The sequence below is a fragment of the Manis javanica genome, chromosome 6 (assembly GCF_040802235.1).
Source record: "Manis javanica isolate MJ-LG chromosome 6, MJ_LKY, whole genome shotgun sequence".
NCBI lineage: Eukaryota > Metazoa > Chordata > Mammalia > Pholidota > Manidae > Manis > Manis javanica.
This window is the reverse complement of record NC_133161.1, coordinates 25,119,539-25,191,627: the sequence shown is the minus strand read 5'-3', so window position 1 is coordinate 25,191,627 and position 72,089 is coordinate 25,119,539.

Below are 72,089 nucleotides of genomic sequence, written 5' to 3'. Positions count from 1 at the left end.
TCCATATGCTGTGTTTTGTTATATTCACAAGTTTTCATTAATATCCCTCTAACAGTAGAATCATAACCCATTGCTTTTAAGGCTGGTGAATTCTACAAAGAAAATAAAATTAATTGTTCCTCTTTTTTATCATGCAGACTCTTTTCAACTTGATTTTATGGATTAAAATTACAGTGAAAAAATATATTAATCCCTTAGTAAATTAGTTATTGTTTTATACAGTAAGTATTCATATACATTTACCATAATATTCACCTTTTCAGATACTTTATTCTTTTCTGAATGTCTATGTTCTTTTTTTCCCTAGGATCATTTCCCTTTTGCCTGAGGAATTCATTTTAGTATTTTGTTTTTTATATTTTGTGGTTGCTAGGGACTGGGGGAATAGGGAAATGGGGAGCTGATTATAAATGGGCATAAAGTTTCATTTAAGCAATATAAATAGGTTTTAGAGACATGATGTCTATAGGAAATTATACCGTACACTTAAAATGTGTTAATATTGATCTATTGGTAACAGATTATTTACTTATTTCTTATTTGGAAAAGGGGTTAATTTTTTTCCTTCACATTTGAAGGAAATTTTTACTAGTTCTAGAACTCTAGGTTTTCAATAGTTTACTTTCAGCATTTTAAAGATGTTATTTTATCAGCTGCTAGTTTAATTGCATTCCTTTGAAGAAACCATATTATTCTCCTGCCTATAACTGTTTTCAAGATGTTTTTCCCTTTATCTTTGACTTTCAGCAATTTTACTAAATGTGTCATGTGTAGTTTTCTTACTTATTGCTTGACACCTTTTATTAGCTTGGGAAAGTTCTTGACCATCAATTCTTTAAATATTTCTTCTTCTTTCTCTTCTCCGGCATGGGACTCTAGTTACACTACGTTAGACATTTCAATCTCTCTTATGTTTCTCTCCAAAGATAATTTACACCATCATTCCATCATTTGCCAGGCTCGGAGGAGCAGATCCAATTAGATGGAGCTGGTTGACTGCTGGGTCTTTCCTTTCTTCATTCCTACCTCCACTCCTTCTCCTCCTTTCTCTCTCCCAGACCCTCAATTCTTATTTTTCATTTTATGTTTCTCCCTGGATTTCCCCTCACTCCTGTCTTCTATCTCTCCATTGGCTGCAAATGTGCATTTGGGAATTTAGTGATTTCTGGATCTCAGTTTTTGTGTTTGCAATACAGTGAGCTATCCAAAAGCTTTTGTTGGCATTTCAGATATTTCTGCTTGGCTTCTTAGTCCCTTCCTTTTGGCAAATGTGTTAAGGGAAGTCCTGGCAGGAGATGTCTGCTTCACTTCGCTGTTACTCTTTCTTGGGGATCTAGTTCATCCATTTCTGGATAATTTGGCAATCCCAAACTCAGTATTTTTCTTTGAGTTTCTCAGTGATTGTTTTGAGCATGTTGGATTTTCCACTGGCAGCAGAGGTCCTTAGCAACCTTTCTCATCATTTTGCCTCTTCCAAGACTTGGTAGAGATCTGGAGGGCAAAGAAGCATGCAGAAAGTTGGAGCTACCTCCGTGTGCTTCCCTAGTTTCTGAGATCTGATGCCTTAATTACTGGCTTGCAGTCGTAGCAACACAATGCCTTCCAACAAGGGCTGGGCTGTTTTTAATGGGTATGCAACCCTGGATCTTGAGCAAAGGAAGGAACCGCAGAAGCAGAGCAGCATTCTGTGCAGAGTCAAAACAAAATGTAAGGGTGAAATATGTGGAGCATGTCTGCAGAAAAAGAACTGTTTTTCTTCAACTGGAGTATAATATGAAAAGGATGTGGTGTTATGGACACTAGAGAGAGGGGAAGCAGAACATGTAAATAGTTTTCCTTTTTATTTGCCATTTTAAAGTGCTAACATTCTTTCCTTAGTCTCCTCCAGTGGACTGGGTAGAAGTGTTAGAAACGAACATCTCCTGTATCTGCCCCATATTGAGTCCGTAATAGGCTCCACCTTTTTTCCCCCCATTACAGTCTGTACGTTACTCTTCCATCTCTGTACTTCAGGTATCTGAATCAAGTGCATTGAATTAGTGCAAAGAAATCAAGAAGTAAAAAATGAAAAAAGAAAATGAAAATAACATTACAGAAGGGTAGTTTATGATTTTTTCCCAATTCATTTTCACCGTAGTCATTACATTTCAAAATTTTGGGTCATATTTTATACTTTACTATTCATTTCAACTTGAAAATCTCCTGACAGTAGGCTATTTGTAAAAGTATAAATTGGCAATTTATGTATGCAAGTAAGGCATACAGGCAGTAGATATGTGGCCTTATCATTAAATAATATTATCCTGGAGACAGAACTCTAAGTGCTTTTGCTTCAGCAAACAAACCAGATGTGTTTTTCCCTGGCAAGAATTTTTTACTTTTCTCAGTTTAGTTGTAAATTTTTAGCTAGTCTATATTGTAACTTTCTAAACTTGATAGTACTGGTTTCCATATGAACAATTACATATAAACTATATGAACAATGTCTGGCATTCACAAAATTAGCAATGGAGAAATAATATTATATTGTTTAGTTTATAGACCCATTAATCCTTCAGAAACTATCACAAATCTAAATAATGTTTCTCAGTGTTAAGTTTTGTGCTGGGATCTCATCTGTAGCAGGTGAAAGAGCTATAAGATTACATGTTGTAAGATGCCCTCCCAGGGGACAGGAAACAGCAGGTACTAGAGAGCAGAGCATAAGATGACCAGGTTCTGCATTGCATTAAAGGAAGGTGGTCCCTGCAGATATCTCCCCCTGATATCAGGGTATTGTCACATTACTTGGTTTCTATCTGTTGTTCAAATTGCATAATTTCAGGCATTTGTTATTTTCAGAAGATATTTTTCAAAAATTATACTTTTTAAAAATGGCTGATGGCAGCATTATCAAGGTGCTGATCTTCTATAAAATGTATACCTACATTTGATTTCATGGGGATTCTCTCTCATGTTCTGTGGCCTTTAAGAGATAGTAGCAAAGGAATACCTCTGAAAAATGGGAGCCATATTAAACCATGGTAAGTTATACTTTAAAATATTTCTTGAAAATAGTAAATAACTATCTGTATGTGGTTTGAAACTTAAAAGTAATTACCTTGATTTTAAAAAGAAGAAGTTCTAATACTTAGTGAAAAAATTTTAATATAAATAATAAACATATTTTTTTATAAAACTAATACCCAAAGAAATCTCAAGTTTATATTTGAGTGTCTTTATTTTGGTTTGTCTTAATTCATTGAATACAATGATTTTTCTTCTGCATATACACAATACACATCTATTTTAATATAACTATCATACTGTAACTCACATTTTTATTATGTGGTTTTAATATCATAGTATTTGTTCTCCATACCATTAAAGCTGTGTTTGTTAATGTCATCTTAGCAATGATATACTTTCCATCATAGCTATTTGCTATAAATCATTTAATAATTTTTCTGTTATTAGATGTTTAATTTTTATATTTGTTTTATTATGCATCTATATTATGGGCATTTTTGTGCATTTAGCTTTTTATATATATCTCTTGCTGTCTATTATAACCTCTAGATGTGAAATTGGTTTTAAAAATGATATAGATATTTTTAAAACTTGATATATGTGGCTAACCTAAAGTTAGTGCCAATTTAATCAACTGCAAGTGGCATATGAAAGGACACAACCCTTGCTATCCTTGATTTAGTAGCTTTCAATCCTACTATTTAGAAATTACATCATTCAGTAAATACAGAAATTCTTATGTGGCATATTTCAATGTCATTTAGAAGAGGCACCTTTTATTGACTTCATTTAAAAAAGGGTGTGTCCAAAATCTTATGCTATTAAGTTATTTCTTCCTTAACGGTAGACAAGGCTTTGGGAGTATTTGTTGCTTTACATCTTGAGTTTCAGAGTGTCCGCAGAAGATATAGAATAATCCAAACTTCAGGACAGAATGGACCTTCTTTATTCAATATCTAATAGGGTATGATCTCATTAGTAAGACTATCTTCAAGGCATTTAGCACTTCTCGGTGGCCTTCTGGGGACTCCTCTGAATGGGCATGCTCTTCTGTGCAGTAACCTGGAGAGAAAGTGCTCTCCCCATGTGATAGTCTGCATAATATCAGAGCTGGATTCAGGCTACAAAAGACCCTGGTGCCTGCTATAAACTGTGATGCATCCACTGGCTAGTCTGTGCATTTCTTTCCCATTCAGAGGTGCTATGACCTATGCAAGATTATTACCACCATTAAGGTGGATGAAAGACTGAGAAAACAGTAAAAGGGGGATGTGGGAGTCCATCCAGTGAAATACCTTAAGAGTTTCAAGAATCCTGATTTATTCAACATTCATTCTGAATATATTCTTACCTCCCCAACCATTCCAGTCGTTCTTACTTCCCAATCCTCCTTTAGCCTCCAAAACTAAATGTGGGATGTGTTAAGTCAACTTTTTTTTCCCTACACATTCACTGTTGAGAACAGGATTGTGGCAAATTATACCATAGATTTTCTATTCACACAAGTGTACTCCATCCAAGTAAGATGAATTCTCCGCATATCCATTAAATCATTTTACTTACTAGTCAGACGTTAATACTGCTTCAAATAATGGTTACTGACAAGTACTTTAACTCTTTGTAAATCAACGGTAATGTTTTGCACAGAACTCCTAAAGACTGCTTTCTTAAGTATGGATTTAAAAGGTGCAGTATTTTCAGTTCTTTAAGAATGAAGATTTTCTTTGGCAGGACGTATCATTCTCTTAACCTAATATAGGCTGTGTCTTAATAATTTCCTTTTGAGGACAAGCAATAGACATGGCATTATTTTTCTACTCAGGTGTAGCTTGTTTCCCCTCTCTGGTTAAAACTATATACTTTTATATTAACAAGGTCAAACTGGAAATTTAAAAATTTTGAACATAAAATGATCATTGCAGAGAACACCACCACTGTCATTTCATATTCTTCTGTCCATCTCCTTATCATCACATAAGCAATACTCCACTGTAAATTGCTTTAACTCTTGCCTCCCCTTTAGTCTATGGCTCCCTTGACAACAGGAATTAGCCTTTGTCTGTATTCACATTGCCTGAAACAATACCCAGTAGATGTGAGTCGAACAAAAGGAAGGGAAAGTGAAAGAAAGGAAACTTTTATGATTGAAAGAAAATCAGTTACATTAGACTCCCAAGAGAAGCTTCTTATTGTTTGGGGCATAGGCTTTATGTCAAAAAACCCCCAATTTGCTCATTAAATTTAGAAAGTGGATATGTGTGGTGGAAAGAACAATTATCTGTGAGTTGGGAGGCTGTTTTGGGAGTCATTTAAATCTTTGAGTATGTTTCCAGTTCTAAAAAGACTTTTGTATAATTTCATATTTTGGTCATGAGAATACAAGTATTGGATGCTCTTTTTAAAGTCACAAAGATAATAATGTTTAAATTGACTCACCAAAATTTCACTTGTGCCTGGCCATAGTGTCAATACTTTAAATGCAGATTTCCCCCCTTTCTTACACTCTGCTGTTTTTGTTTTATCACATACATGTATTAACCTTTAAATATATTGGAATTCTCTAATTTTCAAGTTTATATTTTTCTTTGTCATAAAACAAGATACTTACAACTCTATTAACTGTCCTTAAATAATTTGAATAGTTATATGTAATTTTTTCATTATTCAAAAATGTAAGTAGCACCTATTTTCATGAGATCATAAAGAAATATTTCCTTTTAAATATGACATTTATTTTCATTTTGCCAGTTGTATACCTTTCTGGACTTTTGAACATTTTCCTTTCTATTATATACTGAATCATGGGATTTTGTGCATAGTGCAGAAGGTGACATATTTCAAAAGTAAAAATGCTGACAACAGTTCCGAAAAGAGGCAAACGAGAATTCCACCCTGACAGGTCACTAGGAACAGCAAACAAGACTGCACTGTATTTTACAGTTTAGGAACATGTAAGACATCACTTGCTGTCTTCAGGGCATTTCCATTGGGATTCAGCAGCAATGACTCGTTGACAACTCCTTTTTGTTAGATCATGGAAATATCCTTGGTTCTTTCCAATTGTTTATAGGCATCATGTAAGGAATTACAGCTGTTTTTTTCAATTGCACTTCCCACATGTCATGCAGTCTTTACCTCAGAATTAACACACTCTAAAAAGGAAGCAAAGGTTCTTAGGAGATGTATTGGGCCCCAGATTAGCCAGATTTACATAAACATGATCATTTTTCCATTAAGAAGAGAGCCATAGAGAAATGATCCTCTGCTCTTGGCAGATGTTGATAGAAACACATCAGTTACTCCTCAAGATGCTTTGACATAATCCTAGGGGGAAAAAGTTACCATTTGCTGGTTAGATTTATACCAGTTAAATTATGATACATTTTAAGTAAAGACCAGAATTTCATTAGGAGAAGATGGATTAACTGTGTTATCCATTGTATAACCACATACCAAAGGTGAAACATTGCATTTAGACATCTGAATGAAATAAAGAAGCTGTAAGATGTAAGCTTTATCTCCCAAAATTATCCAATAAACTCAGTAAGCCTTTTGAAGAAGGGTTAAAGTATAAATAGAAAGGCAGTCTGGCAATAATTATAGCTTTATACACATACTTAATTGGATGAAACTCTTAAATCACGCATGGTAAAGTAGTATGATTTCAGAATTTCATTCCCACTAAATGTGCATTTTAGGTTTTCCTTTTAAGTGTGAACATTAAAGCTCAGCTAAATGTTATGATTTAACATGGCAACTGAAATAGATAAAATGAAAAAATATGCTAAGATTGTGAAGAGAACGCTCTCCTTGTTGCTACTTCAATTTCTGAGGCAGACAGTTGGAAAAACAACTTACCTTAGTTAAAAAAGTAAAAAACCTGTACTAGTATTTTTACTGAAACCTGTCAGAACATTTCCTATGCAAACAACTTTTTTCTAGCTATCTGTGTGTGTGTGTGTGTGTGTGTGTGTGTGTGTGTGTGTGTGTATGTGTGTATAGGCTGTATTTCCAATTTTGTGGTATCTATATTCTACAATGTAGAACTAAAATGTGAATCAGTTATCAAATTTATATTCTGTACTAGATACATTCCCTCTTTCTCTTGACCTTTCGTTTCTTCATTTTATCTAGTTCCAGCAATTATTTCTCCTTCCACCATATAAATACAGTTTCCCACAGCTGAGAAGTCTCTGATAACTCTCTTTATATTCTCCCCTTGGAGATGTTGTATGGTAAATTTAACTTTCACATATAGAGGGGTGATGTGAATTTCCATGACATATTCAATAGGGATCCAACATCAATCAAACTCATGGTTTTGACGAAGAGGTTGTTCTATCTAGCTTTCCTATTTTTATCAATGGTACTTCAATTCTATCAGGTTTGAAAATTTGAGGAGACCCAGATTTATCTACTTTTAAATGCAGATCAATTAAACAAATGAAATATTCTTGAACATCTACTATTCATATACCATTTGGGTCTGTTAAAAATAATAGAATCCAAGAATGAGATAAAAGACTCAGAAGAGGACTCAGAGTCATAGTAAATCTTACATTTCAAGAGGTTTAAATAAATGCTATGGAAAATGGGACAGCAGATAACTGGGACTCAGAATCAGGTAAGGCTCTTTAGAGAATACATCTTTGAGTTTCTGCTGTGAAAATTTAGTATAATTTCAATAGGCAGGGGAGAAAATATTTCACCTGAAGTGTATGACTTCAGCAAAGCCCAGAAAGAGTCAAAGCATCAGGCATATACTGACTAGAGCAAGGGGTCATTGAGAGCCATTAACAGAAATAAGCTTGAGAGTAGAACAGAAACAGCCTTATTTCTATTCTAAGAAGGTGGACTTTATTAAATAGTCAGGAGGAGCTAAGAAAAGTATGGGTGTGCTGTGACTAATAATATCTTTTGGCACCTGTTACAGAATTAATTTTGTTCTCCCAAAAAACACGAAAGTCCTGATCCCCAGCATCTTTAATGTGACCTTATTTGGAAATAGGGTCTTTGCAAGTGATCAAGTTAAGAACAACTCATTAGGGTAGACTCTAATCCAGTATGACTACTGTCCTTATAAAAAGGAGAAATTTAGACAGAAACACATGCAACAGGGAACATAGTGGGAAGATATAGAGAGAACACTATTTGCAAGCCAAGAAATGCCTGAGGCTATCAGAAACTAGGAGAGAGGAGTGGAAGAGATTCACCCTTGCAGCCCTCAGATGGAACCAACCTGCCGATACCTTAGTTTTGTACTGCAACCTTCAGAACCATAAGCCATATAAATTTCTGTTGTTTAAGCCATCTAATATGTGGTACTTTGTTTTGCATCTCCAGGAAATTTCTGTGGATTATGAATGTAAGGCTCTGAAACTAGAGTCAGAAAATTAGGCCATTACAATAGTTTGGGAATAAGTGATACTGTCACAAGATGTAGGAATGGAAAAGTTGGCCCATATTTGAGAAACATTTTAATAAAAAAGAGTAAGATTTCCAATAAATTAATTGTACAAGAGGCACAGTAAAGAAAAAATAAATATGACTTACAGGTTTCTAGTTTGATCCATTTAGTTTGGTGTTAAAAAGATGAGATATTCAGAAGAAATCACTTTGAGATGGAAGAATGAATGTTGTTTTAGATGTTTGGCATTCAAAAAGAAAACAGCTTTTTGAAGTTACTCTGAAATATTCAGTTTGTTGTTTTAAAAGAAAACTTGAAAAAAGGTCTTGGCTGGGCACAGAGATTTTGATTCCATTAACATTTGAAGTAATGAACTCACATAATGTGGAGAGGAAGTGTGGATGGTTGAGGCCAGAACTCTGAGGAACAACAGTAGTTAAAAGACCAGCTGATAGAGAAGAGCTTTGTTACACTCAGGAGTAATCTAGCAAATAGAGAACATCCAGAAAAGAGGAATGTTAGCAAAGCCAAAGAGGAAAATGAGTTTCAAGACAGATGGAATGAAAAACGTTTAAAATGTTACGTGGAGATGAAGACAGAGAAGTTGCCATTAAATGAGTCAAATGGATAATAATCACTGTCTGAAAAGAATACACACACACTTCTGATATATTAGCAGATCAGTCTAAGAAATAAGTAAGGCAGCTCTCTCAGAAGAGCAAATAATGTGATGTAACAGATACATCAGATTTCATAATTCTGACATGTAATTTTTTTAAACATTTTAACATGTCTGCCATTGCCTTTTATAATCCAAAGAATTTTATAAACATTACTGATCTGGATTGAATTTGTATTCTTCCAGAGACCATCTGAGTTCATTTATGCCAGTCGTAAGAGGTCCTACCAATCTGAGACCATTCTAGATTAAATTTTCTCCCTCAAGATATTTTGTACCACACTGGCAGTTTGAGTTAATTGTTTGAGTACTGGCTTGTGATTCATTTTCTCAAGATAAATTTCCTCTGTTGTCTTAGACTTAGTTTCAGACTTGCAAATACCCTTACACTTTGTGGTTGGTGTATTTATGGCTCACTAAGCTTTTTCTCTAGGTGTAACCTTTGGTGACACAGTTTTCCAACTGTGTGCCAGAATCTTCAATTATGCAGTGATTCTCTTCCTGGATCTTGCCCTCCCCCTTTTTAAAGACTGTATTTTGCTTATACCAGTTTTATAGTCACAGTAAAATTAACAAGAAGATACAGAGACTTCCCATATACTCCATCCCCACACATGCATAGCCTCTCCTGTTAACAACATCCCTCACCAGGGTGGTACATTTGTTACAATTGATGAACTTACATTGACACATCATAATCACCCAGACTTCATAGTTCACATTATAGTGCACTCTTGATGAGGTAATTTATGGGTTTTGACAAATTTCTTATGACATATATCCATCATTATAGTATCATACAGAATATTTTGGCTGCCCTAAAAACCCTTGGCATTCTGCCTAGTCATCTTTCCCCCTCCCCCAACACCTAGCAACCACAGAAATTTTTACTATCTCAAATGTCATAAGTTATAATCATACATCATGTAGTCTTTTAAGAGTGGCTTACCTTACTGAGTAATATGCATTTAGGGTTCCTCTGTGCCTAGTCATGGCTTGAGAGCCCATTCCCTTTTAATGATGAATAGATTCCACTGTCTGGATGTACTTCAGTTTACTGATCCATTTACCTGTAGAAGGTCATCTCAGTTGCTTCCAGGTTTTGGCTATTATGAGTAAAGTGGCTATAAACATCTGTATGCAGGTTTTTGTGTGGACTAAGTTTTCAACTCATTTGGGTAAATACCAAGGAGCCCAACTGCTGGATCACATGGTAAGAGTGCATTTGGTTTTTTTGTGAGAAATCACCAAACCATTTTTCAAAGTGGCTATGCCATTTTGCATCCCCACTAGCAACAGATGAGAGATCCTGTTCCATATTCCTGGCTAACATTTGGTATTGACAGTGTTTTGGCATTTAGCCATTCTAATAGCTGTGTGCTGGTGTCACTTAATTTTATTTGCAATTTGCTGATAACAAATGAGGTGCAGCATCTTTCCATACCCTTATTTGCTCTCTTTATGTCTACTTTGGTAAAAAGTCTGTTTAGATAACTGCACACAAATGTTTATAGCAGCTTTTTTTCATGATTGCCAAAAATTAAAAGCAAAAAATACATCCCTTAGTGGGTAAATAGCTAAACAATCTATGGTATATCTCATGTAATATTTTTTCAGCAATAAAAATAAATGAGCTCTTGAGCCATGAAAAGACATGGAAGGATCTGAAGTACCTATTGATAGGTGACAGCAGCTGATCTGAATAAAGCTACATAGTGTATGATTTCAACTATATGACATTCTGGAAAAGACCAAACCTTCTGAAAAGATCAGTGGTTGGAGGAAAGACTATGAATAGGCAATGTGCAGCAGATTTTTATTTCAATGAAATTTACCTATATAAAAGTGTAATGTAAATACATATCATTATACATTTGTCAAAACTCATACAATTGTACAACACAAAAAATGAACCCTAATGCAAAATGGATTTTGGCAAATCATAATGTAACTAAATCAGTGCTAGTTGTAACCAATGTATCACACTAATGCAATGTATTCATAATTGCTTTGGGAGGTTGAGGTCTATCAGAACTCTGTACTTTCTGTTCCATATTCGGTAAACCTGAAACTCTTCTAAAAATAAAGTCTACTAATTAAGAACAAAACAAGAGAAAATACCAAATGTGCTGCTCTAAAGCTACACATATGCATGAGGTCTTTTTTCTGAGGTTGCCTGGGGTGGGAACTAAAATAGGGCATGTGCACAGCAGATCCAGGAGGTATTCTGTATGTGTGTGTGAATGTTTCTTTTTGAAAGTCAGCACTTCCTAAGTTAATTTAGCCATTCATCCATTAATATATCTATTCACTTCTATGAGTGTGAGATAATGGCAATCATTGTAGATACAGCAGGGTGTGTGTGTGTGTGTGTGTGTGTGTGTGTGTGCGCGCTGATTTGTGTGGTATATTTACTGCTATCTGTATGCTCATGCGATAAATATAGATAGATGTGCACATTTTATATACATATATATAGAGAGATATATGTGCCTATGGACCTACATATATACCTACAGACAACTCAAAAGTGATAGGAAGAGAACACTTAATCATTAATATTAATATTTGCAAGTTGTTATTTAGAATCATTCTCAAAAGAGCACTGCTAGAAGAACTCACTTCTGGGGAATTGTAGATATCCAAAGAGAACATTTTAACTATTAATTAATAATTAAAACAACTAAGCACAAAAAGATCAGATACACTTGGACTTTTTCCTATTCCAGAGAGCTGGCTTGTCTTTGAAGACATTGCCCATCTTAAGATGGATTACCTTATTTGACTTTTCTTGTGGTCTTCAAGGATAGCTGAAATAAAAGGCACTTAAAAACTCAAGTATTGCAAAGTTAAAGTAAAGCACAGGGATGCCAAGATACCTAGTACTGAAAAAAAGTAAGTAGAAATCGAATATTCACTTGAGAAAATATTTGCGGAATACTTCCTCTTCTCGGTTCAGTAACAGTCATGGGATATATCTATTTTTGTTTTGCTTTTTTATATAGTATAAGAATGTACATAAATTATCTGTACTGAGATGAACTTGGATGCTTTTATTCTGCCCCCACCCCTAATTCATTTACTGAAAACCAATAGACATTACTGGGATGAGGGTGCATGCATCAGCATTATCCATGGAAGCTTTAGGAATATATCACTACTTGGACTCTACCCCAGACCTACTGAATCATAATTTTCTGAAGATATTTAAAACAAACAGCAAAATATGTCCTCAGTTTCTTTTCTGATGAATAACTCAAGATAACAACCGCTATTGTCACTGACAACTTTATAGACCTTCAACAAAATGAGCTTAAAATTGGCCAATCACAGAAAAAAATACAGAAAGGAAGCAAAAGAATAAGTGAGTTTGGAGAACTTTAAGGAAATATATTAAGCCACTTCTGTGTGTTTGTAGCTAGAGGCCAAAGAGTCATTTATTTTAAAAAATAATGCAATGCAGGTCTTTGAAAATAACTGTCAAATATTCTATGATTAAGTAGATAGGGAAACCAATTTATTCCTTGCTATTTTTTTCCCTTTAACTGAACAAGGTTCTAATTCTCTTCCATCCCACTCAGTTACACCATCAAATTCTAGCAATTCTTTTTCCCTCCACCATCCATTATAAAGTTATCCACTTTTATTAATAAAGACTGACTAGTGGTTTGGCACATAAAAAGTGATTAGTAAGTATTATTAGTATTAGTTTATAACTAAATTAGTCTCAAAAAGGAAATGAGCCAGGAAAAAGGATATAGTGAGAAAAAATGATGTGATCCAGGGCATATAGAAAGAGAATTTTGAATTGAAATAATAGGAATATGTGTTAGATACAAGAGAAGCTCAATAAATACTATTTAAATTAAATCATCAAATGTTTAAATGAATAAATAGTAGTCTTTATGTATAGTACCTCTGCACAAGGCAGAAACCAAAAAATGTGGCCTAAACCAGTTAGGTAAGTGGAAAACTTCTAAGTCAGAATCCAGATTATAACACATCTGGTGATACTTTTCTTCCAAAGGATATATTTACATTGGATCTAAGGAGTCACTGGATAAAATCTTATCTGTGTCTATAATTGTGACTTAGGCATATGTGGCTATGGCAGCAGGAGGAGGTCGACAGATGCCAGCTTGGAGAAGGATTCTGAGATGTATCTGGAGGGAATTCTTTGTAAAGTAGCAGGTTTCAAAGTAAAAGAAACTGAAGTCACTAATGAAGCTGGAGAAGCACTTTTCTCACAATGGACTGGGAAATTCTATTTAAGTCCACCCCAACATAGATATATGTGTTGCTGGAGAAGAAATAGACTAAACAAAAAAAGTAGTTTCACTCATCTCTTTAAGGCTTTAATGGTTCCAAAAATTGTGTTGCTAAAACTGACCAAAATTTAGCATGAAGCCTATGACATAGAGCTAAGTCTTCTGACTGAAAGAGGCTGCTGTGCTCTGAGGCTACAGGAATGTCACGTGCTCCATGGGCTGGGGTGTAGGAACCTGTGTTTTGCAGGAGAAGAAGGTAGTGGTGGAAAGACAGTATGTGGAAAATGAAAGCAATAGTGGCAGAAGCTTTTTTTTTTCTTAACTCTGAAAAAGCTTCCAGAAACATTGTGGAAAATTTTGCAGAAGAAAGGGTGTTTGCATGAGCTAGTGCATGCATAAAAATAGAAGAATTCAAACGTAGTAATTGTGTGGATAAACTTTATATTCACAACCAAGGAAAATTCAGAGCACATAAATTTAAAAATGTATTTTAAATAATCACCTTTTTATGTCTTACTCCACCTTCCTTCAGTCATTTAATCTTATGATTTCATGGCACTGACTTTAAAAGTATGGGTAGTGTTTGAAATCATACCTTTCTTCTGACTTACAGTGGGCAGCAAAGACTGGCTTATACAACATCCAATCCACTGCTCTGGAGGGGGATCCCTGAAATGTTTTATATCCCAGTCTCTCTTAGAGCTATGATTCCACATGTGGGCCAGAATCTTGAGTCAGATTTGGAGTCAAAAATAAGCCATTGAAATAGCACAGCTGCTATCTCACAATCTTCTGTCAGATATGATGGCAGAGGCATCTGATTTTTATATGGCAACTGTGTTGGAGTTTGTTGATATTTAGTCCATGAAGTTGTAGACATTAAGCTCTAAGTGGTAGTAGCTTTGGTGTTTCCAATAATATTTTCTACTCAATTTTTTGAAACATGAAATTACTCCCAAAATAAAGTCTATTAATATGAAAAGAAATACTTTCAAAACAAAAACCTAATCCAACCAGTTCCCATCACCCGCACCTCTGCCCCCTTAGTCTAGGTCATCATTTTCCGGTGTCCGGCACAGCTCCTGTACAGGATGTTCTGAGCGTAGAGGCCAGAATGATCCACGTAAAACATGTTGCTCCTCTTTGCAAAATCTTTCTATGGATTTTTAACTCAGAGTTGGATAGTCATCAGAGCAACATACATAGCTATATGTGATTTCAAACCACACGATTCTGTATCCCTTTACTTTTCTGACATTATCAGCTCATCTCTTCACCAGGCCCTCAGCTCTGGCTTCCTTGGCTTTCTCTCTCTGTTGAACACATGAACCATCCTCTAACTTTGAAGATGTTTGTACTGCTCCCCCCTCCTGGAGTGATCTTTTGCCAGATAGCCTAATAGGGCTCATCCCTTGTCTCCTTCAGATATTCTCAATTGTTACCTTTCTCAGAAGTAGACTTCCTTGATCACCCTGTGTAACATAGCAAGCATTCCTTTCCATTGCTTTCCCTGCAATATTTTTTTTCTCCATAGCACTTATCATCATCAGATATGCCATCTATTTCACTGTTCAATTACCCTAGAATGTAAAGGGAGAGACAGAAAGTGTGGGAGTGACAGAGGGAAGGAAGGAGAAAAGAGAAAAAAGAAAATTAAAATGAGAAAACCAAATCTTAGGGGAAACTTGACTTGCTGAAGTTATCACACCAGTAGGTTCGGAACCAAGACTTAGCCCCACATCTCTTGAAATATGACTGACCCAAGATTCATGTATGACAGTATTCTGATATTCATATTAATAGTTCTTACCTAATTTCTTTATCATGATAGCATCTCAGAACATATTTATTTGGTTACATTCATATTGTTTTATGAGGGGAATTGTGTGAATCTGAGGGAGATGTATTAGTAAAGAGCACTTAAGTAATGTTGTATTTCAACAGGAGAAGAATATTTTTTAAGTCGATGAAGACTGGGATTTGGTTAATGCTAACTCTCAACAAGAGTTGGGCCAAATGCAAAAATAGCACTTTGCTTTTTCATGATGTGACCCAACAAAAATCTCTGTATTTATTTGTCAGGGTTATTCTTAAATGGGGCTCTCTGAAAAGCACATTTCAATGATAGATTGATCTCCATGGCATTTTAAATCTTTGAGTGAGCTGCTTCAGGTTAGAAATTAAAACATCCTATTGTTATATATCTACGAAATGGAGTTCAGTGCTTCTGGCATTTGAGCTTGCCTAGAAGTCCTGTAAAGAGTATCTGTTTTGTAAATGCCTATTATAGTAAAATATGAAGGGGTGAGTTTAAATGTTAAGGCAAATAAAAAGAATATGGAGAAAGATAGAGCCATAAATTTAAGGTCATGACAAATGGCATTGCTCTTAATAAAGCAACAAACCTGAGTTTTGAAAGATCAAGAGAAATTGTCATATGATTTAGGAGCATGTTACTTAGTACATTTCTTGTTTAAAACTAAAATAGGAGTTTGCAATTTAAGTAAGTTAATTGCAATTTATTTCAGTGTCACAATTTTTGTTTTTGCAATCTTTAAATGTTTTTGAGGGGATGGACAAATTATCCTTGTGTCCCCTGCAGCCAACTGTAATGATTTCCACTGACTGCAGTAATGACAGCAGGGCTGATTGACTTTAGGCCTTTCTCCCACTGTAATCAGCAAACAAGTTACCAAGGAATATATGTATATGTGTATAAAACAAAATATTCTTGTTAAGCAAGCAAGAATATTCTTATCTTCCCTTCCAGCAAAAGGGAAAACAATCAGTGAACTCACCAACATGGCAGTTGACAATTGGCCAGAGGATGGGGTCACTTTAAGTCCTTCCTCAGTGCAGAAAAGGTATTTGCATACTTGGCTGCCATCTTGTTTTGAAGGACAGCTGCATTGATCAGAACCTCAATGGGATGTGGAGGCAAGGTCTTGAACAGCTTTACCTTAACCCATTTTTACAAGGAGTTGAATTAGAATATAAAACTCTTTTGAAGATAAATCTTATAATTCAGATGTAAAAAGGCTAAAATAGACTATATTTTACCCATATATCTAAAACACATACCTTTTAATCTAATAGTCTTTGATGATTAGATATGCACCTGGTTTTATAGATGGAAGAATTGTGTCCGACTGCACCTACTGTATTGTGGGGTTATCGTATGAAGAAGAGGCCACTCTTTTCTAGATGTTTATTTTGCTCTTTGCCAAAGAACAAAGAATCTTTTACAGACATTTCTATTCAGCATTTACCTTATGCCTCTATTGGAAACTGCATATTGGCTAACTATACAGATCTGAACTTCCAAACTCCTGTGAGGACTTTGGATTGTCATTATATGCCTTGTACTTTTTTTGGTACTTTGAGGGCAACAAAGAAATAAAAGAAATACATTCTACTCCAAGGAGTTTCTAATCTAGCTGTTGAGCAAAAGATACCTAGAATTATGCATTTACTATGTGGGATACTTATAGGGTCTTACATATACTTCTTTGAGAACATTTGATACACATCAAGGTAGTGACTTACATAACCATCTCTCAATCTTCTGGGTAGGGCTCTTTCTTATACGTATATTTAATTCCATTTGGTGACACAAAATGTAATTTATAATAGATATTTTATAATAGCCTTTTTATATTAGCAAAATGACTTCCATCAGGAGAGGTTTAATTTCTTTCATGCTAGATATATATTTTTATGCCATATTTATATACTCATATCTAAACATATGATCCCATTTTAGTTAAAAGGTGAATCAAACAATTAGAGTCATCCTTTATTCTTCTCTTTCTCTCATATGTCCAATCCATGATTGGGTCTTACAGATCCTGAAAAATATATATAAAGTCTACTTACTTCCATTATTCCCTGTGTTTCTATCAAACCCATATCACCATTATCTATTATCTAGACTTCTGCAATTCTCCATTAATGGATCACCCTATTTTTACTTTTGCTTCTCCACTCAACACACATAGGAACCAGTGTGATTTTTTAAAAATGTTAATCTAGGTAATGTTACTCCCTGGATTAGAAAGTGTAATGGCTTCCATACTTTTAGAATAAAGTCAAACACCTTATCCTGATTAAAACAGCCCTCCAGAATTTGATCTGGCCACATCTCCGCTCTGCTCTTTTTTTACTCCATCCCTTTCATCAAGCCCCCGACATATGTTATTTTTCAGAAGGCTCATTCCAGCCATATATTCTTTGGATCAGCTGTTCTCTCCTTCATCTGGAATATGCTGCTTTCTGACTTTGTTAAAGCTTGGCTCTTTGTTATTCGTGCCTAACTTAAATGCTACTTCTGTATCGGTTAGAATGTTTATACTGCAAAAAATGAAAGATGCACCTAAGAGTAATTTAATAATGGATTTAATTATTTCACTTACCAGAATTCTGGAAGAGGACTATGAAAATGCTAGTTAATGAAGAGGTTCTGGGATATCAATGTACTGGTACAGTGTCTCTACTCATTCTCTTTATTTTTCAAATTTAAGATGCTTCCAAGCATTACATCCAAAAGTGAATAGATGAATACAATCAATACTCTTTCAGGAAAGAAGTGTCAGGGGAATGACTGTTAGACTAGCAACTAAGAATGTTTGTCATACTTCCTCGAAGAGAGAATCTTTGACAACCCCATCTATAGTTGCTATTTGGTTACTCCTTAGCACATCACCCACTTTTATTTTCTGCATAGCATCTATAATTATTTTTTTGCAAGCTATAAAAGTATGTGCTTTTTATATTGACATATAGTTGATAGACACTAGCATTTATAATATTTTTAAATTCTCTGTTTGTTGTTTATTATCAGTCTTCTTTCACTAAAATATAAGATTCGTATTGCTCATAGTTGTATTTCCACACTAAGATTATGCCTGGAACATAGTAGATTATTAAAAAATAATTATCAGGTAGATGGGAATGGCTAGAATAATAAGGAGGGAATGATACTGATAAATATGGGTGAAAAGATTTCAGATACTAAGTAACTAGGACTACTTTTAAACTACTGATCCTTAAAAACATCTTTTAAGGTTGGAAAAAGTTTAATCTTTCAAAAATTGTAAAACAAGAAACAACACCAAAGAAAAAGAATGAAGACCAACCCTATAGCATATTCATTAATCAAAGAAGTGTAAGTAGGGTTAGATAGTGGCCAATCCAATTTTCTTACTAAGTTGGATACATCCAGAAACCTGATGTCCACCGTGTCAATTTCTTTAAATAATTTGAATAAAATGTGAATGCTTTTTCAAGTCTTTCTTTGAATTTCAGCTAAGGTCTGTTGCTAGTAGGAATTATATGTTTTAAAGAGGGAAGTTGTAATGCAATAGCACATAGCAAGTAAAACCACATATCAAGAGGTCAACATGGAAGTTGTGGGAGGCCCTATGGCATTTGCTTTATGATATCTTCCTTTAAAAAAATAGAGTTACTACTGTCTACAGTGTTGGCACATAGATTTGGTGGCAAGTGCTTAATGTTTTACATTGGAATTCTAATAGAAAAGTTATAAATGCTCTTTCCCACTAGATGCTTTCTGTTAATGTGCATATTTCCAATAGTTATTTCTCCCTAAATAATTTTGTAGGGTGTTGACATAACAGCATACCTTTCTGTAGCCTAGCTATAAAGTCATAGCTTATATAGACAGTTCTAACACAGTCCCACAAATTATTTCGCTTACATTAGAAGGACAAAACCTAAACGTGTATATTAAAAATCCGATGTTAAAAGTAGGTTCAGTAGATGATGTGCAGCAATTATTACAGCCACCTTGAGCCAGGGCATGGCCTGTGGATTTGATTACAAAATCAGTTAATGCACACTGTCTAATGAACAGCCATACCACATTTACTACAGTTAGAAAATGGAGATTTGTTACAGTGAGACTTCTGGAAATCTTTTCCTTTTTTAAGGGTCTTTTGTAGTAAGTTTTTAAAAATAGGGTTTATATTCTATCAGACTTCCCATCTACAGCTTATTTGCTTCATAGGAAAAGTACAGCAGATCTAGCAAAAAGAAACTAAATAGCAATATAAACCAAAGTTATAACAACATTGTTCTTAGTCAAATTTAGCTTGAATGTCCTGTTAAAGGAATTATGATTGTGAATTAAATAAAGAATAGCTAACACCATTCTAGGGATCACCAGGAACATTCCTAAGGACTAAGTGCTGAAGGTTTCACTAACTCTGGGAGTCTCAGAATGGCCACCCATAAAAACTAAAAGCCGTCTGTTAATTAAGTTCAAGGCTGAACAATTGGCAACTGCTTTCCTGTTAAAGGATGAGCAAAATGCTTACCTTTCTCCTGATTTCCTTCCCTGCCTTGTGCAGCCAGGATGTTTATTGCCTCCCCTTCACCTTCCCTGCACAGGACCCCCAACCATCTCTTTCCTTTGCAGGGCTTATTTTGTGTAAATGAATGCACTCCTTTGAAGCTCTGTCTTTCTTGCCTGTCGCACTGAGGGTATAAAACCTTTGTGTGACTTAGGCCCTTCAGAACCTTTGTCCGACCCATCTGTGGGAATTGGTGTTTCTGGGCTTAGAAGTCCTTAGTTTGGCTCAAATAAAATGCTGTCTTTATTTCAAGATGATTTTAATGTTTTCCTCCACATAATATTGTGATTTATAATAAGAAAGACACATTTTGTTTTCATTCCAGTTTTAGGCACAGAGTTCCTAAAACCCTTAGAATTTCCAAACTAAGGAGAGCTGTAAAGGTGTCTTTCATTATGATAAGAAAGTGACTTTTGGATTCACAAAAAGGATGGGGGCTGGTTGCAACCCTGTGATTGGAGGGTTGGAACTTTCAGTCCCACCCCCAGGCCTCCAGGGAGGGGAGCGGGCCTGGAGGTCGAATCGTCAATGGCTAATGATTTAATCAATCACAACTATGTAATGAAGCCTCCGTAAAACCCCAAAGGAAACAGGGATTGGAGAGCTATCCGGTTGGTGAACTCACGAACGTGTGGGGAAAGTGGCGCACATTTATGATCATGGAACTCCATGCCCAGTCCCCATATCTTGCCCTGTGCATCTCTTCCATCTGGCTGTCCCTGAGCTATGTCCTTTTTATAGCAGGCTGGTAATCTAGTATGCAAAATGTTTCTCTGAATTCTCTGAGTTGCTTTAGCAAATTAATTGAATTCAAAGAGTCAGTCCCAGGAACCTCTGATTTAGAGCCAGTCAGAAGCAGAGGTAACAATCTGGGCTTGCCACAGGCATCTGAAGTCAGTGGGTGGGCCATGAGTTTTCAGTGAGTGAGTTATATGTTTTCTGAGAATATTAACAGTCTTTGCTTAAATGGGTGCACAGGAAAAAGTGTGTTAGAGAAAACCCAGGTCCCAGGAATAATGAGAAATAATGCTGAGGATAGGAAAATATTTAATGCATGGGTCCCTTTATAATGATGTAGGAGTTAAAGAGACCATAGTATTTGGATTTTTATGGACAATGGAAGTATCGAGTACTGGGTTAAAGACAAGGACACCGTGAGCCCCATGACTACAGCACTTTGTAGGGACTTGTTCTTAGCTTTTGACCAAGGAGAACAGACAAGATCATCAAGGTCAACTTCCTTTCCAATATTCATCTGGAGAATAATGGCCATTTGAACTTTACAGAATGTGTCTGTGGCCTTGCAGTGTGCATTGGTTAGAAGTGGACCAACATTTTCTCTGATCTGCAGGTATTTGCCACAGAGATGGACCATGTGCTGTTCATAGGCCTCCACGGTGATGGTATATTTTGTCTGCCTGATTGTTGCTTGCCTTGCTGGAAACTGCTACTAAAACCTGAAGCTGGTAACTTATGGGGTCTTTCCTCTCTTCCCTGTACCTTAACCCCTTGAACATTGTTAGCAAGATTATTTTAAAATCTGGTTCTGGAAAGTCTAAGATTTGGGTTCCTTAATTGGTAGGGTGGCCAGATAACATACAGAATGCCTAATTGAATCTGAGTTTCAGATAAACATCAACTAGAATTGTAGATCAACAATGAATACTTTTTTTGGTGTAAATGTGTCACAAATAATGCATGGGATATTCATTGTTTCTCTCTAATTCAAATTTAGCAGGGTGTCTTCATTTATATTTGCTGTATATGATAACCTTACCCTTGAGTTTATATTTATGTCTTGTGATTCTGTTTGTTTGTATCATATTGTTTGTCTTCTTTCCTCAGGTATATTGCCTTTTTTTAACATAGTGTACTATCGCAAAGTTGTTTGTAGAAATAGTATGGTCTTCATATGAAGTTATCCTCTCTCAGAACAATACCTATTTATTTCTGCCAGGCACTTTAAAATGCTAGCAGTCCAGGATCAACTTAATCAAATTTCAAGGATTGAGCAGATTTAAATCTGAGCTTCAGTTCTTGTAACTTCTGTCTACTTACTGATCATATTTATTTCAGATCTAGATAGGTTCAACAGGTTGCCATCTCTGAACTCCAATTTCTGCTCCTAGCACAGGAGGGACTATTCAAAGTGTTAGCTTCTCAGCTTCTCTGCTGTTTCCTTTTGAGCCAGGAAATACTCAGAAGAAGTCCTAAACCTACCCTCTAGGTTTTGATATTTCCATACATCCTGGCTGGTTATTCTTCACAATCTTATTATTTCTTTAATGGCTCAAGTAGGTGGCTATGTCTAGATTTTCTAATTGTTCTCGTTAGGAGGTTAGTGCAAACTAGTCTTTCTTTACTGAAACATAGTCTTGATTGTTGTCTATAAATGCTTTTTCTGGGTGAGAGGCAAAACTGCAAGAAATGTAAAAGGGAATATAAACGAAAGTGGTTTTCTTTTCTTGACCATTCTGAAATACATCATATGAGAGATGGTGTCTGATTCAAGGTTATGTGTTCCCCTCTTAGCCATTCGTGAAGGGCAGGTCTCAGACTTCAGAGGCACCCATAGTGGAAGTTTGCAAAAGATTGTATTTTTAAAAATTCCCTTATAATTTCTGAAACATTAACTAGGGTATTTTAAGTAATACCAGACAGGAGGTGAATTTGTTAAGCTTTCAGCTGGTTTGTTAATGAAGAGGCAGTGCTGAGTGGATTTTCTTTGTTACAATAATAGCTGATTACATCTACTCTACAAAAGGTTTTATATCTCTTATGAATTGCCACTTTTACTTTCATTAATATGCTGTGAGCATAAGTTTTTGTTTCACATATGATGCTGTTTTTCACTTTTTGTAGAAGTTTTCTATATAATTAGTCATACTTTAAAATTTTATGAACATTGAAGGGAATAAAGCAAATTTTACATCCACATCTTCACTTAAAGATAGTCAACGTGTTGGAATGATCTAAGCGTGTTTATACTTACCTTAAATATAAACCTGAAATGTAGAAATGCTTCTTTTCTTAAAAATAATTTATCCATGAATCAAAGCAAAGCTATGTGTCCATGTATCCAACTATAAGCTATGCCTCATTAACCTGATGGAAGCGTTGTCAAGTATCTTTCATCAAAATTTAAAATATTTCCTCTCAAACCAATAATTTAATTAGAATGTTCACTATATAAAACTTAGATCACCACCTTCAAAGAGAACAAAGTGTTAATATTTAAGTTCTTCCAGTAAAAATGTGAACAGATTATATTATCATTTGAAAGCAGTATAATATTTGCAGGCAAAGGAAAAAGCACAGAGATTGGAATGCAAAATTCATATTGTAGCTTCTAGCTAATGACAAGGATAGTAACCTCAGAGAAGCAGAAAATTCCAGAAATAAACACAATAAAAAATAGTAACAATCAAAGTGCCTATCATACCCTAAGGCATTGGGATAAGAAATAATACTATTTGTCTGTCTGGCAGAAGGTATATTTCTGGTAATAAGTTTTAGATGCTGAAAGCAAGATGATTATTTGTAAAAGAAAAAGATTTGCGTTTCAAGCTCCGTTGGTAGAAATGACTAAACTTTTAGTTGGGAAGGTACAAGAAATTGTCTTTAAGTTAAACCATCTTCAAACAAGCTCAAGTAAATAAGAGGGGTTCAGTAGAAGCCCAAATACTCCAGATCTTGTTAGCCTTATCTCCACAGTAAGTTTCCATTTCCTCCAATATCCAGTATAGGGTAGTGTTTTTAAAAGGCAACTTTTGGAGTCAGATTTTTTTTGGTTCTAACAGTGAATCTTTCTGTTACTACATGCATGTACTTGGGCAACTTGCTTTATATCTCAGTACCCCAATTATTCCATCTATTAAATGGAGTGGTTTTTGAGAACTGAAAGGCACATTAACAGTAAATAATTTTAATAAATAGCTGGCATATAATTAGAATTAACTGCTATGGTTATTTACAATAACTTATTAAATAAATATCTATGAAACTACCTATGTAGTAGTGTGGAATTTGGTCTTTTTCCAAGGTTTCATTCTAAATATCATTCTGAGGGTCTCTAGGGTTACCTATACTTATCATTAAACCAGTCCTTCCCATGTTCACCTGAGTTAACCTGCCAGGACATCAGATGTCCTGATTAGACAAGACTGAAAAGAGTGACTGGCTCATTTATTTCCCTTCCTCATCCCGGCCTTTCCCAGGGCAGCCCAAGGCATGCTCAGTGGTCCTTGCATGATCGCCACTTCTAAGGCCTTGTTTGACATAGATTTACGCGGCTCCTTTTGGTATGCCTAACGATTCCCTTTTCAGTACAGTGCTGAGGAAGGGTTAGAAGATGCCCTTTGTAACCTAGCTTTTTATAATCAACCTTCCTCAGGTCCTCATTGTGACACTGATACAAAAGGTGATGACTTGTATTCTTTTTTTGAGGGGGGAAGGCATCGTTTGCATTAGCTGCATGCTGTACAGATAATAACACTTGATTTCTATATCCTAGGCTCTAAAGTTGAAATTGATTACCTGAGGAGACCCATTTTCCAATAGTGAGTTTCCCCTTTGGAGCTACCAGTATGTTTCATTCCTTTCTGTATCTAACTGAGACTATATTAGAAAAATTAAAGTAAGTAAGTGTTTGAATGAATATCAGTTTATTTTGCCCTGTCTTAGTTCTCTATTGGAGGGTAAAGAGAAATCCCACTATGTAGCCTCCAAGTCCCAAACCTGGTGGTTGTTTTTGGGGAGGGAGGACACCTGACAGAAGGCAACTAACTCCTCTTGCTTAAGTACCAGGATCTTAACAAGCCAACTGTCTTACTAATTAAGTTGTTAAATAGTTAATTAAATTCAGAGTATGCTGCATTTTATAGATTTGGGCTTTAATATATTTTTAACATGGAAATAATAACTTAAAAATAACACAGGGAATAATATATCTACTTTAGAAATTTTTTAAAAACCCATATCCTGGCTTATTTATAAATATCTAATGAAATGATCTGCTTGATTTGGCCGTGGTAGAGAACTTTACCATTGAGAAATTTTGAAGGCTTTTTTGTTTGTTTGTGAGCATAGTTAGAAAGGGATTTTGATCCCTGTATGAAATTTTACTTCATTTTGCAATGCACCTAAAACTGCATTTCGACTTTTAGTATTGGAGGCCTTGAATTAGAAACATTATTCACAGAATCACAGTGGCTAAATAAAGTTGTTATATTAAATACTGTACATTGTGTAGCTAGACATTATAGTTGTTTTGGCAACTTTCATTTTGGTATCTTAAAATATAAATTACATTCTCTTGATATAAGCAATTATTATCTATCAATGAGAACTTAAATTGGACTTAAGAAATGATTTAGAAAACGGTGCATTTGGGCTTTGTGATAGTAAGAAATTAAATTCTTCCATAAGTTGCCATGCTTCTATTATTAAAAAAGAATGTCACTGATATCTATAGATATTAAATGGGGAGGGGAGGATTTTGAAAGGATCACATAGATTAATCAACATGCATTATTTTATTGAGATCAATGTATACATGCATTTAACACATGAATAAAATGTGAATCAAAATTATACTCTTAAATAATAACTATTTAGTACAAGAAAATGCTAATCTTTATTCCTCATTTGCTTTTATTTACTAAATGTGATGGAGTAAATATTTCTTCCAGATACATTGGAAGTATATTTTCCAGATATATTTATAGCTTTAAATGGAAATTTATGTATTTTAATTCCTCTATTTTTCACAGTTGGAATACATTCAGCTTTAAGATGAGTATTATGAATGTAAGAAAGGTGTAATAAATAACAAATGTTTTTGATGAATCTCATTACTAGTGATAAAAAGAAAAGAATATTATCTGACCTTTTCAAATGCATAATATATGTATATATATGTAGACAGTTAGATTAATTGATATATGGACAAATAAACAGATGGATACCATACTTTGAGTCCTGGACTCTGAAACTAAGAGTTGTTTTCACAGTCACTTCTAATGTTCTTCTGTAATCTATGGAAAGAAAATTTTTATAAGGTCCTATTGGTCCTAATTTTAATTTGTTGAATTTTTTATAAGCAATTTATTTATAATTCATATTCATTCATGAATTCTTTCAAAGTAATTTGCTGAGTGTCTATACATACTAGGTACTCTTATCTATTACTACTACTAAGTAATGAACCATGCTCAGAAATTCAGACTCCTTATCTGACTATGTATGTCATTGGGCAATATACATATGTCATATATATATATATATATATATATATATATATACACACTCACATATATATGTGAATGTGTATATACATACTGTATATTATTGGGTTATACACACATGCACACACACACACACACACACACACATATATATGCTTAAGTAAAAATATATACATGGAGCTATGGGGAAAAGACCAGAGAGCTACTAACTGAAGCTAGGGATTCAGAGAAAGGTTAAAATCATTTGGAACCTGGGCTGAGCTTTGAATTATGGAAAGGTCACTTTACATACAAACATATCCTGGTTTGGTAATAGTTTTTGTTACAGAAAAATCATATATATGCTATTTTTTCTTGGTTGCAGTATCTTCAGTAAGGCTAACTATGTCCAATTACATCCTGAGGAAGCCTCTGTTTTTATATTTTGTTCAAAATTGTTGAAGCAAATGACATCACTAAGACAATTATGCAATTTAGAACTGGTAATGTCAAGACTTCTGGGGTGTAAGCAAGGCAAAACAATTCATCATTTTTAATGCTCTCTAAAGATACATTACACAGTTATCAATAGTGGTATTTCCTCAGAAGAGCGATGCAATGGAAATGTTTTTTTTTTTGGAGCAAGAAAAGTGACTTTATTCAGAAAGCCAGCAGTTGATACAGTCCAGTGTATGACCTTCAGCTTCAGTGTCAGAAAATGTTTTTTGTGATAAAAACTCTTTTCACAACTTTCAGTTATAGCATGGAGTAGTGTTAACAGTAGTTATCATGTTACACATTGTTATGTAAGATCTTATCTTATAGCTGGACGTTTGTACCTAGTGACATTTTCATTGATCCAGGTAGCAGAACTTCTTTTTCATTATCTCATATAAAGGTCCACATGACATCAGAAATCAAGACCATACAGTCATCAACAAAAGGCTTCATAAAACCAAACAAATAGAATACTAACTACATAGAAATCTGCTCATGATGAGCCATATCTTAAAATAGGGTCTGGTTGCTTCTGCCATAGTAAGGAGTTCAAGCATTTTAGCATTATTGGTTTATTCTAAGCTCTCACTACATCATTAGGAAAGAGTCAATACTGACTTTATGAGTAAGATTCAGGAAAAATATCAAGAATAATTATACTTATCAGTCCTTATCTTATGTAGAATTGTTGGATGTGATAAGATATAGAAATAAATATCAGGCATTGTAACAACAAAGATTTAAGAAGGATAATAATAGGCAAATGAAGAGAGGAAGAGAATATGTAATGGTAGGGGCCCTTATGTCAGAAATAGGCAGCATAGAAGGGATTTCCGCACCCCAGGCTTGTTGCTATTATTAATAGCATTGGTACTGTTTTAAAAAATAAAGAGGGAAATGAGAAGTAGCTGAACTATGGATGGAAAATGGTAAGCAAACTTTTGGTTTGTGTTTGTTTATAGGCTCCTGAGTATCGTGAAGAGAGATCTAGGCTTAAAAGATGAGACACAGATTCCAGTAGTGACTGTCCGACCAAATGGGCATAGTACTCTGAGACTCAGTTTTATCACAAACAGAAGCCAGTAATTTTACTTGGTCTGTGTGCATTAGAAAAAGCCCTAAGCATCAAAGGAAATAATTAATATGAATATAGTTTTAAAAACATGAAGTTTTATGAAAACAAGTATCATTCATACCATTTCACTCCATGCCCATCTCTTCATCAGTGTAGACACTGTGGTGCTCTTTCTGGCCTGTCTGTGCTCCTGTGAGTCTCTGCCTCCGCTCCCTCTCCTTCTAAAGTCATCATGTGGTCAAAGTGCCTGTTTAGGTTGGGCCACTGGCAGAGTGGATCTGGAGGCTGTATCTGAAATTACTATACCAGTAACTCTCTCCTGAAATTCAGTGAAAAAAACACTGGAAAACTATTGATGGCCTTTTTCTTAAAGCCAAAGAATGTCAAAAAACAAAACTAAGTCCTCCGAATCTTCTTACCTGTGTATGAATCTTGGTATTTGATGTTCACCTGCACAGGATTATCACATGCCATATGTTTATTTTACAAAAAGAAATTTTGTTTTGGTGGAACCAATATCTGGAAATAGAACAATTTCCCCAGGCATTGTTTAGAAAAGAATAAAAATAAAAATGACTTCTTAAATTCCTTAGAAAGATCAGTAATTCTGGTTCAGGAATCAAAATCAAATCATGAATTTACTTGAACATGAATGAGCTAGTTTGATTTAACATATGTTCTCTTACCAGTGTATTTTCCTTATCTTGACCTTTTCTCTTTAACACCTCTTTATTTTCATATCATCATATCCCAGAAGCCGATAGATGATGGAAGGATCAGGGTTCAAGTGCTGTGATCCATGGTAGTAATTTGGGAGGAAGGAACACAGTCCATATTTATCCCTCCATGTGTATGAAGAGTTAAAAAAACAAAAGTTTAAAAATAGGAACAGAGACAGTCTATAAAGGCATTTTGCAGTTTTAGAAGAAAGTTACCTTAAAAGCAAGTAGTGATAATTGGTTAATTAGAATAGAAGATTGGCTAGATATTAAGAGATTTCTGACAAGAAAGCATGAACATAAAGGAATAAAAGCTGAGCTATAGAGATAATTCTCCTTTTTAAATGTCTCCAGTTCAAAAAATACTGGTGATCTTTGAGATTTTAGGAAATCTTGCCATGTAGAAAAGAATCGAAGTAATTAAAAGCGGATCATTATAGGACAGCATGAACAGTTTGCTTTATTCACTGATGATCCACCAATTTTGAAAATGCTGAATAGGAAAGAGATTTAAGTATTGACATTCTCTAAGCCGATATTATTAATAGCTCACAATTCTATTTATTTAAATAGGTGCAGTAATCAGCCTTAAGGGAATGAGTTGTTTCATGATTTGTTGGGACTTATGTCTTTACAAAGGAAAATTGATTTGTAGGTCCTAAAATTTTTATTACTCATTCATTTAGAAAATTTAACATCTAACTTACATATTGTAAAAACAGCTCTTCTTGGTGTGCATTATATATTTTGTCAAATGCATAGAGTAGTGTTACCTCTCCCTTAAAGATATAGAAGGGGGCCTTTTTCCAAAAAATCTCCCCCATGTTGTCCCTTTGTGGCCAAATACTCCTCCTCTTCCCTCTCCCTCCTCACTTAAGCCCCATCAGCCGCTGAAATGTCCTCAGTCCTTATGGTTTTGCCTTTGCCACATTTTCTGGACGAAGGGACACAATCACGTAAAAGGAGAAGCCCATGAGATCAGCTGGACCTATTCCATGCTGCACCGCTCAGAAACTGCCAGTCTGGTTAGAATAATGAAATGGCCTCATGAAGGTGCCAGTTTGTGAAAGAAACTCTGCAGTGATGGGGTGTCATTCTCGATGATGAGTTTACACTCTTAATAAACAATCATTATTTTGTTTTGTTTATTCTACATGGTCTAAGGACTTAGGGATGCACTGCTGGGATATGAGAACTTAGGGTAGTCAGTAGGAATGACTCCCTGTACTGTCATGTCCAGGGTGGACTTGGATACATTTGTGTCACCCCTTCTCATAACTCTGAGATCTGCAGGAAAAATGCTTGCAATAGAGAACATAGAAAAAGTCTTGTTACATTCAATCACTGTCTATATAGTTACTTTAGTTAATAATTAACTCAAAAATAACAATCAGGAAAGATATTTGGCATGATCAGTAGGATATTGTAGGCTGCTGATAACCAGGGGAGAAATATATGACTTTTTAAAGCTGAATTAACAAATTTTTTGTTACCTAATTATTAAGATATAAGCCAATGAATGTGTTAATATAGTTAATGCACATAGCTGGTTGTGATGATATTGCACATAGAAATTTCTAGACTTTAATTCCATGATTCTTAGTTCAATGATGTTTACTTTTTTGATTTTCTATTTTGATATACTGAGTTCAACCATTAGTTCTGCAGCTTTATATCCATGTTAATATTGAGCAGATTACTTCATTTGCTAAACGTAATTATCCACATCTGGAAAATGTGGATAACAATGGCATTGGTTTACAAATTTGGGGGGAACAAATAAGCAGCTGGTTTTGAATCAGGATGATGCACTTATTAAACTGAATGTGCGTGGACAAGTTATTTAAACTCTTTGAGACACATATTCATTATTTGTATGTTGAAAATCATAGTACTAGTTAAAAGGAAATATTCCAAGTAAAATGCTTTGATTAGGACCTGACAGAGTGTCCGTTATAATAACTTGTTGCTATGGTTGTTATTAATCTGCAAGAATCTATATGGTTAAGCAAATCCAGATTTTACTTTTTCCTGTAGTGAACAAAACTGATATAATGGTAAACGTAACAATGTGGGAATCATCAATGTCAGTCAAATTTTTGAAACTGCTGTTTCCTCACATGCATTTTGTAAACATTAAAGTTGCAATTAATTTAATTGGAATTCCAAAAATCGATCATCTGGATCTAATCATTACCATGGGTAGTCAGGTATTATTCACCAGCATATGTTTAAAATTAGAGTTGATCTCTTCCCATTCACCTGGCTATTTAAATACATGTCCTCTAAAGGATCTGAAGAGCAAGTGTCTTACTGTGGGGAAATAGTAGTGATAGTGAAAATAATAGTGATAAAATGAAAATAAATTTCAATTCTACCATACTTAGCTTCAATTAGTTCTTATGAGATATTGTATCAAGAACATCGATTAATAAAAGTTTAAATCATATAAAAGTATAATTAGGCTTAAAGATAAAAACCAAGTGTTCTCCAGCATCAATTGCTCTATATGTTTTTATAGCTTAATATCCCCTTTAAATGAGACCACAGCTATGACATTTCACATCCTCTGAGCCAGAGATGTACAATCAATGCAAATTAAATCTTGTTTGGATTTAATGTTAGATGTTTTCTTCTCATTTGCCATGACTTTCCTTATTTGTATCCTTAGGCTCTTCATGCTTCATTTAGAATAAGAATAATTAAAAAATAGATTTGCATACATTCTCTTTGATCTTTATAAGATTAACCATAATCCTACACTGCTTCTGTTGTTAGAAAAGAAACAAAAAAAACTTTGGTTTTAGGATCAGAGAAACTATCCAGAAAGCTACATGTAAAAATTGTATTAGGTAATAATATTTGCCTTAAAATTGAACGTGGGAAATAAGAGAAGAAGATAAAGAACAAGTGTGAGAGATAAAAGGCATTGTAGATTTTGTATAGTACTTGTATGACAAAAGTGACTTATTAGTAGATTTATTATTTTTTGGCAGACATACCAAAATACAGTACTAACAGTAGTGAATTAGCATTCTGTCTCATCTCCCTTAGTTCTTACTCAGTGTAGTGACCTTGAGTGGTGTTAGGACAAGATGCTTGGCTCTGCTGGATCCTGGCTTCAAAAATATAAAGTATCCTTAGAAGTAAGTCTAACCTTCCACTCTTGTATCCTAGTTTATACTGTAAAATGTACCCCCTAAAATTGTATAAACTACAGTGTTTCAGAAATTATCATCTAATGCCCCTTCCAATATTCTGATTAAAATCAAAAAGCAAAAATAAAAACACAATGCCCTTATTCCTTTATTTAAGGTAAAAAGTTGAGCATTTTTCATATATAGAACTGTATTTCAGAAAAATTAAGTAACTTTCCCAACCAACTTTAACCAGCAGATACCAAAACAAAAGGAATTTCAAAACTTATGACATTGTGCTGAAATGTAAGTGTTTATACTACAGTGAGCTGCTCTTCCTGCTCAGAGACTAAGTTTAAAATATTTCCTGACTGCTACATTTCTTATGAATCTTTCCTTAATGAGAGGCCCTGTAGCATTTGTTTCCTGTCCCACTACTCTATTTCATGGACCCGTTCATTGAGATGAATAAGGACCATTATCTTTCTTCTTTTTTTTTAGCATTTTATTTTATTTTTGTGTTTTATGTTAAGTACATACAATAAAATACACACATTTTATTGTATAGCTTGATTAATTCATCAATGTAGTTGATAAATGGCCTATTATACCTGACTTTGGCATTATTGACAGTTTCATCATGTCAGCTTTACATCATGAATCTTTAAATTATTAGAAAATGAGGGTAACACTTTATTTTTTGCCACTGTCATTTGAAGCATCATTGTATTTTTTTCAAACTTTTTAAAAATTGAAGTGTAACATATCTTTGACCATATAGCTTAAGCATAGCCCAACATGCAGGTTAATAATCTTACTATGAAGCAACATTTGTGTCCATTTCCAGCCATTATCTCTTCATCCCAGGAATAATAGTTATCCCAACACTATAAATGTTTCACTTATTTTTTTAACTTAATTGAGGTAGAATTATACTTTATTATTATTTTATATCTGGAGACTTTTTCTCAATAATATATTTGTAAGATTTGTAAAAGTTTTGTTATTTAATTCTGACTACTTTACCTAATCCCATTGTATTACTATTCTACAACTTACTGATCCATTCTATAGTTCGTAGGAATTGAGGTTGTTTCCAATTTAGGCATATTTGAATATTTCCCTGTGAACAGGGTGCATGACCTTATGGCATATAGGCATGCATTTCTGTTGGGTATATAATAAGGGGTGGTTTTACTCATACACAGGTGAGACCAAAGAGTTTCCTGAAGTGGTTGTACCATTTTTTTTCTTTTTTTAAACTTCTAGCTCTGTTTGGGATCGTTTAATGGCATTAAACTGTTGTTTTAATTTGAATTTCCCCGATGACAAAAAAAAACTGGAAACCCTTTGATTTGGAATCATCCTTGTTTTTAACATAATAGACTAGAATAATTTTTCCAAAATAAAATTTCTCTATTGATACAGTTTTAAAATATAAAGGAAGAACCATTTTAAATGTCCTTAACATTGCCGTGATAAATTCATTTGCACCATCTTACTTTTGTTTTAATTTAGAGGGAAAGTTTCTATTGTCAGGTTGGTCATTTATGTTTTTAGAATCTTAAAAGTAATTTTTCTTCTTCTTTCATGTTATGCATAAGCTAACTTCAGTATTATGGTTATGAAATAAGTACATATTATCAAATATCTTTAAAAAAATGAAGTACAGATATATATCATATACATACATATACACATTTATATAATTTACCATTTCCATAAAAATTTAAATAGATATGTTGCCTTATCACTACATTCTTTTACCTTTGGTTTTTACCTTTTCCTTCAGCAGTGAAATGATCCTTTGAAGTAGTGGGAAAATCAATAGGAAATGAAAGGAAAAACATACCTAGATAAAAAGCAGGCTTAAGAAATCAGTGTATTTAACAGTCTTTTCAGGTGGATAGATTTAAGGGTTTATCATTAGTTGGGTGTCACCCATGTGTACTATTTTATGAAGACTGAACTGATTTGTTTATGTGTTTTATTAAATCATTCTTCAGAATCTGTAAGTTTTTAGAATGATCTTTCATAAATATTGCCTCCAGAGTGAACTAGATCATGGTCCTTACTACTTAAATATTTTCTTAGAAGCCTAAAAAAGGGTTAAACATTGGGTTAAATTCCTTAGTTATGTAAGATTCTATAGCTTACTGGCTATGCTAGGATTTTATCACCTGCATCAGACAAATCTGTCAGATTTGAGATTCATCTTAAATCTCAAAACAATATTGCATGTATTTGACTTAAAAAATAGACCAATTCATGTTTCATCACAGCATAAATGAATGTCATTATGTGACTTCTGTCACCAGTTTTTGTTCACTTAATTTCTTGTTTGACAAAATATTTCTATTTTTCAAAATGAGTATTTTATTGCTTTATGATTCTGTGTTCCTTGTCATTTTATCCTTGGTAAGTATTTCCATTAAATATTTGCAAATTATGATTTAGGTCTAATTTACATATACCCAAAGTCATGAACTTTGTATTTAAACTTAGGGTGTCTTTGTCAGGAAATTATAAGCAATTTATTTCTGGATCTTTTCTATTAGGTATTTTTTCAGAATACATATTATCTAAAAAATAACAGTTTTAAATAGTAGAACATGTAGGCTTCTTCTTAATGACTGTTTTTATTTGTTGTTAATATTTTGGTCAAAATTTACATTTAAAAAAGATTTTATTTCCTATAAAATTCTCTGTAATCTGAGGTAGTGGAATTTCTTTTTATGTCCTTAAGAAAATGGTTGATCTGTATATATGAATATATGAGGACCCTTTTTGGAATTTATAACTTTTACCAGCAGAAAATATGATGGAAAACTGAGGAGAGAGTAAAATAGTTGTAAAAAAAGCTCAGGAAAATATTGTTAAAACTTTTGAAGAATATCATTACCACTGCATTTTCCTTGGATAATTATCTTAAATACACATTGGAAAAGGGATGGCAAATAACATTTTTGTTTATCCATTGAATGAAAAAAAACACACTTACAATGTTAAAATATTATTTATTATTGCTTTATTAACTAAAAAAGGAAATACTGACCATAATCTTAAAGAAATTAGGACAAGCTTGCTGGAAATTAAGGAACAAAATCATTACATTTAGATTCACTCTTCTTTTTACTGTCTTTGTTTTCCATTTTTAGGAAATTTTATCTGTAGAGAAAATCTGAGTGTATTTGCTTCAGGCAGATGTTTGTATTCTCTTATAACTTACTGACTCTGGGAATTATAGCAGAAGGGGGTGTTTAGCAGCAATGAATATAAATAATTGAACCCGGTGAACATTATTTTAGCAAAAAGAAAACCATGCTGACCCACTGACATGTAGAAATAACTTGCAAAATTATTAGTTTATATGCATTTTAACAAATTTATAATAAGATTTTATGCCAGAGGTATTCCAAAAGTTACTCTGTAAAGAATTAATGTTGTAACTGGAGAATTATAGCTAAAGTGATCCAGAATTCTAGAATGCTAACACAGAAGGAGCTACTACAAAGATGTGTCATAATTTTAGCTGTTTTTGAACTTTAACATTTTTTAATATAATAAGCTATCTACAGAGATGTGCTCTGAAAATTTTCCTATAAATTCAGAGGTACATGAAGCAAAAATTGATAGTGCCACTTCACCATGCCCCAATCCCAGTATATAACTGTCCCTCTCCATATATTACTGTTTGGCAGATCTTCTAGATTTTTTTGCTTTGTGTTAACATACAAATAAATGTAACTATAATGTACATATATGCATGAGTATGTGTATTTTATATATAATCTATACATATATATAAAATATCCTATATTTTCACATAGTACATCAGTTTATACATATACATATATGTGTATATAACTACATATAGATACATTTATAAATTCTATATCCTTCAATCTGACACTTTCAAACTTTGCTTTCAGTAGTATGAACTATTAACATGGGAATGCTTTTTAAGATGGTTTTGAAAAAAAGTTCCAACTTAAGTGATATATAATTTTCCAAAATCAAATGCTGTTTAAAATGGTCTTATCATTTTAAAAGAATATTAAAACTGATGCAGATTTATTTGTCATTATGTTTCTTAAATTATTCTAGGAGTCCCCTTTCCTAGACACATTAGTTTATAAAAAAGGTGTTTGAAGTACAGTCTTTTGGTATGCTCAACTTTCTATATAGGCATTACCATCTTCTAGATCATGAACAATACTGAATGGCAACCATATCAATTTAATCAGTGTGAAGCAATGGGACAGGTGTTCTAGGTGTTAGTTAACCTGGGTTTTGAATTCAGCTCTGGTAGCCATAAATAGTCAGTCCTTAGGCTAAGAGATGGTTAAAATATGTAGAGAGGCTAAGTACACAGAAGTTAACCTGATTAATAGAATGCAGTATGCTTGTTCTGTCAATACCACTTGTTAGAATGAGAAGAGTTAAAAAAGAAAAGAATTATAAGGAAATACAATAAGGTAGAATTTCAATGCCTTATTTGCAATAAGATAAAATCCAAACATATATTTGAAGATTACAATTTATTATGCAATTCAAGTTTTTATTGTTAGTTCTTTAGTTATTCAGAGATCATTAGTGTCTAGATATATGTTCTAATTTTTTAAAATCTCAGTACTAATTGCAGCCTTTGATGTTATAAACCAGGAGACAAGGAAAAATCATTTGACTATTTGTCCAATCTACTATTCCATAGTCCCATGGTATTTTCTTTGTTTCAGAGCTCCTTTAAAAAAATAGCAGTGTTGTCTGAAATCACTTGGGCATTTGTCAGAATGGATGCCTGGAAAAACCTAGCCCAACTTTAGGTATCTGGAAAACATCCAGTTCCACCAGCATTACAAAACTGCCTTAAAAGTGTTACTCCAAGAGCCTTGTATTTTAAAAGTTAAGGGAAACTGATCTTCAATTGTACTGAAGTATATGTTAGCATAAAATTAGTCATTTATATTTGGGTTTTCCTTTAAAAGTAAGTTATGAATTATTGTGGTATACAGGTATGCTTCTGCATAATAGTCCAGTGACAGAGTTCAGATCAATAGGGACTAATTCGAAGAAGACAGATTAAGGGTACTGCTTTCAAATATATAACTTTATTATTATTATTATTGAAAGGTAATTTCCTAGATCCATGTCATTAGGATGAATACAAGTATAATAATTTTTATTGCATATAAGAATCACCATTAAGTTGATATATTTCTGATCAAGCTACTGAGAGAGATACTAGATATAGTTTCTTGGGATAATTCTAAATCCTGTATTTTTTAACATTTATATGCCTGAATGCAATAGAGCAAATCTGAAATTTCAAGTTTAGTTTATTGTACAAGTATTCATTTAATGAATTGTTATGTTTAGAAGTACATAGCTAAAATAAACCATTGAGCCAACATGGCTATCAAATTAGAGATCAATTATACCTCTTAAAGAAAAGCTGAATGTTAACAAAATGCTTTGAGGAATAAAGAAAATTCTTTGAACTCTAAATATTGCAGGATCATCTATAATGTTTTATAACCATATTACAATTACCTTTCATTTTCATTTGAGTAATACAAAATTACAAGCTGGCATAAATATTCATAAATAAAGGAGTAGGAATAAAACTGCATGTGCTCTATAGAAAATTTTCAAATTTTCATTTACATTATTCATTAACTACAGATGTACCAATAAAGCAGAATTTGAGATTTGCCACTGAAGTTATGTTCCCTGCATTCATGTGTGACTACCAGCTGTTTAAGCAGCCTACGAGTGCTTTCTTTAAAGAAGATGAAAATGCACTGAATGTTCATGGTTGGATGGACCCTGCAATGTGTCCTAAAGGCTAAGAAATTCATTCAGTGGAAGACAATTACAAGAGGAAAAATCTTTGACATTTTGCAAAATCACACAATTCCTATTGCTGTTGTAAATTCATTTTTCTATGGACAGTTGAACATATAATAGATCAAATGATTATTTCACTTTCTATTTCATAATTTTTCAGATGATTTTACGGTAATACCATGTTTTCAAATAAGGCTAGCAGTTTTTCTAAGAGGAGATGGAAGAACTTGTTGATTAATACACATCATCAAACTGTATTGCTCATTCTTTATCAAGTCAACTAGGGCAGAATTTCCTATTTGTTATGAAGGAGAAAAGAAAACTAAACCATAATCCTTCTCTTCAAGAAGCTACTATCTTACTGAAAGGATAAGCTGTATTATCATGCCATCTTCAGCTTCATAAACATTAAAAAAATATGATTATTTCTCAGTAACTTCAAGTTAGAATTATAAAAGTGGATAAAAATTCCTCATAGTTCTACTAAAAGGAAATCTCTATTACTTAAAAAAAAATTAATGTGCATATATGATAAAAAAATCCAAGATAAGAAAAGTTATACAATTAGTAAATCCCCCTTATCTTTTCTTGATCTCTAGTCACTCTGCTCAAATGTAACTATTACTAAACTTGTATTTTAATTCCAGAATTGTACATGTGTGCTAACATATATGTATATATTTATATTTTGATATGTATTATTTTAATTAACACAAATTAGTTGTCCTACATATATAGTTTTGTACGTATCTTTTTCTACTTAATGATATAGTTTAAAAACTGTTCTGTTGTTTAAAAGACATAATTTCCCTTTGTACAAGATTATGAAAATATATTTCAGCAGTTTGCATATTTTCCAGATTTTCTGTGATAAACGTCTTTGAATGTGGATCTTGGCTAGATCTCAATAGGTATTCTTTTTAGTACACAGGTCCTCAGCTCTGAATTGTTATTATACAACACTGAAACTCAGTAAAACTGACGAGCAAAAGGTGAATTTACTGAATAATGCAACTGAAAATTCTAAGTTTCTGATTTTAGGCATAACACCATAAGGTATTTGAACATTCCATCAAGTAAGGCCAATTTCTATTTCTGGAACAAGTTGTCCCCATGCTTAGAGCGTAATATTAGCTTTAATCCTGTGGTTCATTCTTATAAGACATGCAAAGCAATTCTTCTCAAATAATCCAAGCAGGAAAATCACAGAGAGGTTTCTGATTGACCCTTATAGAGTTGTCCAGTCCATTGCTGAACTGCTTCTCATGTTCAGGGTCCTAAGAGTAGGCCTCCACCTCTAGCCTGAAGGTATGTAGGACTAGCAGGTGGGGTCAGGCTCATTTGAGCTAAAAGTAAGTTCTCCTTCCTCAACAAGGAAAAAAAATGCCAAGATTTGTAGCACAGCATTTAGTTAGCAGTTTCTGTATATCTGTTGTAACTGGGAAGTAATTATTTCCATCCACAAATGTCCATAGAGGAAAGTAAAGCTCTACCTTACTCACCAGGGAGGAAAACATATGAGAAGGATACCTCCTCAAGATAGGATGCATTGATCCAACTGGTAAGGTTGGTAGAAAAATAGGAAGCGTGCTCTGCATAGCCTGTCCTCTTTGTATTTCATAGGGTTTCTAGTAGGCTTTACAAGCTTAAATTCTCTATTTTCCAATACAAAACTGGGTTACTTAGTTCAGTTTTTTTCTTGAGTTCAGTGTACAGGGAAGTTAACAGAAACACATTGGACTTCATAGGATGCATCCTCGTACGTGACTTTTATCAGTAATGATGTTCATGTTTGATCTCCATGTAACTGATGCCTGGGTCTTATTTCTGAACTTGGGATGAACCCTTAGAATTCCAAAATATACTTTATTTCAAAGCTTTGAGAAGTAATCACAAATACTAGTTTGAGGACTGAGATGCAAGGTGGAAATTTTGAGGTTTTTAGCTAAGCCTAAATCTATACCCTTAGATTAAGAGGATTTTTATTGAAATAATTCAATTTTTGTGGTTGGCTATACCAGTTCCACGGAGTCACAGCCGAGATTGCTGTTGGTGAAGGAATCCCAATAATCATTGGAGTAACTTTCTATTGGCATTTGGATTCATCACGTAATGCCGATGAGCCATGTCAGACACATGGCTGGATATGTCTGATACAAGAATTAAGACTAGGGGGTGAGTACTTTTGCTTCGAATGCCTCTCAGAGCCTTGAGGCTTAGGGATGAAAGCTGAGCTGCCTGTCAGCTGTGCTGAGAGCACTCGCAACGAAACTGTGTAACAGAAGGGAGGGCAGCTTCCTAAAGGCGAAAATCTGACTTCCTTTATAGAACACAGCTCCCTCTGTTCACTAGAGGACCTGTTGATAAGCCTAGTGGGTTAAGGAGCACCTAAAACTCGTCTCCAGTGAGGGAAAATATGGGAGGAACACATCTGTCCTTGTCCCCCACAGCCCACCCTCCAGTCCTAATTCCTCCCTTAAGAGTAATTCCTAAATTGAGCTGAGGAGACAAACAACTGAGCAAGAATGCTCACCTTAGCTGTGGCTTCAGTTCATGATACTGCTTTTCTGAAACTGCCGGTTCTCATCACGTGGTAAACTCACTGAGGCAGCTTCCCTTTGTCTGCAGTTTAAGCTACTTTGAATTCTGAGAGGAGAGTATAAGAAGCATAATTGATTGTAAACAAGGATGCTTCAAACATAAAGTTGCAAAACATTCCCAGGGATTACTTGTTGCTAGTTCTTGGAACACACTGAATGTAGCCAGGCAATCTTGCAGTAGAGTAATTGTCCTGGACCAATAGAGCTGTCGCAAACAAGGTACCCCTCAGTAAAGTGTTTGATAGGCTTTTTGGGGCGCCTCCTTGCCCATGTTTCTATCTCATGTCTCTAAAGAGCTTAGATATAGGCTTCTGTTGTTTTTTTAAAAAATCTTTACATCAGCATGTATTTTTCCCCTCCTGTATTTCATCTATTTTACTGGTAAACTTTGACGTTAAACTCTGCTATGTGTTCCCAATAAATTAAAGTCTTTTCTATTTCAACCTACCATATGTTACTTCTAAACCTTTGTCCCCACACATAACAAGCTTCCTAGGCAGCCCATACCACCAGTTCCCTCCATCCCTCTGAGTCCTTCAGAGCTCATGACTTATATAAATATCACATATGGGATTTAAATGTTAATAAAATACCTAGACTTAACATTGGAACTTTCAGTATCAAAAAAACTTAACAGATAATTTTTTACCACTGTTATTTAAAAAATTCCTTCATTACTCTGTTACTATCTACTCTCCAGCAATATGTTTCCCAGTATAAGTGAATGTTCTCTAAAATAACAGACTATGCAAAAGTAACCAAGCATAAGTGAGTATTCCAGTACCTCCAGTGTAATTCATAGACTTGAATGAGAAGAAAACATTGCTGGAAGGGAATGAAATGTCTTAAATATAGTGAGACAATTTTAAATCACCACATGGGCAGGACTGAATGTACTTCTTTGTAGTATTTGCATTTCAAAATTTAACTCATTTCTGCTTCTTTAGAAAAAGGCATATTGATATCATAATGAAAAAGTCCGAGCAGACCAGCAGAATCACAGTGCATGACCAATTTTCAACTCTGATATAAATTTCCCTTTGTTCTTTTGCCCAGTCTTTCCAAAATCCTGTAAAAGTCACTTTGAGTCTAAAGCTGATGTTGTTTAGTTCTTACAAATAATTTCCTTAAAAGAGTGAATATTATCAGGCAGCTGCAGCAGTTCAGTTTACAGGGGAAACACAGAATGTCAATTTCCAGGTAAGTATGCAGCTGTCTTCCTGTCACTTAAGGTTTTTTAAGACAAATCTAATTAAATGTCTACCTGAAAAGGCTGACAGAATAATTCTTAGCATACTAATGAAATTTGTCATAAGGCAGCCCAACCAGAATTCTGCTTCTGTATCTTGCCTCTGGCTAGCAACCCTGAAAACCCTTCTCATTTGAAGTAAAATGTTTAACTAACTTTTTGACCAAGATGTTTATGGTATATATTAAATTAAATTCTATTTCATTTTTTTAAGTGAGCTTCTTTCCTCAGTAAGAAATAGAATATTCTATATGGGGAATGGAGAATGCTTTCAGAGTGAAAGAGGAATTTTTATCTGGTCTTTAAATGAAATATGTTTCTTAACTCCTCAGTTTCTACCTACTTTTTATTATCTTTTGAACATGCAAGAAAGTATTTTTTAAATATTTAAATTAGGAACTGAAATCAAGCCAGAGGAGGGTTTTCCTTGGCTTTCAGGTAATTTTTTTCTAATTTTAAGTTATATAGCTGGCAAAACCTCTCAAATTAAAAGCTTTTTATATGGAATATAATTCTAGCAAGCTTCCTTTCTCATTATTACATGAGTTTGTGTCCAGGGTCTACACATAATAATGTGACATCTAAATTCTTGGTCAAGTTGCATATTATTATCTATTGAGCAGACATCCCAATTGATACCTCATTATTTATGAGTTTCTCTGTTTGTTATTATGGGAAAAATGGAAGTTCCTATGGCCAGGACCCTCACCAGACCCTAAACTACTTGATGGTGTAATTGGCCTACTGCTAGGCTAATGCTTCCACACCCATAGGCAATAAACTATTACTGACTGAATCACTATATAAAGAGCTCTGCCCAGAGCTCTGGACTGAGGCAGAGATGGAGGAGGATTATAGACCTGCAGACTGTTGGATACAGATGTGATTCTAGTGCTTGACCTTGCCGAGAGAATAAAGCTGGGCAATAAACCCTTTTACCCCAAGAACGTTCCATTGTCATTCCTTGGTCTCACTGAATCCATAATGAACTTGTCTGGGGCTGAAACCTTCAGGAAAGACAACTGGTGTGGTCAACAGGATTCATTGTAGACTGAAGAATGGAATAGGCTGCGCTTATGGGATGAGTACTTCACCAGGCTACCCCTGTGAATCGGGAGACATTCACATGTCCCCCAGTAGGCATGTCATCTGAGGTGGCTTGCTTCCTGGAGGGCTGGACCCCACCCCAGGACTGGGGGCAGGTGGTGGTGACATCTGAGGCAGTAGAGGTGGCCTGTCATAATAAGGGGATCCTTTGAGAAACAGAGTATGTGTGATGCAGCAGGAACTGTGGGTTGGCTATTCTCACAGTATTAAACAAGTTTGTAGATGAGAAGAATGTGTTCCTGCAGGAGACGTGAGAAATGGCAGCCTAAGAATGCGAGCTGTGAAGTGCTATGGATTTGTTGAAGAATGAAATGCTATTCATATGAGAGGAGGTAGCATGAGAATGAAAGCTACAAGGTGCTGTGGAGGGAGTAAAGATTTGTTAAAAAAATAAAATGGCATTGCTGTGAAGCACTTTGGAGGAGGTAAAGGCCATGACGGAGAAGAACCTACTCCCAAGAAAAGCACAAGAAGAGGCAGCACAAGAATGTGAGCTACAAGGTGCAGTGGAGGAAGTAAAAGATTCTTTGCAGAATAGGACAGTAGTGCAGCAAGGTGCTGGGCAGGAGGCAAAGGCCACAGAGGAGACAGAGGTACTCCTTTGGGAAACACAGGAAGAGGCAACATGAGAACGAGAACACCAGCTGCGAGGTATTGAAGTGCAGGTAAGAGAGCTGTTGAAGACTGAGCTACCATTGCTGTGAAGCACTGTAGGAAAGGTAAAGGGTGTAGCAGAAGAGGCACTCCGGGGAGTGGAGAGAAAGGTGCCATCAACCCTGGAAATGGAGGAGCTGGGGAAGGCTGAAGGAGTGGTGATGGAGGCACTGACTTCTCCTCTATTGAAAGCACACCCAGTGGCTGTAAAGAAAATAAAGACACAGCAACCAAGGGTTCCTCCAGGAGAGGTGCAGCCCCCTTCCCAGGTCGTGGAACACTCTATTCTCTGCCCCTATACTCAGGCTATGCTGGTAGATTTTGGTTCCCAGTTTTGGCAGAAGCCCTCAGAGTCAATATCAGCTTGGCTTCTGCATCTTTGTGATGTAGTGGGGGATGAAATTGTTCTCTATGGATCAGAGATGGGAAAGCTGGCTTCCCTGACAGTTCAACCTGCCTTGAGGCAGTGATACAAAATGCACATCATATCCCAGAAAATCACTCCCATCTCGATTGGCTTATGGCCATGCTTTGCACTGTATTGCCTAATCAGGGTGATTTACAAACCTCCCCTGCTGGATGGCAGACATGCTGAGTTCTAACAGGTGTTACATTAGTTAGGGATGAAAAATGCCATCTAAAGTCCAGAGATTTATGGCCCAGATGAGGAGCCTTTTACTGCAGGGATGAGAAATATGGTGCTTCAAATGGCTCTCATGACCTTCTAAGGGCTCCTCACGGCCATTCTTGCCCCTTCTCACAGTCATGAGGTTACCCATGTGGTAGCAGATTTGGGAGAGGCTGAAGCAATGAGAGGTGAGCAAGAAATAAGGTCTACTACTAAGAAGAAGAATTTAAAGGACCTCGTGAAGGTCATGAGGACTCAGATGTGGGTTGATTTAATAGGAGCAGGAGCAGACAGAGGGCAATTATATGGGAAGTCAAATTGAATCTTACTGGAGCTATGGCAGCAACTGAAACCAGAGCAGCAGTTCCAGCCACTGAGGACCAGAAGCAAAGGCTAGAGACAGAGCCACAAGTCTGGCCTGTGTGTTTGTAAGACTTCCTGCTGAAAAGTGGCACAGCCTTGCCTAAACCACACAGGAAGATGACCGGAGACATGGTTTGACTGAGAGGAGGGTCAAGGTACCTGCCCTGAGGGACCTGGGAGACCAGAGGCCACATGTTGAAACATCCATTGGTCTCCAGTGAATGTACAACATGTACTGGCTCTGATTGACAGAGGATCTGAATATTCACTGATTTATGGCAACCCTGAGTGGTTACTGGGATCCCTGCTGTTATAGATGGATACAGCAATAAGGCTGTCAGAGTGAAACAAACCCAAATCCCATTGTGAATAGGGCATCTACCTCCAAAGGAGTATACTGTGTATATCTCTCCCACCCCTGAATATATTTTGAGGATAGCTATCCTGCAGGGCCTATGGTTGCAGACCACTGCAGGTGAGTTCAGACTGAGGATGCCTGTGGTGAAGGCAGTTCTGAGGGCATATGCTAAGCACCAGCCCATAGCTTTGCCTGTGGCTCAGTGGGTGGCTAATACCAAACAATACAAATTGCCTGGAGGATGTAGAGAAATTGGAGTAACCCTCCAGGACTGGAAAATGTGGCCATTATAATGCCCAACTATTGTCCTTTCAACTCCCCAGTATGGCCAGTAAAAAAGCTCAGTAGCTCCTTGCATATGACCATGGATTACAGAGAATTGAATAAAGTCATGCCCCCTCTGCATGCTGCTGTTCCTCTATTGCAGGCCTTATGGACACCCTCAGTAACGAACTAGGGATATGTCATTATGTTGTGGACCTTGCTAAAGCCTTCTTCTCTGTTGATATAGCACAGGAAAGTCAGGAGCCATTTGCCTTCATATGGGAAGGATGGCAATGGACTTTCACTGTCCTTCTCCAGGGATACCTCCACAGTCCCACCACCTGTCATGGACTTGTAGCTCAGGATTTGGTAGCATGGGAGAAATTGCCAACAGTGCAGCTGTACCACTATGTTGATGAGATCATGCTCACATCTGATTCCCTTTCAGATCTAGGAAGTGCAGCACCTAGATTGCTGCAGCATCTACAGGAGAAAGGATGGGCTGTGAATACCACCAAGGTTCAGGGACCTGGTTTGTCAGTCAGATTCTTGGGGGTCATCTGGTCAGGTAAGACTAAAGTTCTCCCAGAAACAGTCATAGATAAAGTCTAGGCCTTCCCTATCCCTACAACTGTGCCACTGTTACAGGAATGTTTGGGTCTTCTAGGCTACTAGAGAATGTTTATCCTGCACTTGGCACAAATTCTGAAGCCCTTATACTGGTTGGTATGAAAGGGTGTCAGGTAGGACTGAGATGAGACATGTGCATCTGCCTTTATTACAGCAAAATGGGCAGTCAAGGCCAAGCATGCCCTGAGCGTTAGACCCATCAAGGCCCTATGAACTGGTTGTTCATGTGACCAAAATTGGTTATGGTTGGGACATCTGGCAGTGGCTTGAATGAACTTACCAACACATTGGAGTCTGGTCACAACTCTGGAAAGGAGCAGAGATACCATATATCTTAATAGAAAAATTTCTGGCTGCCATATATCATGCCTTGCTTGCTACAGAACCCATCACTGGAATGGCCCTAATAAAAGTAATAGCCAGCTATCTCATCATGGGGTGGGGACAAGACTGGACCCAAAAGCTACAGAGTGGTGTGGCACAGATGCCTACACTGGCCAAGTGGGGTACATACCTACAGCAGCATAGCAGCCTCTTGCTACTAACCCCTTCAGTGAAGAACTCCAATGCTTATTGGGTCCAGTGACATATGCTAATGAAAGGCAGGAAGAATTAACTTTAGAGCCATTAGCAGTGGAGAGTCCTTGTTGGGAGGAAAGATCCCTTATATCCAAAGATATGTGGTACACAGATGACTCCAGCCATGGGCAGCCCCTGAAATGAAAGGAAGTAGCTTTCCATTCTAAGACTGAGACATATGGATGCAAGATGATGAGGAGAGGATCAGTCAGTGGGCAGAGTTCCAGGCAGTATGGTTCGTGATCACCCAGGAGCCGTCCCCTATAGTTGTCTGCACTGATCGCTGAGCCATCTATTGGGGCTTGACCACATGGCTACTAACATGGTACCATGCCAACTGGTTGGTAGGTCACTGACCCCTTTGGAGGCAAGAGTTACAGCAAGATTTATGGGCCTGTGGTCAGGCTAAAACAGTTATGGTATATCATGTGACAGGTCATTTGCCACTGTCATGCCCAGGAAACGATAAAGCAGATGAATTGGCCCAGGTATGTTGGCTAGAAGGAAACCCTGCCTCTGGTAGCCCTATGGTTACATCATAATTTGTTACATGCAGGGCAAAAGACAATGTGGGCTGTAGCCTATCTGTGAGACCTGCCTTTGACCTTTGAAGGAGTCAGCAGAGCCTGGCACAAGTGCAGTGTATGCTCTAAAAGGGACTTACACCGAGTTCCACAGTAACATGGTACTATAGCTAAGAGGCTAATAGACTATATTGGGCCTCTGCCCATGTCAGAAGGGTACCAGTTTGCTGTGACTTGTGTGGACACAGCTACTGGACTGTTGGTTGCTTTTCTAGCATGTTGTGCAGATCAGCAAACAACCAAAAGAGGCCTGGAGTGTCTCTGCATCTCATGGCTGCCCATAGGTAATTGAGAATGATCAAGGTACCCACTTTATTGGACATGCACTACAAGAATGGGTGCAACAATTAGGAGCCAAATGGAGGATTCATATACCTTATAATCCTATTGTGGCAGTCCTGATAGAGAGGTACTATGGTTTTGTTAAAATCTGGCCTGAAGTCAGACACAATGGTCTATGGGAATGGTCAGTCTGCTTATGGACAGTGCTATGGTGTTTGAAAGAGCAGCCCTGGAAGGAAGCACTGAGCCGTGTAGAGATGCTAATACATTTTGCTGCCTCCCCTATATAACTGCATGTATAAACCAAGGAGGAATTGTTGAAGGTGAGGTTTGGCCACCAGAGTAATATCTTGCCAGCACCAAATGCACTAAACCCTAGAGACTCCACTAAGTGGATGTGGCCTTGAACATTTTGACACATGGACCAGTGGTGGCTGGCCCTCTTGACACCCTGGGGACAAGGCCTGGAAGCTGGCCTTATGTATATCCCTGGAGTAACAGCAGAGTGGTCCCTAAAGATCATGGTAGTATACCCTAAACAGCTGGAAGGAGGTGGGAGCATCTTAACTGGGGAATTTTGTTGTATCATTATCAGCAGTGCATGCACTTCCATTGGCACACTATATATACACCCATCAGTAACTTCCACAGGGAGACGGGTAAAGGTATGGCATACTAGACCTGGACCCCCTTCCTGCTTCAGTCCTGTCACAGGACCACTTCCTTGGATGCATCCTACCTGATGGAGAAGATTTGCCTATGTTGGTGTCATTAAAACATCCATCTTATTGCCCTTAAGTTCTTTGTGGATTGGGCACACACCCTAGCAGAAACTGCTACTCACTGGGGTGTGTGGAGGCCCCTATCAGTACCACTACAAAGTCCAAATCATAAACTCATCAGAGTACAGTTGTTTTGAATACTGTTGGACTAACTTCCTCAGGCTTCAGGATTATTGTAACTTTTGTTACCTGTATCAAAATTTTGTTTTATCATAATTTTTGTTATTATCTCTATGTTATTATCCTCTGTTGCTATTGTGGAATCTGGTTACAATGCTCCAGCTTTCTAGCACAGGGAGCATTCTGGAAGGTTGAGGGCATGTAGATTGTGAGGTGAGAATCCTGACGGGGAGGAGTGTGGGTAAAATGGAAGTTTCTATGGTCAGGATCCTCACCTGACCCTAGACTACTGATGTAATTGGCTTACTGCTAGGCTAATGCTTCCACACCCATAGGTAATAAGCTATTACTGACTGAGTCACAATATAAAGATCTCTGCCCAGTGCTCTTGGCAGAGGCAGAGATGAAGGAGCATTACAAACCGTTGGATGGAGATGTGATTCTGGTGTTTGACTTCTCCTGGAGAATAATGCCAGGTAATAAACCCTTTTACCCAAGAACATTCCATTGTCATTCCTTGGTGTCACTGAATCCATAGTGAGTTGATAGGGGGATGAAACCCTCTGGCAAGACATATATATTCATCATCATTCAAATGGAAATACAAGGTTTTGGGGAGTTTTTTGAAAGATTTGTCTCTATGAATTGAGCTTTAAAATGTGCAGTACATGTGGCACTGACTAGTGTCTCTAAAGTGGTTTCCTTAATTCTGGTTTGCAGTCAGTACTGCAAATGTGGAAAGATTGGTACATTTAATACTGCATTAGTGCAAGCATATGTATCATTTCTTATAAGCACTACTTTATTAATTGGTTGACACTAAAAATGTTTTGTAAGTACAGAGGCCAGGCTATAGTGTAAAGGTCAGTGTAGGTGGGTCCAAGGCACACTTTCTTATTGTCTATTTAATAGTGATGAAAAAATTAGCCCTATGGAAACATTCTGTTTAATTTAAATGGGAATGAGTTCATATTCATAATACCTCCTTATCAGATAGTTTGTTATTAACACTGGAAAGAAACTTCAAAGATACCTATGTGTCTTTGAGAAGAGAATAGTGACTCAACTTTGTTGTATTTATCTGAGGTCATGCAGGAAGCATTGTTTGTGACAGAACCTGTACTCTGACCTTTCCTAAAAATGGTCCCTCAACACTGGGCTCCTACATATATATATAGAGAGAATTCTTGTCTTACCAGAATTCATATCCCTGTACCTATGTTGTTGTCCTGGAATGGTAAGTTCTCAAACGTGAAAATAGTCACTAATGAACTGACCACTGTAAAATTCTGCTTAAAACTACCTTTTATTCCTGCTAACCATGTCAACCCACTGTCTACCTTTTAATCTACCTACAATAGAATGCAAATAGATTTTAAAATATTACCTCAAATTTGGAGGGATATTGAAGTATTTGGTTGCATCAAAGAGCATGTTAGGGTATTCTATTTTTTAAAACAAAAGCCATTCTCAAGATATGATCTGTTAACACCTACAGAAGAGAAAAATCTGTAAGGACAATACATGAACAAGTTAAAGATAGTTAATTTCCAATTATTCCAAGAGCTTCATAGGAAAATTGGTGAAACACTTCGTATTTTGGCAAAAATGTTTTTTTTAATGTTCCAGTCAAATATGAGATGAAGGGTACTCTATCATAACATCATTCTACTTTGTCAAAAATATTTTGCAAAATCAATACCTAATTAATTTTAACTAATAAATATTGTATAGTTTGTTAAACAGAAACTAAAACTCCCTAGTGAATCAAAAGTGTAAGCTACTTTCTTTTTTTTCAGTGTCCTGCATGATTTGAGGGTTTAGGCAAAGGGAATGAAGAGAGAGGTCACCCATAAGGGTGAGACACTGATGGTGGCTAGAAAGCTGTCCTAATACAAGTGTTCCCTGGTCGGCTTCCTCATAAGGTCCCAGGGAGGATACATGATACCAGCTCCTACTGTGACTTACAGTGAACAGGTACCTGGAGAGGCTTTCCCAAATATAGATTAGTAAAATCTGCACACCTCTTACTCTAACTTTAGAAGATCCAGAGTTGAACATGTATATATTTCTGTGTTTAGACATAATATATATATATAATGTCATGTCAGTGCTGGTTAAATCTGGGCATCAAATGGCTGTGAGAAATGTGGCCAGAAGCCAGGATAATGACAGATGGCATTCCCCATCATCTTGCACAATTGGAGTCATTTTATAAATTTACTTCAAAAGAAAATATAAAAGTGATATTTATCCATCCAAATTTATAGTATGAGGCTTCTATTCATATCATTTGTTTCTTTCTGCCTCAAAGCTTGGATCACTGACTCTCTGGTTCCTGTGTCTTCACCGAGCTGCTTCCTGGTCTTTACTCAGAGGTCACTTGCTCAAGAAATATTTATTTACCCTTCTTTTCAGACTAGGTCAGCCAGTTGGCCCCACTATAATCTGTATTGGCCCTCTGTATTTTTTTTGTTACTTATCACAATTTATATGCACAATTTATGGGGTTATTAGTAATTTACTACTGCCTCACCTTTCCCCCTGCAACAAGAACATAAGTTTGAGAGAGGGCTCAGTCTGTATTGATTTTTATTCTCTCTCTGAACACCTAGCATAGGTTGAATAACTGTATAGAGCAGGTACTCAATACATATTGATTTAATGAAAGAGTGAATATAGAAGTGAATGACTTAAAGTAAATTTGACTTGGAGATGAAGTCATGTCAGAATATCATTTGGGGATAGTAAGAAGAAAATGCCTAAGGCAGATTTCAAGACATTCAGAAAATATTAGGTTGGTAGTGAAAAGGTACCAATTTTCCACTAGTGGTTCTTGAGAAGGGCATCTCTGTCTTGTAGGTAATGTATTCATCAAGCCTAAGAGACCTGGACTTCCAAGCCCCACCTATCATACACACATACACCACACACTCTGTACATACCACTTCTACTCTGTTCGGGAGTAAAGAATGATAGTCACATAAAGAACAGAAAGGAGAGACTTATACTAGCCTTGATCATTAGATGGTGCTTATATTATTATTTGTGTGACCATTTTTCAAGTGTCTGTTTCTTCTACTTTATTGTAAATTAGTGATGAGAACAGTTTGGGACAATGTAAAATAATGAGAGGCTGTGTCTCTTTTGTTCACACTCCATGAGCTGGTACCATGAGCTGGTACACAGATGACATCAATACATAGAAATTAAGTAAATTTGTGAGTAAATAAATGTATGTGCTAATAAAAAAGAAAAGCAGTTGGGTAAACTAACACCAGTTGGGAAAACAATCAGTGTAAATACACAGCAACGTCTAAGAAAGATGCTCTAAGACAGAAATAAAAGTAATAGCAAATTTGTAAATTGCTATCAGTTATATAAATACCATATTTATTGGCTAAGTTATAACTACTACTTTGAAAGAATAACATTTTTAAATCATTTTTGTTTTCTCAACTTTAGCGTGGTGTCTAGCATATGGAACAGTGTTTATATTTTTGTTGAATCAATATGCCAATGGATGGCATGTCCTACTCATTCTGGGTCAGACTTGACTAAAACTGGAAGTAACTCTCTTCAGCTGCTGCAAACACTTCCATTGTGTATTTCAGTCTTCTTTTCCTCCTTTGTAGTTTTTATTCTCCCCTTTCTGGTGCCCTCAGGGTTTCTCTCCTAGGCACACTTGGAGTCCTGCTTTGGTGTTGCCCTGCCAACACCTAAACTCTAGATGGAGTACTCAGTCTTCCCTACTTTATTTCCCCTCCCCTTTCAGAATGTACTTTCTTTCTACCCTGTATCATTGGCATTCAAACAGTCTTCTTCTAATTTTAAAGAGAAATAGTGTGCAAGGGTGATCAGTAAATTGGACTAACTCCAGTGAATCAGAAAAATTATACAAATGAAATACATGAAACAAACAAAAATATAATTTAGAAACTGTTCTGAAGTTGTTCTTGGATAACTTCAGATACCTTTTTAAATGCTGGTGGGGAGAGTTTGTTTTAAAGAGAGGGAATAATGACACTAATGCTAAATTTCAAACAGGAGGCAGGAAACTCAAAGTTGTTGTAAAGAGAGGATAAATCACTTGGGGAATTAGCAACATGAAGCCTTCCCAGACTAAGCCCAACTCAGCTGCTGCCATTCCTCTAACAATCCCCTTCAGCACTTGGGTATTTCTGAACAGCTGAGGTTGGCCTTTTATTTTTATAACTGTGGGGAAGTTGGGTTCCTATGGCCAGGATCCTCACTGAACTTAAACCACTTGATAATGTAACTGGCCTGTTGCTAGGCTACTGCTATTATTACACAATATAGAGAGCTTGGCCCAGTGCTCTGGGCAGAAGCAGAGACGCTAGTGCTCGACCTACCACTGGGAGAAGAAGCCAGGTAATAAACCCTTTCGCCCCAAGAACTTTTACTGTCATTTCTTTGGTCACACTGAATCCATAGTGAACTTGCCCGGGGCTGAAACCCATTGGCAAGACAATAACTAAAACAGTAAGTGAGAGAAATACCTCTTCATTGTTTGACGCTAGTCCTGACTGAATTATATCATCCGGAAAAGCAGAGACCGTGTCTTCTATGTTTCATGAAACTCCTCATCACTAACAGAAAATGTTATAATCAGTCTTTTACATAGGTGAAAAAGTTAAAATAATCTTGGAAGTTCTCAACTTTGACCCAAACCCTCTTTCATAAAATACTAAAGCTGTGGGCTCATTCTTTGTTCCTCTGTTCCTCTGGTCAGGATGGAGTTAAGGAGAAAGAGAAGTCCTGCCGTCCAGCTCTCCCCTCACCTTCACTGTGTTCTTCTGAGAGTTCACTTGTGAAGCTGAGCTCCACCCCCGAATGCTCGCCCCCTCCCACTTCTGCGCTGTCAAGCTCCTGTCCCCTTGTTTTACAAATTCTTTAGCTTCAGCTATCTATTAATAGAAGCTTTCTTAGCTCAGGCTTCTCCCTAACCTGCTGTTTAGAGGACTAATTTGGTCCTCTAACCTCATTGGTCACAGAAAAGGATAGTGGCTGAGTATTTAATTCCAATTTTCTCTCACCATGTTGGTCTCTTTGTTAGCAAAAGCAAAAGGTGATTTTGACACTCTTCTATGACAGTTGCCATACTAGGGGCTAGAAATGAGGTCTTGAACCAGACACTTGAACCAGACACTGGATCTGCCAGCACCTTAATCTTGGACTTCCCAGTTTGCACAACTATGTGAAATATTTATTATTTAAGTTACCCAATCTATGGTATATTTATTATAGCAGCCTATATTGACTAAGAGAGGAATCGGTACTGAAAAGTAGGGTGCCGCTGTAACAAATACTTAAAAATGAGAAACTGGCTTTGCAGGAGGGTAATGGGTAGAGGTTGGAAGAATTTTGAGATTCTCCTAAAAAAAAATAATCAAATTTTAAACGTAATTCTTGTAAGAGGTCAGGAAGAAAAGAGGGGAGCTTTAGAGAAAGCTTCCTTCTTACAGAACACAAATTACATCTATAATGTTTGAGAACTATAGTAAAGTCTGTTCTTATGAGATCTTAGAAAAAATGAGAAAATGTTGCACAATGGAGAAAAGGTGATTGAGTTAAAAAGTGGCAAAGAACTTGGCTGAAATGTGTTCATGTCCTTGTTTAGTGGAAGGCAGAGCTTATGAGCAAAAATAATGAGCTGAGATGGTTACTAATTAAGGTTTTGAGTCTTAGTTCCTCCTGACTGCTTATAGTAAAATTAGAGAAGCGAGAAATGAACTGAAGATGGAATTGTTAAGCAAAAAGGAACCAGAACATAAAGATTTTGAAAATTCTAAGTCTGCCCATTACAGAAAAAGGTAAGTAAAAATATTCAGAAGAGAACATTAAGGGTGTGGCAGACTGGCCATTTGAGAAGGCGATTACTGTGGAAGTGTACCATGGATGTAATCAGCAACCTGAGCTGAAGCCAGGAATAGAAGTGGAAATCTACAGTGATGGTGGAGGTGAGCAGTTCTTATCAGAATTGTAAGCTCAGTCAACACACTTGCAAGGGAGATGTTTGTAAACAGGTAAGAAAGATCTATTTGTATCAGTCTACACACAGGTAAGAAAGATCTATTTTTATAAGGCAATAAGGAAGCTCTGTTGTCAAATAATAGCTAAGAAGCTTCTGTCACACTTATAATGGGATCACAGGGAAATTGGAGTTTTGGGACTCAATGTACTACTCACTTTTAATCTCATGTGAAGAGAAAACAAGGTATTATGAGAGTTTGAAATGGTAATGATCATATTAAGTTGATTTAATCATAAGTCTCTATAAAGAAAACAGAATTCCAAGTGGATATCCACAGTAACAGAGGACTTGAGTGCCTCTTTTCAGACTCATGGAAGTTCACTGGATAGGAAGAAGCTCTGTCTTCTACTGGTAAGTAAGAAACTTGTTGTCACACTTGTTAATGCTAAGCCTGTCCACCTGGCAGGAGAGGACCTTGTGGTCACATTATTATTATTATTTTAGTTTTTTATTAAAGTATGATTGCTATACACTCTTATGAAGATTTCAGATGAACAAACAATGTGGTTACTACATTTACCCATATCAACAAGTCCCCAGCCATACCCCAATGCAGTCATTGTCTATCAGTGTAGTAAGATGCCACAGATCCACTATGTGCCTTCTCTGTGATACACTGTTTTCCCCCTGGTCCCCCACACCATGTGTACTAAACATAATACCCCTCAATCCCCTTCTCCCTCCCTCCCCACCTGGCCTCCCACATACCCCCCTTTGGTAACCACTAATTCATTCTTGGAGTTTCTGAGTCTGCTTCTATTTTGTTCCCTCAGTTTTGCTTCATTGTTATACTCCACAAATGAGGGAAATCATTTGGCATTTGTCTTTCTCCCCCTGGCTTATTTCACTGAGCATAATGTCCTCCAGCTCCATCCATATTGTAAATGGCAGGACTTGTTTCTTTCTTACAGCTGAATAGTATTCCATTGTGTATATGTACCACATCTTCTTTATCCATTCATATACTGATGGACACTTAGGTTGCTTCCATATCTTGGCTATTGTAAAAAGTGCTGCAATAACATAGGGGTACATGTGTCTTTTTGAATCTGAGAAGTTGTATTCTTTGGGTAAATTCCAAGCAGTGGGGTTCCGGGGTCAAATGGTATTTCCATTGTTAGTTTTTTGAGGAGCCTCCATATTGCTTTCAACCATGGTTGAACTAGTTTACATTCCCACCAGCAGTATAGGACGATTCCCCTTTCTCCACATCCTTGCCAGCATTTGTTGTTCTTAGTCTTTTAGATGCTGGCCATCCTAACTGGTGTGAGGTGATATCTCACTGTGGCTTTAATTTGCATTTCCCTGATGATTAGTGATGTGGAGCATCTTTTCATGTGTCTGTTGACCATCTGAATTTCTTCTTTGGAGAACTGTCTCCTCATATCCTCTGCCCATTTGTTAATCAGTTTATTTGCTTTTTGGGTGTTGAGGTGTGTAAATTCTTTATATATTTTGGATGTTAACCCCTTGTCGGATATGTCATTTACAAATATATTCTCCCATACTGTAGGATGCCTTTTTGTTTTGTTGATGATGTCCATGGCCGTACAAAAACTTTTTAGTTTGATGTAGTCCCATTAGTTCATTTTTTGGTTTTGTTTCCCTTTCTCAAGGAGATGGGTTCTGGAAGAAGTTGTTCATGCTTATATTCAGGAGATGTTTGCCTATGTTGTCTTCTAAGAGTTTTACGTTTTCGTGACTTACATGCAAGTCTTTAATCCATTTTGAGTTTATTTTTGTGTATGCAGTTAAACAACAATCCAGTCTCATTCTCTTGCATGTAGCTGTCCAGTTTTGCCAACACCAGCTGTTGAAGAGGTTGTCAATTCCCCATTGTATGTCCATGGCTCCTTTATCATATATGAATTGACCGTATATGGTTGGGTTTATATCTGGGCTCTCTAGTCTGTTCCATTGGTCTATGGGTCTGTTCTTGTGCCGGTACCAAATTGTCTTGATTACTGTGGCTTTGTAGTAGAGCTTGAAGTTGGGGAGCATAATTCCCCCTGCTTTATTCTTCCTTCTCAGGATTGCTTTGGCTATTTGAGGTCTTTTGTGGTTCCGTATGAATTTTAGGACAATTTTATCTAGTTCATTGAAGAATGCTGTTGGTATTTTGATAGGAATTATATTAAATCTATAGATTGCTTTAGGCAGGATGGCCATTTTGACAATAATAATTCTTCCTATCCATGAGCATGGAATGTGTTTCCATTTACTGGTATCTTCTTTAATTTCTCTCATGAGGGTCTAGTAGTTTTCAGAATATAGGCCTTTCACTTCCTTGGTTAGGTTTATTCCTAGGTATTTTACTCCTTTTGATGCAATTGTGAATGGAATTGTTTTCCTGATTTCTCTCTCTGCTAGTTCATTGTTAGTTTATAGAAATGCCACAGATTTCTGTGTATTAATTTTGTATCCCACAACTTTGCTGAATTCAGATATTAGATCAAGTAGTTTTGGAGTGGAGTCTTTAAGGTTTTTTATGTACAATATCATGTCATCTGCAAACAGGGACAGTTTAACTTCTTCCTTACCAATCTGGATGCCTTTTATTTCTTAGTGTTGTCTGATTGCTGTGGCTAGGACCTCCAGAATGATGGGAGAGTGGGCAGCCTTGTCTTGTTCCCGATCTTAAAGGAAAAGCTTTCAGCTTCTCACTGTTAAGTATAATGTTGGCTGTGGGTTTGTCATATATGGCCTTTATTATGTTGAAGTACTTGCCCTCTATACCTATTTTGTTGGGAGTTTTATCATGAATGGATGTTGAATTTTGTCAAATGCTTTTTCAGCATCTATGGTGATGATTATGTGGTTTTTGTCCTTTTTGTTGAATTGGTGGATGATGTTGATGGATTTTCGAATGTTGTACCATCCTTGCCTCCCTGGCATAAATACTACTTGATCATGATGGATGATCTTTTTGATGTATTTTTGAATTCGGTTTGTCAATATTTTGTTGAGTATTTTTGCATCTGTGTTCATCAGGGATATTGGTCTGTAATTTTCTTTTTCTGTGGTGTCTTTGCCTGGTTTTGGTATTAGAGTGATGCTGGCCTCATAGAATGAGTTTGGAAGTATTCCCTACTCTTCTATTTTTTGGAAAACTTTAACGAGAATAGGTATTAGGTCTTCACTAACTGTTTGATAAAATTCAGCCATCTGGTCCAGAAATTTTGTTCTTAGGTAGGTTTTTGATTACCAGTTCAATTTCATTGCTGGTAATTAGTCTGTTCAGATTTTCTGTTTCTTCCTTGGTCAGCCTTGGAAGGTTTTATTTTTCTAGAAAGTTGTCCATTTTTTCTAGGTTATCCAGTTTGTTAGCATAAAATTTTTCTTAGAATTCTCTAATAGTTCTTTGTGTTTCTATGGTGTCTGTAGTGATTTTTCCTTTCTCATTTCTGATTCTGTTAATGTGTGTAGACTCTTTTTTTCTTGATAAGTCTGGCTAGGGGTTTATCTATTTTGTTTATCTATCTTGCCAGATAAAGTAATCTTGGTTCCAGGCCCTTCTGCTTCATATCCTTAAGTACATCATGCCACTCCCTTCTGGCCTGTAACGTTTCTGCTGAGAAGTCTGATGTTAGCTGGATGGGCTTTCCTTTGTATGTGATCTTATTTCTCTCTCTGGCTGCTTTTAATAGTCTGTCCTTATCCTTGATCTTTGCCAATTTTATTACTATATGTCTTGGTGTTTTCTTCCTTTGGTCCCTTGTGTTGGGAGATCTGTGGATCTCCATGGCCTGAGACACTATCTCCTTCCCCAAATTGGGGAAGTTTTCAGCAATTACCTCCTCAAAGACACTTTCTATCCCTTTCTCTCTCTTCTTCTTCTCCTGGTATCCCTGTAATGCGTATATTGTTCTGTTTGGATTGGTCACACAGTTCTCTCAATATTCTTTCATTTTTAGAGAACCTTTTATCTCTCTGTGCCTCAGCTTCTTTGTATTCCTCTTCTCTAGTTTCTATTTCATTTATTGTCTCCTCCACCATATCCAACCTGCTTTTAATTCCCTACATTGTGCTCTTTAACTATTGGATCTCCAACTGGAATTCATTCCTGAGTTCTTGGATATCTTTCCATATCTCCATTAGCATGTTGATGATTTTTATTTTGAATTCCCTTTCAGGAAGAATCATAAGGTCCATGTCATTTAAATCTTTCTCCGGAGTTACATTAATTTTACTCTGAAGCATGTTCCTTTGGCATTTCATTTTTTGTATATGACGCCCTCTAGTGTGTCCGGAAGCTCTACTCTCTGGAGCTGCTCAGCCCCTGAAGCAATGTCAGGGGTCACAGGGGAGTGGTATTGGTGCCTGGGGAGAGGAAAGAGCTGTTCCCCACCTCCCGGCTGCTGTGCCTGTCTCCACTGCCTGAACCAGTGGGCTGAGCACACAGGTGTAAGCTTTTGTCCCAGAGCAGCCGGATATGGATCCCTGCTTTCCACTAGCGGCTGGAATCTCAGTCTCTCCATGAATTCTGCTTGTGTTAGATTTCCAATCCCATACTAATGCAAGTATCATGAAAGCACCATGAAAGGTAGGTTTGTGCTTCCAGAGCAGATCTCTGTAGCCAAGTATTCATCAGTCCCAGGCCTTCCACTCCCTCCCTGTTCTGTTACTCTTCGTCCCGCTGGTGAGCTGGGATGGGGTAAGGGCTTGTGTCCCAGTAGGCCACAGCTTTGGTATGTTACCCTGTTCCATGAGGTCTGTTATTTTCTCCAGATGTATGCAGTCTGGCACAGTCCTCTTTCCTGTTGCTCTCTCAGGATTAGTTGCGCCAACTATATTTTCTAATTGTATCCAGTTTTAGGAGGAAGCCTCTGTCTCACCTCTCACCCCGCCATCTTTAATCCATTCCCTTGTGGTCACATTATTAATGGCATCACCATGACATTGAGATTTTTTTCTGCGAAAATGCTAATTATATTTTATCACTATGGGAAAGGACCACAAAGTGTTATGAGAGTCAAGCAAGGATAAGATCATATGATACGGATTTTCCTGAAACCTAGAAAGAAGCCAGGACGACAAGTGCAAGTCCACAGTAACTTGTGGGAGGTGTGTAGCTCCTGTCAGACTTGTAGGAAGCTCAGTCAACAAACTGGCCAGAGATGAACTCTGTAGTCAACAGGTAAGTAAGAAGCATGTCATCAGGCTTGAAAAGACACTGCAAAGAAATTGAAATTTGTAGTTTAAATATGTAAATTTTATTTAAATAAATGATGGGAAAACAAATTGCTGCTGAGTCATAAAAGAATATGAAAATATGCCCTGGATTAATTCACCATCCTCTACAGAAGCCAGATTTAGAAGTAGAAATCCATGATATGTTTGGCTGTCATCACACTCATAAGGATCTTGGTCAACAGACAGGTAAGAAAGGTCTGTCATCACACAGGGAGGAAAGAAACAGTGTTGTCACTGGAATAATGGAAACTTGTCTTCACACTTGAAATGGTATCACAAGGAAATTGGGATGTTGGGAGTAAATATAGTACTCATTCTAAATTTCATTCAAAGAGACAGCAAAGGGCTATGAGAGTTTAAAAGGGCAATGAATATACGATACGGATTTAATCAGAAACTTCTATAGAAACTAGATATACAAGTAGAAATCTACAGTGACAGAGAGTTGAATATCTTTCATCAGACTCATGAAAGCTCAGTCAATACACTGGATAGGATCAAGCTCTGTCATCAACTGGTAATTAAAAAGCTTCTTGTCACATTTGTAAATATGAAGCCTGTTACCCTGGCAAGAGAGAACCTTGTGGTCATACTAGTAATGACATCATCATGACATTGGGATTTTTTTGTAAACGTATTATTTATACTATTTAATGTCAAATATTTTGTATATGTAATGACTTATGTGAAGGGACAACAAAATGTTATGACCAGTAAGAAAGGATATGAACAGTTGATGTGGATTTAATCTGCACCCTGACGAGAAGCAAGGATGTCATGTGGAAATCCACGTAACGTGTGGGAAGGAAGTTGCTCATTTCAGACTTATAAGAAGCTCCTTCAACACACTGTCCAGAGAAAAGTTCTGTTGTCAAAGGTAAGTAAGAAAGGTATGAACACTTGTAAAGATGCATCAAGGAAATTAAAATTTGGGGTTGAAATATGTAATATATATTTAAATACATGAAGGGGCAACAAATTGCTTTGGAGTTACAAGTAGCATGAAAACGTGCTCTGGATTCATTCACTACTCTCTACAAAAGCAAGATTTAGAGGTGGAAATCCACAGAGTCTTATGATGGCAGTACCTCTCATCACACTCCTGAGAATCTCAGTCAGCACAGAGGTAAGAAAGGTTCTTGGAAGCTGATATATATGAAGCTTGTAGTGACACTTGTAATGATATCATAAAGAAACTGGGATGTTGGGAATAAATACAAACCCATTCTAAACTTCCTGTGAATGAACAACAGGGTGTTCTGAGAATTTAAAAAGTAGTGAACATATGACATGGATTTAATTGCCAACCTTCATAGAAACCAGAAACACAAGCGGAAATCCACACTGACAGAGGAGTAAGTAGCTCCGGTCATACTCATGCAAGCTCAGTGAACACACTGTATAAGAAGCAGCTCTGTCTTCAACTGGTAAGTAGGAAGCTGTAATCACACTTGTAATCACACTTGTAAAAATGAAGCCTGTCAGCTTGGCAAGAGAGAACCTTGTCATCACACTATTAATGACATCCTCATGGCACTGGGATTTTCCATGTGCAAACATACTTCTTATACTTAATCACAATGGGAGAAGACAAACAAAATGTTATGAGAGAAAGACAAGGATATGAACATATTATATGAATTATCTGAAACCTGACTGGAAGCCAGGATGACAAGTGGAAATCCACAGGAACGTGTGGGCAGGAAGCAGCTCTCACCAGGTTGGTAAGAAGCTCAGTTTACACTTTGGAGAGAACGATCCTCTGTCATTAAGAGGTAAGTAAGAATCTTGTCATCACACTTGTAAATGCATCACAAACAAATTGAAATTTGGGATTTAAATATGTAGCATATACTTAAATACATGAACAGACAGCAAATTGTTACAGTTAAAAGAGAATGTGAATGTATGCTCTGGATTCATTCACCATCCTGTACAGGAGCCAGATTTAGAAGTAGAAATCAACAGTGTCAGATGATGTGAATAGCTCTCATCATCCTCAGGAGAAGCTCAGTCTACACACAGGTAAGAAAGATCTATTTTTATAAGGCAATAAGGAAGCTCTGTTGTCAAATAATAGCTAAGAAGCTTCTGTCACACTTATAATGGGATCACAGGGAAATTGGAGTTTTGGGACTCAATGTACTACTCACTTTTAATCTCATCTGAAGAGAAAACAAGGTGTTATGAGAGTTTGAAATGGTAATGAGCATATAAAATTGATTTAATCAGCAGCCTCTATAAAGAAACTGGAAGTCCAAGTGGATATCCACAGTAACAGAGGACTTGAGTACCTCTGGTCAGATTCATGGAAGTTCAGTCAACACACTGGATAGGAAGAAGCTCTGTTTTCTACTGGTAAGTAAGAAGTTTGTTGTCACACTTGTTAATGCTAAGCCTGTCTACCAGGCAAGAGAGAACCTTGTGGTCCCATTATTAATGGAATCACCATGACATTGGTAATTTTTTTTCTGTGAACATACTAATTATACTTTATCACTATGGGAAAGGACCACAAAATAAGGCTCAAACAAAGATGTGATCATATGATATGGATTTACCTGAAACCTGAAAAGAAGCCAGGATGACAAGTGGAAATCCACAGTAATGTGGGGAAGTGGCTTATGTTAGAATTGTAAAAAACTTGGTCAACACACGGATGAGAGGGAAGCTTTGTCAACAACAGGTAAGTATGAAGCATATGAAGACTTGTGAAGGCTTCACAAGGAAATTGAAATTTGGAATATAAATATGTAATGTATTTAAATACATGAAGTGGCAACAAAGTGCTATGGAGTTATAAAAGAATATGAAAATGTGCCCTGGATTCATTCACCATCCTCTATAGAAGCCAGATGTAAAAGGTGAGATCCACAGTTTCTGCTGTGATGGGAGTAGCTTAATCACACTAGTGAGAATCTTGGTCAACACACAGGTAACAAAGGTCTGTTCTCCACTGGTAGATACGGAGCTGTAGTGACAGTTATAGTGCTATCATAAAGAAATTGAGATATTGGGAGTAAATATATTACTAAATCATTCTAAATCTCATGTGAAGAGACAACAAAGTGTTATGAGGGTTAATAAAGGTAATGAACATATGACATGGATTTATTAAGCAAGCTCAGTAGAAAAATAAATACAAGTGGAAATCTACAGTGACAGAGGAGGGAAATATTTCTGATCAGAATTTTAAGAAACTCCATCAAAACACTGGCTAGAAAGAAACTGTCATCAAATGGTAAGAAGTGTGTCATCACACTTGCAGTGTTATCACAAGGAAATTGAAATTTGGAGGTTAAATATACTCCTAATAATTAAATAACTGAGGAGATAACAAATTTTGCAGCATTAAAAGTGTATTTGAATATATGTCCAGGATTCCTTCACCATTCTCTAAAGAAGTGAGATTCAGAAGCAGAAATCCCCAGTGTGAGATGACTTGAGTTGCTCTCACACTCATCAGAAACTCAGTCAACACACAGGTAAGAAAGGTCTGTCTTCACACAGGCAAGAAAGAAGCTCCATTGTCAACTGGTAGGTATGAAGCTTGTAGTCACAATTCTAATGGTATCACAAGAAAATTGGGATGTTGGGAGTGGGTATAGTACATATTCTCAATCTCATGGGAAGGGACTACTATGTGTTACGAGAGTTAAAAAAGGATATGAACATAGAGATTTTATTAGCACCCTTAATAGTAACAAGAAGAGAACAGGAAATACACAGTGACATTTGAAGCAAATAGCTCTTATCATACTTATAAAAAGCTAAAGTCACATTGGTACAAGCTTCAGTTCTACTGCTAAGGAAGAATCTTTGCTGTCTTTTGAAGAATCTCTGCCATTACACTCATAAAGGCATCATTACCCAATTGGGAGTTTGTTTTTAAATATCATACATATTTAATGACTTATGTGAGGAGACACCAAATTGTTATGAATATTAATAATATTAACACATTCCATGCTATTTCAAAAATAAAATGATTTCTGTAGTACAGGAATAAGGGAAAAATTTACCTATGGAGTCAAAAATCTGATATGAATTCTGCAATGAAAGAAAACATAATTAAATTCCTAATATACCAGAGACCTAAAATATTGATGTTTTTCTTTATAGTTCCTCAGCTCAGTGTAGGTAAATACGTCAGTAAATTCTACAGGTATCATCATTATCCTTATGCAGTAATGTGAAGATCATTTCATAAAAAATAAGCACAAGCAATCTTGTAATCACATAGTTCCACTTTGAATTTTCTTACTTTTTCCTTCCTTTATGTTCACAGGATAGAATGTTATGATCCCCTATATATTTCTCACAGTTAATTGTGTTAGTTGCTAATCTTATCACATTCATCAAAGTTTGTGGAAAAATAATCAAAACAAATAACCACTGTCTCAAAGAGCTAAAAATATACCCCCTGATATGGAAAATTAGGGAAAATCATCTTTCTCCATCTGTGGTACTTCTCATGTTGCCCATATTAAGTATCACTTTTAGAAGTGGTTCTACTCTCCTAGGTCCTATGCTTAAGAACAATGCTTCTCACCATCTGCAATCAAGGGTTGAAGTCATATTTCATATCTTTTGTGAATAAATATTTTCATAAAATTATTAAGGCAATTTCAAAGTTCAATAGAATTTCCTAAATGCTTATTCTCATTTTCTGAACTTACCTTTTCATATCTATTTGGCCAAACATATATGCAACATTTCATAACTGTTTATGCACTAGAATCAAGATTTTTTGAAGAGTACTGATTAAGAGGACTCTGCATATCACAAAAAATTAGCAGACAAAGGCTCTAAAATTACTAAAATATTCCTACAATTAAAGATGTATATAATAAGAGAGGATACACAATATATTAGAATAGGTATAAAACCTCTAAAAAATGGGAACTGAGAAATGAAAAATACATTTGAGATAAAATATTTCACTTGATGAGTTTGACAAAAAATCAGACAAAGTAGAAAAGTCTATGGGAGTTATACAAACTAAAGTCAGAGAATCATGAAATCAAATGCACTGAGCCTCAATCGAAATACTGAAATGTTACATTCATTTTTTAATATTACCATTACCTAACATTGAATCATAATTTAAAAAGTGAGTCATCAGAATAAATACTGAAATAATGTTAACTTAATCTCAATATTTCATGGCCTAATATCAGATAAATGAGTAATTGGAGACGCAGAAAAAAGGATATGGAGGAGGAAGAAAAAATATTTGAAAAATAATGAATAAAATTTGTTTCAAATATTAAAAAATAAACCAACAATCTACTGAGTAATAAATTCCAAGCAAGATTGTTTGTTCTTTTTTCCATTTCATGTTAATTTTGGGAAGATTAGTTCAGGACTAGTTTCTTTACTGTATACAGATAGGGAAGTCCAGATATATTCTTTATCTATACTTGTTACTATTCTGTAAACAACAGAATATAGAGCAGAGTTTTGATTTCACAAATTGCTCTCAATGAGTCAAATAAAATACATGTGCATATGCTAAGTACCCATATTTTACTCATAGTTAATCCTCAATGAATGAAGGTCTGCATTATTCCTAATAGTTATAGATGAGAAAAGTGAGGCATGAAGCCACACATGTGGCTTAAGTCTCAAATATGAATCCAGACCTGCCTGAGTCTAAGTCCATATATTTCCAGGTCTGTAAAGTACAAGAAATTGTCAAAAACTGTTGCTAATATTATGGTAGCCTATATGAGCATCTTCATCTACTATACAGAACTCCTGAATTTTAGCTAGGCATAATAATTATCTTACTACAGGACTGTACTAATTAAATCAGAAAACTACCAGGAAACATTTGTGATCCCCTTAAAATACACCTACCTTAGGTAAATCAGTGTTCATAAAAATATTTTTTAACTATAGTCATTCCCAAATAACCATTTATGGAACCTCAGAATATTGGACTAAAAAACATTTATTGTAAAGTTACTCTCTAACAATAATTCACTCCAAATTGCATTCCTTTCAGACCTTATAAAGACATGTGCTTAGAGAGTAATGTTTGATCTTAAGCATGATTGAACTATATAACTTCAGTGTGGACTGAGACTTAAAATAAATTTGTTCTTGCGGTTGTAAGTTGTAAATGCCAAATATGAAATACAGTATTACAACAAATATCATAAAAACTTTCTATAATATAGTGGTGTTTTATTAAGTCAACACTAAAATTTTATTATCTGAAAGCAACTTTCACCTATAAGGTTCTGATTTATTGTTTACCTCAGTGATTGTTAAATTTCAGTACCATGAAAGGGAAACTTTTAGAACTGAATTGTAGAAAGCAGATTTTGACATTTGCAGAATAATTTGTATAGCCAAAAGAGAGATGGGGGCAGGTAGGAAAAACTCTCTCCCTCCCTGGTCATTCATTTGCCATGGAGTTTTGTAACAAGGTCCTAGACCATCTTCATAAAGTGGTCAATGAATACAAATTTAAGATTTGGTACATCGTCTGCTATCTCCCACTTATTACATTTATTTTTGAAAGATGTATCACACAAAAATAGTTGAATTCTATTCAAACATAATATTTGTCCTATAGACCTCTAGAGATAAAGTTTATTATGGTAACATATCAATCTGAAAATAAATTACAAATGCTTGAAAAATCAGAGATACAGAAATTATAAAGTGAAGCAACTTTAGCTTTCTTAATGGCTGGGCATATTGCCTAAAGATATCCATGTTTTAATTATTAGAATCTATAAATATGTTATGCTTCATGGCAAAGGGGAATTAAAGTCACAGATGGAATTAAAGCTGCTAATCAACTAGTTTTGATATTCTCCTGTATTATTTTAGTGGGCCCAATGTGCTCAAGTTTCCTTTTAAGTAGAAAAGGAGTCAGAAGAGTTGGAGTCAGAGAGGGATTTGGAGATGCTGTGCTACTGGCTTTGAACATGGTGGAAGGGGCTACAAGTCAAGGAATGCAGGCAGACTCTGGAAGTGGAAAGGCAAGCAAGTGATCCCACATAGAGCCTACAAAGGTTTGAAGCCTTGTTGATAGCTTAATTTTAGCCTAGCAACACCCATTTGGTATTTAGTAACCTCTAAAACTTAAATCTGAGTTGTTTTAAACCACTACATTTGTAGTCATTGGTTAAACCATCAGTTAAAAACTACTACATTTGGTAGTAGAATGTACTATTTGCACATTGACAAAATAACTCCAATGTTAAACAAAATCCAGACTCTTAAGAGCTTAATTTTTCCAAATCAACTGAATTGTTTGTAAAAGAATATTTCACAGAACTGAACAATTTATGGTGGTGCTTTATCTGAGTATACAAATATTAATACATTTTTATTAATAAAAATTTAATGGGAGATGGCATTAATGGTATCAATAAGCATTTAAATGGTAATTATATATGACATTTTCTGAAGAAAATTCTACCGTGCACATTCTGGTATGTGAAAAGAGATAAGGATCATGCCAAGGATTTCTGTTTAGTTCCCATTATACATACTCTGCACAAAACTATATTAGTCAATAATCAAGCGAAAATTTGGAATCAATAAGTACTTTGGTATTTTGTACATTTTAGATAAGGAATATATTTCAATTAACTGAGCTAAGATTTCCATCCTTAATCAACATTTTAAAATATTTCTGCTACATCTAAATTGTGCTCATCAACTAATGTATCATTTGATGACTTGTCAAAACTCTATGAAAACACTGTGGTAAAATCAGTTTCTATTTTAAAATTATATTCATTCAGAAAATGTGTCAATTTTATACCTATTTTAAGCTAAATGAGAAATTTTCTCTGATCATTGAAGTTTATCTTTGGTATATATACAGAATATTCCATAAAAATCTAAAAATGTTTAGTTTTTGTAAACTATCTTTTGTCAGTATTCAAAACAAAAACTTGATTTGAAAGGTGGCTGGTGATGGCATTATTATGGAGTAATGCAGAAATGCCTGAGGCCCTATCCATTCCTTTTAGTTACCCTGAGCCAGTGCATTATCACTTAGAGTGCATTTTATTTCAAAATAAAGAATTACATGATTCATTTGTTAAAAATTTTGTGGATTATGGAAGGAAGGGAAATTACAATGCACAATATCTATTGGCATTTCATTCCAAACATTTTAATTTTGTTTTCTGTCCTTGCTTTTCATCTCTTCTTTTTAATTCTTTTGCTTCTTAGCTTTCTCTCTTGTTTTCAAATTTGATTATATATGCACATCATATACTCAGTAAGATCCTCCTCTTAGAAAACAGGTATTTGTAAATAAAAGATAAATTTTTACCTTAATTTTTTCATTTTCTGTCATTACAGAGTACTTTAAAATCAGTCAGCTTTGAAGGCTATTTCATTGGGAAAAATAAGCATCTTTTCCTATTTACAGAGAATCAGTTAAGTGCAAATCAAGTAAGTGGTCATTTTATATATATATAACATATAGCATGTATAGTATATATAGCAATATATGCTATGCTATGTACAGAAACTAAATTGGAAGTTATTACCAATTCTGTTGCTAATGGCTCTGTGGCATTTTGAAAGTCAGTAAACTATTTTGAGCCTCAAATTTATTAGCTTTAAAATGAGAGGACTGACCTAGTTGGTCTCTAGGGTCATGTCCAGCTATAAGGTTCTATAGTACTTGGAGTACATAGTCTCATCCTTGCCATTGAGACACTTACTTTCTCATTGGAGAAGTAAATGATAATTGTGTGCAACTTTTTTATTATAAGAGTTCTTAAGTGTGATGCTTAAAAGAGTAAAACTGGAATTGTTATAACAGGAATTTGGAAAACTGGACTTTGTTTTGGATAATAAACTTGGAGACAGACATTCTTGGAAAATAGAATAATGGAGTCTGGCCTAAGTATACCATTTTAAAAGGATTGTGTTAAGCTTGTCTTGGCTAAAGCACAGTTTATGCTGGGAAAGTTTGTAAATTCAGTTGAACTGATGGTAGGGCTTGACTTTGGCAAGACTGAAAAGTTAAGCAGAGAAATGTACATTTACTTTCACAGGCAGTAGGAAGCTACTCAAGTTTGTTCAAGAAAGAAATGATAACACCATAGAGAAAGTTAGTCTAGCAATAACACAGAATCTAAATTTGCAGGAGAAAAGGAAAAGAGGAAGGAAATGAAAGTGGAAGGGACAGGTAATTGAAAATCCATTGAATGTAAAGCATCATATTGCATGGTGCAAGCAATAACAGCCTATTATACAGTGTACCAGTAAGAGGAATCAGTAATAGTATAGACACCCTAAATTTGAAATAGAGTTACATTTAAAATGAGGGTAGGGGTAAAAAAAGAGATAAAAATAAGACACTTTTACTTCTAAATGTGATTTGATACCTTACTGAATATAAAAGAAAAACAGTCAAATATAACATAGATACATGAAACTGAGATTGATGGTAATGACGAAAAGGAACTCAAGAGAGGGAACGTTTCAGGAGAGGAGATAATGAATACATTTTTATAAAGTCAGTGAAAGGTAGTATTTTCAAAAAATAAAAGGACAACCTAAATCACTGATTCAGAACTTAGTGTTAAATATTTAATTTATATCCATAGTTTTCTGAGAGAGAATATTTCATTTCTACACTAGTAAATACTCCCTTAAAAGTTTCTAATAAACTTATACACATACTAATGACATCCAATCCATGAAAAGAATGGATAATTATTTTTTGCATAAATTGCTAATTCTACGTATTTCCTGAGCTGTTGCATACCTAGGTCCACTGCTAGATCCAAAAATTCTCATAAGCATAAATACAGGTTCTAAGATGTAGGTAGAGGAAAACAAGAACAGGAAAGTTAAGAAGAAATCTAACTCCTGTGTTTAATTCTCAACAATAAATTCATCTCCAGTACTATTTTCTCATGACTTTGCAGCTTCACATATTCAAATTTGTACTTTATAATGCCATGGAAAGGAACCAGCTGTATTTTGCGAGGAGATACACAATTGCCAGCATGTTTTAGAATTCCACCCAGAAATTTCTACCTAGATTCCAGTCTCTTGCCTGCATGAAAAGTCAATAATCAAAGAGGGCGTTACATGAAGTTAAGCAGCAATCAATCCTCCTCTTTTTATAGTACACACCTCCATTTCATATGTCTTTCATTTGCTGTAGGCAGACAGCATCTTTAACAATCCTAGTGTTCTTTGGAGTTCTTTTTAATTATCATAAGGCCTGTTATTTGTATGGAGCCTGGCAGCCCATTGGAAAGGGCCCTAGGATTTACCCATGATGGGGAGTATCATCACATGCAGGCAAGCATCACATGCCGACAAGAAGTAAAAGTCAAAGAGGCAATGAAGTCCTGACAGAATGTGTCACGAGTGATGAGGAAGAAGGGTTGTAGGGTAGGTTATTCTCAGCAGATGTTCCCAGAGGCAGAGTAGAGAATGCCTCCAGGCTAATGCTGACCCATTCTCCTTGTTCACATTACAAAATAAAGAAAATGCCTCTCTCTGGCTAGAGACAGAAGCCAGTATTGGAGATCTGGTGGATGGTGGGGAGGCAACGCTGACAGTGAGAGCAGAGAGAACACAGTTCATGGTTTCTGTATTTGCTTCCAGGGAACCATCAGCCAAAGAGTGTGGACTGTCAGAGGAATTAGCATCAGTCTTGATAGTGGCCTCTGGGTGGACCAGCAGGGTATCACCAAGGCTCATGAAGAGGATAATGGGATAGCAGGAGACAATAGAGCCGGGACCCACATGAGAACTGTTGGAGCAACCAGTCTGTGAGAAAACAGCCCTTTTATATTTATAGAAAGTTCTAGAGGGAACTAAAGTTCTGCCCTTGACAAATGGGTGACTATTGCCTCTAAGAGCAATGTGTTGAAGTGACTTTATCTGTGTGGGGGCTGAGCTAATGTTTCACAATTTTTGCTAATCCTGCTTAAACACTGAAACCTATACGGCATACTTAATTCCCTCTTGTCTATATGCAGAAACCCAAGTACCATCTCTACATCCATGCCTGAAAACATTCATAAATTCAGAAAACCTTTCTTTACTTTTTATTAACTAGAATAACAGCATTTTATAATTTAGTGTGAATAGAGTAGTGTGACTATAAAATAATTAAATTGCGTTTATTAGGTCATGTAAAGACATTAATCTTATTCCTTTAGATTCGTGGCATATAATTAGCAGCCTTTTTCTGAGTTGGTCTGATACAATATCCTTCTGTTTAATGTCCACAGTAGCTCATATTTGTCTTATATGTACATTTCTGTTGCATAAAAATACTTTCTACCCAAACTTAAGTAGAGCTATCAGGACTATAAGTTACAAATGCACGTTAGTTTGTGCAGCTTTTCATTCTGAATCAATGAAACTAATAGTTGCAATAAAAAGTTGCATTAATTGACATGCTGTGAAATGAAATATTGAAGATATGTTTAAGGGACTCTCATATGCTCTTATTGATATTACTTTTTCCTGCAAAATCAAATTTCTTCAGAAATTGTAGCTATGTGGAGGACATAGCTGTCATTAGGTAAAGCTGAGTTTTAAGGCTGTATGACTGAGATTAGGAGAGAGAAAAAATAAACGATGATTTTTATTATTTCTTACTCTGTTTCTGAACTGCTTCCTTCCCTGAAAGCAAGAGATCACAACCAAGATTTATTCGCCTTTCTGCAATGGAAGTAGCAGATAAAAGTGTGCCTGAAAATAAAACAGAAACATACATAGAGGTGAGGGTAGACTCCTTCTTTAAACATGCCCACACACAAACACACACATACATGGGCTTTTTCAGACAACGTAATCTGTTCTAGTTATAGTCATCTTAGTTTCAAGAAAGACCTCTCCAGCTAGCTCTAGAGAAAAGGGAGGGGAAATATATTTCCTTGTAAGATATAACAGCAATTGTACCCAAATGTAGGAGACAGTCTTAAAGGGACGGAGAGTCAGTAGGGAATCAAAGATTCTCTGGTCATTTCTTAGGAGCTACATGGCTGCCCTAATCTCAGCACGTATGCTCCTTGCTCTTCTCTCCTTTTACCTAATTTATAATTTCTATTCTTTAATACCTCGGCTTGTGGGTGCCTGTGGCTTGCTAGGGCAGCAACCTAATTCTTGACTCTGCTTTATAAATTTTCTGGTTTTTTTCCCAGACAACCTCATAAATTATCTGTTTCAAACCCCCCCCCCCCCGATAACTGATGCTTGCTTCTGGTTTTTTAATGTGACTTCCCGAGAAGGTAATCTAGTCGTCTCATCATGTTTTAAAAGCCAACCTACAGACGATTCCTCTTGGGTCACACTGTGCACACCTGAGGAGAGGTGCTAAAGTCATATGGAGGCTTGTAACCTGACCACTTCTCAGCAGGCGCTGGGGGTAGGATTTCTCTGGCAGAGACAGAGGCAGAATAGGCCCATGAAAATATAACATCAAATAAAACTGGTAGAGGCTTCTGTCTATGTTAGACCATTTTCCTAGGTACTGATGAGGACAAGATGATGCAGTAGGAAAAGCATGTGGTTTGGAGACATCCAGAACTAATGTTTCTGAGGCTGAATTCTTAATTTATAAATTGAAAAAACATTACCACGTCAGTGATATATGGAAAAATTTTAATGTGGTCTTGCATCTACTTTGAGTACTCAATAATGCAAAGTGATTTTCCTGCTATTAGATGAAAGCCTAGATTTCTAAGTTAGGTTAAATAACTTTGGCAACTCCCGTATTTTTCTCCGTAAAAAAAATTAAGTAAATTTAAAAATTGTTTTTACTGTTTCTAGATTTTGGCTTGCATTTTAAATATAGCTATACTATGTATATAGCTTTAAAAAATATCTTCTACAGCTTTAATATCTTCTATTTTCATCAGTTTGTACAAGTATTTCCATGAACTAATCACATACCATTTTAAAACTCTGTAAGGAAAGCAGAATTAACATGTTTGACATAAGCAAACTAAAGTTCAGTTTCTCTGTATAACCCAAAGCATTTCTTTATTCATTATTCCTTCCTTCCTTCAGTCATTCATTCTTTAGTGAGCATTTATTGGGCACCTACTTAGGTGCTAAAGTGCTTGGGATATAGCAGTAAACAAATGGTGAGCATTTGCTTTATTACACTTTACATTTTAGTAAAAGGAGAAGGAGGAAAGAAATAAAAAGAAGAGGGAAAGAAAGGAAAGAAGAGAGGGGACAATGGATGAAAGAAAACACGGTGATAAATACTGTGCAGAGAGCTTAAACAAGGTGATGTGATGCAGAGTACCTGGTAGGCTACTGTACTCTGGTCACAGGAGGCACTTTAGAGTGATGTCGAATCTGAGCCCTGGATGGTATGTGATATGTGGGGCACAAGCAATTTAGGGAGAAACCAAATGGAGCAGAAGCTCGAAAAAG